This window comes from Perca fluviatilis, chromosome 24 (assembly GCF_010015445.1).
Source record: "Perca fluviatilis chromosome 24, GENO_Pfluv_1.0, whole genome shotgun sequence".
Classification (NCBI taxonomy): domain Eukaryota; kingdom Metazoa; phylum Chordata; class Actinopteri; order Perciformes; family Percidae; genus Perca; species Perca fluviatilis.
Window position 1 is genome coordinate 17,385,348 of NC_053135.1, and position 53,355 is coordinate 17,438,702.

General features: G+C 41.7%; 1 protein-coding gene across 2 annotated transcripts; it reads right to left on the reverse strand.

Moving 5' to 3' along the window:
- Positions 1 to 5,289: 5,289 nt before the first annotated feature.
- LOC120554214 (glutaminase kidney isoform, mitochondrial-like) lies at positions 5,290 to 46,907 on the reverse strand. Of its 2 annotated transcripts, none has more exons than XM_039792958.1 (18): positions 46,489 to 46,907; positions 29,665 to 29,761; positions 27,107 to 27,225; positions 22,017 to 22,146; positions 21,604 to 21,683; positions 21,106 to 21,269; positions 18,842 to 18,900; positions 17,125 to 17,157; positions 16,780 to 16,838; positions 16,065 to 16,131; positions 14,425 to 14,475; positions 13,976 to 14,152; positions 13,733 to 13,864; positions 12,029 to 12,121; positions 10,798 to 10,859; positions 7,989 to 8,065; positions 7,276 to 7,339; positions 5,290 to 5,898 (listed from the first exon to the last, which is right to left on the reverse strand). In XM_039792958.1, the coding sequence occupies exons 1-18, from the start codon at positions 46,740 to 46,742 to the stop codon at positions 5,748 to 5,750; spliced, it is 1,869 nt and encodes a 622-aa protein (XP_039648892.1). In that variant the 5' UTR covers positions 46,743 to 46,907; the 3' UTR covers positions 5,290 to 5,747. The 2 variants fall into 2 exon arrangements, with proteins under 2 accessions (XP_039648892.1, XP_039648893.1); XM_039792959.1 differs by having other exon boundaries at positions 5,291 to 5,898; positions 29,665 to 29,755.
- Between the last annotated feature and the right edge of the window lie 6,448 nt (positions 46,908 to 53,355).

The window sequence follows — 53,355 nt, forward strand, 5'->3', positions numbered from 1 at the left end:
TCAAAAAAAGTCAAACAAGATAAAAGATAAACCTCAGTATACTCAGTTCATCAATGGTAGGCTATAGAATAGTCCAGGAAATTCCCCTCCAACTCACGAGATGATGAGTATAGTATAGTATATGCCCCCTTCTTCTACATGTATGCTCTGCAGAAATGGAAAGAAAATCTGGCAGGGGCCTCAGGTTACGTGTACAGATTTGAAGTGGACCAGGGCTCGGCAAATGCGGGGGTCACAGCAGTGCATTTCTTCACTCGTCGCTGCCAGATGTTCTTTCTGCAGAGCATACATGTTGAGTGTTGTGCATTTTCCACAGCTCCCTCATCATGCTGACCTCCCTCTGCATCCTGTCCCTCGTCGTCTTGACCGTCTAGCATCCTGACTGTCTGCGTCTCCTTCATCATCCTCGTCTCTCCTACGTCTCTACTGTTCTCTGGCAGCCACTCGTCATCACTGTCGTCGCTGTACTCATCATCTATAGTCTTCCCCATTCTTTGCTGCACTTGTGGTCTAAAAATATGACAAAAATGATAATTTTCACTAACAGAAAATACAACTAATCTGCACAAAAATGTATCATTTTTTTTTTAAACTAACAACAGAAAGCATTCTTACGGCTGATAGGCAATTTCCACCATAGAAACTATTGCATTTTGGAGAAAATTACTTTTAAACCGCTGTCCACTGCAGTAACCTTCAACTGAGAGTTAACACCATAAAATACCGTACCTTTTTTTTTTTTTTTTTAATCGCTACATTTTCCAACCTATTTTTTATTCATAACAAACCGGTTTTATTTACTTTATTTTAGGATTTTTTTTGTTGGGGATATTTGATAGTAGTTTTGAATTTTAAACCTTTAAAATGTTTGGGTTTTTTTGGAGTTTCAATTAGGATTTTTTACTTTAGATTTGACTTTTGAATTTTAAACCTTTAAAAATGTTTAAACCTTTAAAAAAATTTAAAACGGGTTTTTGAAACTTTTAGATTTAAAAAAAAAAAAAAAAAATCTTCAGGGCGGGATTTAATATTTAAATTGATTTTCGTATAGGTTTTTGGAGTTTCAATTAGTTTTTATTTTACTTAAGATTTGACTTTTTAATTTTCAGAGTTTGCTATCTATTTTTGACTAAACCAACCGTAATCTTGACAGTTAAATTCTATCAATATCCACTTTTCAGATCATTAAAAAAACACAATGATGTATTATGGATTAAAACACCCAGCTGTTAATCATATGAATACATCTTTAAACAGATTAATCTCTTTTCGTGAGTAGGAATGGCATATTCAGCGCAAGTGCCCATATTATGAAAACAAAACAAAACACTGAGCTGTTCAAAATCTGCACGGCTTTCTACGTCGGTAGCCGAGACCGCCGAGACGAGGGGGCTAAACCATGCTAGCGCTAGCATGCTAACGGTTAGCCCCCTCGTTTTCAATGGCAAAACACTGCTACAACACACACTAGTTCACCATAATCGACAAAAACAAATACTTACATGTCCCTGTTCTGCAGGTATTCCACGTAAAGTTGGAAGTGGGCTCCTCGTTTAGAAGAAGTCTCCCAGCTAATCCTGCCTTGTACTGGCTAAAGGGCTGAAGTTAGAAAAACAGCTAGCTAGCAACTGTGAGCCTTACCTAGCTACTGCGCACGCGCGCCTCCCAACAAAGATGGTAGAGAAGTTGAGAGGTCTCACTCTGTAGCTTAAACAGAAGACCTGACACAGGGTGAGAAGAGGAGCTGCAGCAATGTGCAGCATAACAAAAATATGTTATGTGTTATTATAGCCATATTATGCTCATTTTCAGGTTCATAATTGTCATAATTTAATGCTAACGCTTCAGTTTAGTCCAAAATGGCGGCGACTGCACGCAGATGTTGTATGGGCGACCCAATGAAGTGTAGCCTCTTATTATTATAACCTCTTTGGTCTAGCCCTCCTATTTACCTCGGGGCCCTAGAGCAGTGGGGCGCCATGCGATTGGCCAAATATCTTGACATGCGTGCAGCACAGTGATTGCATGGCACATGTAGCCTTAACATCGTGATGAAGGTACATTTCGATATATTGTGCAGCCCTAATTTTTTTTTATAATTAAGTAAAATAATGACTTCTTCACTTTTAGATGTCAGACCTTAAAACTCCCTGCCGGCAAAATTGACTTGGGTCAAATAGCTTACGATGTACTCGCACTTCTGTAGGCTCAGCCCACAAGCCGATTTTTCAAATGAGTAGAAGCGCTACGGTCAACGGTTTAAAACACAGACACCAATCTGAAGGTTAACTTTTATTAAATGTTTTTATCTGTGAATAAATACTTGAACCGCCTGTGACACTTGGCAGCACAAATGTACATAAAGAAGGAATCCGAAGAACACCAAACACGTTACATTCAGACATGTCACATCTACGACAGCCGAGTGGAGCTGCAGGTCGGGACCAGCCAATATTGCTCATTTGACCGTACAATCATTACATTTGTATTGCTAATTGTTCCTTGACATTTTTTGCAATGTTTGTGCTTCTTTTTAATCCGCTTTTGAATAACAAATGCAATCAAACTGAATGAACTGATCCCCAACCTGAGGGATAAAATTACACCGAATGTGAACGGAATTTGGACTGTAGATTGTTAATATCGCAGACATGTTGATTGCCGGGTTCACTTCGTCTGTACAGGGGACAACATACAAAACGGCCAACACGCCACACACACACACACACACACACATACAAAAAAACCTCTGGAAAAACTAAACCTCTGCGCAACCTTTCAAGTATGACAGATTATCCTGCACATTACAGATACAAACACAATCCATGTGCATTATAAAAGGTCCTTTCAGTTTGTGGAAACCGACTGGCCCGTCCTGAGTCCTCCGCAGGAACACGTGTTTGCATACAAACCATCATCATTCATGTGATACATTACAGAGTCAACACATTTTCTGCACTAAAAGCTTTCATGTGACAAACATATTCAGATTGATAGCAGTACAAATAAATGTAAACACCACTGGGTCACAACTGGAGTGTTAAAGCATGAAATGAAGAAAAAAAAAAACATGCACTCAAACAATTACAAAAGATCAGACATTTTCTGGGAAAATCTCGAAAGAAAAAACAGAAATAAATCAAACTAGCGGTGCGCAACTGGACCCCTAATTAGGAGACAACTACAACTCCCAGAGAACATTGCTGTAAGAAACAATTAGAGGCTGAGCTTTGTGGAGCTAGCTGTTTACCTGTTAATCAGGAGTTCATTTATTTTTTCATCTTTTTTTTTTTATGGCTGCGTTATTCAATCAAACTCTACAAAAGGGTTAGGGTTAGTTTTGCACATACATTAAAACACATTTCAAAATACTTTGTGATCTCCAGTTGAATTTCTAAAATAAAGTTCTGTGGGTTGAACAATGTTTAGGATGTAAGTATAAAACTTCTATCGTTGGATGTTTACAGTAATACAAGCTGCTGTCAGCGCTGGCAGTGCCATGTATGATACTTTGGCTGATAAAATAAAAATGCAATAATACAGTGTAACAGTGAAAAAGTATATAGCCATTAGATGGCAAAATAAAAAAGCTATTTAAAGCTAACTTTGTTTTTGTTTTTTCAACCTTCCTATGTTTTTGTGTGCAAGTATCTAATGGAAACAACAATCTCGGAAATGAGTCCAGTATTGAGCAAGAACGCTGTGACCAACAGCTGCAAACCGGGCTGCCATGTAATCCTATAGGGCAAATACGCATCGTCAATTTCCATCCACTAAAAGTGCAGTTTTTGCCACTGACAGGCTCAGATTATTATTCTGTCTGACTACATTAGGGAAAGGATCCATACAGAGATAGACCTTTTTGTTAAAGAGTAAAATCCTCTTTGTTTAACTAGAAACTGCTCTGAAATCACCATTGCTTAACCCACCAGAAAACAATACTTTTAGCGTGTATAGAGCCAACATATTTTTTGTGTTTATTTCAACCAAAACCTAGAGTTTGTTTGATTTTTGGAAAAGTGGAAAAACTAACCAAATCAGCTTTTAAGTTTTATTTTGTGTAGCGAACGTAATTTTGCAGATGTTTTTATGTTTAAAAAAAGGATCTTACGCATTAACAGAGAGGTCAACCTCCTTAGAAATCCTTTCCATAATGTTGTCAGACACTTTTATACTATTAATCAGAGTCTGTCAGCGGCAAAACATTTTTTATGGACGTAAATTAAAGCTGCACAATTGCCCAATAACTTACATTGTAGCTTGATACGCTGACTGCCGACTGCTACTGGACAATGTCGTAGATTGTTGTCCCCATCAGTCCCTTAGACTCAAAGATATGGGAAAATAGGTTGAAAAAAAACAAACAAAGTCACCCTTTAAAGGCTGAATATTTAGCAGTTTTAATTTAAATATCAATCTTAAAGCCATATTTGAAAATTGAAATACTGACCTTTTCCTGTTTTTAGTGAAATCTACCTCACGCACCCCGTGATCAAAGCTGTTCGACTACAGAACCACAACTACACACCCGTACGTATTTACACTCATTTATCCTCGTCTCAGGAATATACACACCCACTACATGAATGTACACGCTATCTTAAATAAATACATATCACACCAACACACCAAAAGTGTTTGGAGGAAGATACATTCCAGCACGTTGGGATGATGAAGTGAGGAAGGTTTTGGAACCAGGGTACGAAACCTCCACATTACATCCGCTACTTCCCGAATTCAGCTTTTCAGAATAATAAAAGGACCATTGAAAAGTAAATAACAGACTTGGACGACTTATTTCCTATAAAGCTGATGAAAAAAAATACAGAAGGAGAAATTAAATAACATTTTCCCCACTTTAAGTGCATACATTAATATTTTACAAAAACAACATCAAATAGCATGATAAGGAGCTTTTACACCGAAGGGATGGTGGTTGTTCTGGGTCTAAAGGGACTGTTGAGGGATTATTTTCCCCCCCATACTGTACAGTTTATTGTTTGGGTTGTTAGATGTTCCTAACTGTTTTCTACGTTTGGGTTGTTAAATACAATTTCCATTTAAGACATTTTCCTGTACCACACAGCATAGCGTCTGTATGGAAGGCACCTGGCGTTCCATACAGATGGCGTAGTATTAAGAGAGACAATGGTAGAGAGTAGTATGAAAGACTCAAAATCTGCATAAGGAGGATGGTTGGCAACACAGGACTTTCACCCAGAGCGTCAAAAAGTGACGCCAAAGGTCCCGACCCAGAGCGTCAAATAGTGACGCCAAAGGTCCCGACCCAGAGCGTCAAATAGTGACGCCAAAGGTCCCGACCCAGAGCGTCAAAAATGTGACCCAAAGGTCCCAACCCAGAGCGTCAAAAAGTGACGCCAAAGGTCCCGACCAAGAGCGTCAAATAGTGACGCCAAAGGTCCCGACCCAGAGCGTCAAATAGTGACGCCAAAGGTCCCGACCCAGAGCGTAAAAAATGTGACGCCAAAGGTCCCGACCCAGAGCGTCAAATAGCGACGCCAAAGGTCCCGACACAGAGCGTCAAAAAGTGACGCCAAAGGTCCAGACCATGAGCGTCAAAAAGTGAAGCCAAAGGTCCCGACCCAGAGCATCAAAAAGTGACGCCAAAGGAGACTTTTTAAGTAAGCAACTCACGCCAAAAGGCACCTGACCAGGCGTTGCTTTTTGACGCTATGGGAGTGAGAACGTGTTGACCAATCCAGCTTCTTTTCTCAGGGCGTTTTCCATCAGAGCATCCCGTCCAGGTTCTTCTCTGCGTTGGTCTTGTCGTCGCCGCTGCTTTCCTGAGGGCTGTACTGGGTGTGGTAATCGCGGAGGATGGTCACCACATCGTGGTGGCCAAAGTGGACTGCCTCATCCATCGGTGTGTTCCCCCACCTGAAGCGAACAAAACAAAGAGGCGGACGAGAGCCACGTTGGTCTGCTGCAACATTCATATGGACAATTAATGCGACTGGAATTCACTGGGTTCAACTAAAAAGAACATATAAATCAGAAACATCCCCATGATTCTGAAACTAGAGTGTATTTTTTATCAATACACCCATTTGTTAAGTAGCTAGTAGTTTTTGATTCTTTAAATTAGACATTTTAGTCTATAAAATGTCAGGAAAATAAAGCAGTTTAAAGGTCAAAATGTAATAAAAGCCAAGGCAGCTTTATTTGCAACAAGACAATTCAAAGTGATTTACATACAACGTTAAAGAGCAGTTAAAACACGGTAAACAATATAATCACAGCTCAAACAGAGTAAGACAGACGTTACTAACGTCACAATGGCAACGGGCTACACGCTGCCTCCGGTTTACTCCGGCCCGCGCATGCCCAGTATACGAGAATCTTCATGAGACACGCGGTTTGGCCGCAGAGATTAGTTCTTCTACTGGAGCTCGGACTACACTACTGGGTGCACGGAGATCGCTTTTGGTTCAAAACTCCACTTAAAAAACCAAAACGTAGCGATGTAAATGTAGCCTTAGTGAGTACTCAGCAGTGTTCTGATTCAGCTGCATCGTTAATTTTTTGGGGAGACCTGTAAAGACACTGTCAGTAGTCGAGTCTACTGAATATAATCCTGCTGAGACATAAATCCTTCAAACTAGTCCTTGTCAACTATTAAATTAAATCGGCAACAGAAATTATAGAGCCTTTGAAAATATGACTGCCAGATTGAATAATACCCAAGCCAAAACTTCCAAAATGTCTGGTCTACATTAAAGTTGCTGTGCCTTAGAGAGTGCATATGGACATGCTATACTACAGTATGTATGAGTAATTCTGCATAGGTATTTTCACAGTAACTGAAATGGGGAGGGGGGTGGAGGGAGAGCGGCTGCCATTTTCTTTTCTGTATGTGCGTTTTATTATGTGTGCTTTATGTTTGTGTAAAATAGTTATGTTAAAAACAAATAAAAAACGTAAATGACAAAAAAATAAATAGGGGACTACTATTTTTACTATTGATGATTTGGTTCGAGTCACTTTTATGAAAAAGAAAAAAGTAAAAATTCTCTGATTACAGCTTGTTAAATGTGAACATTTTATAGTTTTCTTCTCTCCTCTGAAAGTAAACTGAATATCTTTGAGTTATGGACAAAAGGAGACATTTGAGGACGTCATCTTGGACTTTGGGAAACACTGATCAACATTTTACCCCATTTTTCTGACATTTATTAGACCAAACAACTAATCCATTAATCAACGATGAAAACAATCACTGGTTGCAGCCATAAAAAAAGTTTTTTTTTGAATTACCTGTCTTTGGGAACTGGGTTGACTTTACAGGCCTCCAGCAGGAAGCGAACTACCTCAGCATGTCCTGAAAAACACACACACACACACACACACACACACACACACACACACACACACACACACACACACACACACACACACACACACACACACACACACACACACACACACACACACACACACACACACACACACACACACACACACACACACACCAGAAAATATTGAAAAGAGCGGCAAATGTCAAAGAAAATGTAAAATTCTGCCGGAATTCACTCTTTTCGGCCGGATGTCCGTCCCCTTCCTCTTTCTTTGTGTTGGCGTTCTAACCTCTGGTGGATTTGTGAGGACTATGGTTAACTGCTCCTCAGATCTCTGCAGGGTAAATCCAGACAGCTAGCTAGACTATCTGTCCAATCGGAGTTTTCTGTCGCACGACTAAAACGACTTTTGAACGTACACATGTTCCACCAAAACAAGTTCCTTCCCAAGGCTATTTTGCAGAGGCACCGTGGTTCCGACCGGCGCTTAGCTCCGCCCCGAGACGATTGTGATTGGTTTAAAGAAACGCCAACAAACCAGAGCACGTTTTTCTCCCATCCCGGAATGCTGTGTGGACTAGCCAGACCTTCCTCCTCCGCAGCACTGTGGAGGAAGGTCTGGCCAAGCGAGCCTACATTAACGTTGACAACAATCTCCTCCAGTGTTTTTACCTTCAGCAGCTGCCACGTGCAGGGCCGTCCTGGAGTCGTAGTCCCTCTGCTCCATGTCCATGGAGGATAACGCAAACCTGGACGAAAGGAACCGACAAACGTCAAAACACAGACTACAAAAACTTTACACTGATTGGAGCAAAGCAAGCATTGAGAAAACGGTTGTTTTGTAGCTCAGCAGATGCACGGTGTCACCAGAGGCGGACTTTAACATTAGGCAAAGGTCAGCAAATCGCCTTGCGCTCTGACCTACCAGGGGGCCCCATTAACACCAATGGACTATTCATGATGAAACTGACTGCAAAAATGAAGAAACGTGGGAGGAAAGTGCCAAACGTACCAATCTTTGTCACAGTGCCGAAAGCTACTGAAGATAATGTTGAAGAGCAACCAAAAGCTGCCGCTTGCGCTAGTAGACTAGTGTTAGCATAAAGCAGTACTACTAGCGAAGTAGCATGCCTGGGTTTGCCTTGGGGCCCCCAAATTGCTAAATCTGCCACTGGGTGTCACAAAGGACGCACAAAGTGGGAGTATTTGCCCAATGTATAAAAGGAACAAATGCTGAAGAGGGACCCTAGTTATTCATATATTATAGGAGGGGAGAGGGCGGGGTTTTATTTTGTGTGGTGTGTGCAATATTTTAAATAAATAACAAAAAGTTCCAAGTAAATAAGATGAATAAGTTATTTTTGCAACTGCAATCCATTTTTATGTTATTACAGAGGGAAAGAACCGGAAAAAAAGGTACCGTTTTTCCAGGTACCAGTACCCAGTGTTTCCCACAGAATTAGATTATATTTGCGGTAGGAGCTGACCCAGGGGTGGGGGGGGGGGGAAATCACACGTGGAAAGAGGTGAAGAGTTCTTACATTAAAAGGTCCCCTGACATGGTGCTCTTTGGATGCTTTTACATAGACCTTAGTGGTCCCCTAATACTGTATCTGAAGTCTCTTTTATATAGGCATTAGTGGTCCCCTAATACTGTATCTGAAGTCTCTTTTATATAGGCCTTAGTGGTCCCCTAATACTGTATTTGAAGTCTCTTTTATATAGACCTTAGTGGTCCCCTAATACTGTATCTGAAGTCTCTTTTATATAGGCCTTAGTGGTCCCCTAATACTGTATCTGAAGTCTTTTTCCCGAAATTCAGCCTTGGTGCAGAATTACAGACACTAGAGCCAGTCCCATAATGAGCTTTCCTTAGGATGTGCCATTTCTGTGTCTGTAGCTATTGAGAAGGAGAGATGGGGGGGGCAAGGTGGAGGGTGGGGGTGTGGCCTTGACCAACTGCCACTTTGCTCGTTTGAAAGCCATGATGTCTCTCTTTGTCATGGGCGGTACAAATTCTCTGGGCGGGCAAAGCAGAGAAAGGGGAGGTAACCTTGCTCCTTATGACCTCATAAGGAGAAGATTCCAGATCGGCCCATCTGAGCTTTCATTTTCTCAGGGCTCGGTTTACACCTATCGCCATTTCAAGCCACTGGGGGACCATAGGCAGGCTGGGGGAACGTATATTAATGTTAAAAAACCTCAAAGTGACATTTTTATGCCATGGGACCTTTAATTGTACTGCAAATACTTTTGGCAACTTTGTATTACAGCTTAAATAGACAATCTGCCCACAGTCTCATCCTCAAGGCTATAAGGGTGCAGGGGCAGTTATAGCACACAATGTAATGTAACCAAAGAACTCATCATAAACTACAGGAGAAAGAAAACAGAAATCCCATCATTAATCATCAACGGAGACTGTGGATGATTAGGAGTCCACATCGAGGAGAACCTATCCTGGAGCGTGAACGCCTCTGAGCTGCTGAAAAAGGCCCAGCAGAGTTTGTACTTCCTGAGAATACTCAGGAGGAACAACAGCACACACAGACTGCTGGTGTCCTTTTACCGTGCCTCCATTGAGAGCATACTAACATACTGCTGCATGTGCGTATGGTACACCAGCTGCACAGCATCACAGAGGAAAGCGCTCCAGAGGGTCATCAACACCGCCCAAAAGATCGTCGGCTGCTCTCTTCCCACACTGGAAGATCTACACAGTGCCCGTTGTCTCAAAAAAGCCTGGAACATCATACAGGACACACACCATCCGGGTCACTCCCTGTTTGAACTGTTGCCTTCAGGCAGACGGTACAGATCAACTAACGCAAGGACAAATAGACTTAAACATAGTTTTTATCCTACTGCAATAACCACCCTTAATGCTGCAAAAAATGTGCAATATGGAAGCTGATGTGGAATAGATCATGTCTGTAGATGTATGTAACAGTATGTTCATACTGTTTTTATGCTGTGAAGGTCTGTTAATACCTTTTTTTCGTGCAATGACTGGGTGTGTATGACCATGTGTGTTTATGTACACTGCTAATGCTGCTACATGTACTCCGCGAGTCAACTTTGGAGAGCAGACATCCGGGCACACTGTCAGCAGACTGTTTTTAATAGGGAATGAATTGAACCACTCCGCTCTGCTGTTGTTGAAGCTGCCTGTGAACACCCAGCTCCAAGCACAGTGAGACAAAATCTATGTTGTTGTTGTTGATGATGCACGAGGTGGGAGTCCACTCTCCCACTGTATAAAAAGGAACGAATGCTGAAGAGGGTCCCCAGTTATTTTCTGCAGAAAATACCTCAGATCTTTTGTTTGAATAAAGATCTTAGTGCACCACACGGCCTCCCTGAAAATTCCTTGACTCGTTAAAAAAACGGTGCCCAGGAAATCCACGACACAGACTAACGCGAGATGTCAAGGGTGCAGCTGGTCCGAACGTTTAGCACGCAGAGTCAAGAGTCGCCTCACCTCCTCAGGGCGGAGACGTCTCCGGTGTAGGCAGCAAACAGCAGATTGATCACAGACTTCACCTGAAACCCAACAAGAAGCACATTACAGAGTGTAGCAGGGTTTACATTACTGCGATTGATATCAACGGGCCGATTTGGAGACGTGCCCGAGGGGAGTGGCCGAGCACAGCGCGATCTACAAATATTGGGTGTTAACGTCGGTGTATCCATTGAACGAACGTATGTGTATGAACACGTTTATGGAAACGTTAATAACGAGAGCTGCATGTGGGTTGTACTTTTGAAGTGCTGAAAATCAGCGATGTAACCATACGCTCAACTCACAATTCGATTTTAAGTTCACGATACGAAGGTATTCCTTTATTTACAGTATATAAACTGTGCAAAACAGCACGTGTGTCCTCTTATCAAAAGTGCAACTGAAACTGTATTTTATCAAGAGCAATAAATTCAACGATTTTGTCGCTGAGCTCTTTCACCTTCGGGTGGTCGCTGCTGTATTTTCTAGCTTGGTCAAAGGACTGACGTAGAGGCTGCTGATGGGCTTTTGCCGGCGTTTTCTTTTTTTGGGCTCTTAAGATGCGTAATCATATTTGTAGCGTTGAACGAGCGTTGTGTTACGCCTCCTCGCATCACTTGTGCTTTACAAGTACCGCAAATACCAAGTTGGTCATCTGTTCTACAGATCTCGAAATACCTCCACACAGCAGACATGTTGGAAGTTTAAAAAGGAACACGCCGACTTATTGGGACTTTGTCTTATTCGCCGTATCCCCCCCAGAGTTAGATAAGTCCACACGGACCCTTCTCATCTCCGTGCGTGTCGTAACTCTGTCTGACGCCCCCACCGCTAGCCTAGCTTAGCATAGATCCTGGAGGTAACCGGCTCCATCTAGCCTACTGCTCCCAATAAGTGACAAAATAACACCAACATTTTCCTATTTACTTGTTGTGATTTGTATAGTCACAGCGTGTACAAATAACAAGGTCACATGACACACAGCTATCTTATTTTCGCATACGTACTGGGAACTATATTCTCAGAAAGGCGAAGCACTGCTACTTCGGCGGAGGGATTTGCTCGCAGCACCTGAGAAGGCCCGTGGTGAGGAGCAGCCTGGAGTTTGCACAGAGTTTGAGTAATATCAATTTTTAAGAGGAGGAGGAGGAGGAGGAGGAGGAGGAGGAGGAGAGAAGCTGAAAAAAGGGAGCATGTTGCTGGGACTCACCCTCTGGTCTCCCCCCTCCCTGCGAGGATCCAGTTTCTTAGCAAAGTGTCTCAGGTTATCGTAGTTGTGGAAGTTACAGAGGGAAACCAGGTCCTGAAAGAAGACGTGCATTTGATTGGATTTTTCGATTTAATTTTTTTTTTTAGCTCATATGACGATTGAAGTAAAAAAAAAAAAAAAAAAAAATTCAACGAAAGGTGGCATATAGAAGAAGAAAAAAAAAAAATACAGTCTATGAAAAAGGGACAGAAGAAAGGAACACTGAAATGAGGGGAAAAAATAAAGAACGAAGAAAGAGAGCAAAGGAAAAAGTAATAAAAAAACAAAACAAGGGACACATTAGGCTACTGATACAATAAAATATTTTTCACAGATTAGTTAGGGTTACCCTCTTTTGTTTGATTTTATGTCTTTTTTTTATTGCTTTGTGTGATATATTACTAACTTTGAAAATAATGTCTTAATATTTAGGTTTTTAACATTTTTATAGCATGCATTCTTCAGCACCTTATTCATACAGAGAGATGTATATTTCATTCCTTTTATTCCTTTGTCTTAAGTCCCATTTTATTATGTTTTTTCGAATAAACATTCTAGAAATGCCTTGTTTGTCTACACAATTTTTTATTCTGACTTATTTTCAATCACTTTTATTGTAAGTCTTGTTTTTTGTATTATCATCATCATCATCATCATCATCATCATCATCATCACTACATATTGAATTGCTTGCCTCGACACTTTAAAATGATAATACACATACAATCGCTTTCATGCATGACTAGCAGTTTACTCCATGATGGGTTTTAAATTGTTTATCGGTTGTGAATTTTATATATTGTTATTTATTAACCTTTAAATGGTATGTGTACTTTTTAGGCACAATGGCAAGTAGTATTTTTTTTTTTTTTAAATGGGTCAATGTTTTTTTTGAAATGTTAAATAAAAATGTATTTAAACGTTGGAATAGATTTTTTGGCTTGTGACACCGGGGCATTTATTTATTTCTTTCCGCGAGAGGGGCCAGGGCAACCGTCCCGTCCAGTGGTTCTTATAACCTGCTTTTAATATCTGGGTCCCTTTTTATATGGCTTTTTAGATAACCAAACCTGGCTTTTTAGATAGATAGAGATAGATAGATACTTTACTCATCCCCAAGGGGAAATTCAAGGTCCCAGTAGCTTACAGACGTCACACACAACGTACACATACATCATAAATGGGATGGTAGAATAACAAAATCCACATGAATAATATGGACAATAAAAGAAAAGATACTAAATAAAAAATCCCCATGAACGTACTAAGGGATGTATAAGCATGAGACGCTTGCAGTGACGGGGCAGGGACTGACCCTGTGATTCAGTCAGCATGGTGAGGTGCTCCATGAGAGGGGGTGTCATGGTGGTAGTGCAAATAAGTCCAATAGTGCAAGGATAAAGTCTAGAGACCCGCATTAAATATGGGCAATAAAAGAATAATGTAGACATAGTATTATAAAAACTATATAGCAGTGTAAGGATAAAGTTTAAAAAAAGACAGCCTTAAATATGGGTATTATAAGGGAATAAAGTAGACAGTAGGATAGACACAAATCAACAGTCATTATCATAGGTTTGAAGGAACAGGGTTTTAAGGAGTTTTTATCGGGTGCTCCCACATCAGTGGTCCCCTTGTGGCCTTTAAGCCCAGCCTAACCCTTACCGTGCAGAACTGGATGCCTCGGACGCTGTTGCCCAGCTTGTCGAGCGGTGGAGACCAACACATGATGCCCATCACGTTTGGAACAACCAGCAGAATGCCACCGGCGACGCCGGATTTAGCCGGCAGACCGACCTGAAACAGAAGGAGGGAGGGGAGGAGGACGATGTGTTGAAACGCTTTTTTTTTTTCCCCCCCAAAAAAAAGGAGCTGGGTGGGGAAAGGTTTGACGAACGAGATACTGACGTGGAAAGCGAACTGCCCGGAGAAGTCGTACATGCCGCAGGAATGCATCAGACTCAGAGTGTCTCGCACCGACTCGGGGCTCAGCACACGCTCTCCTGTGATTGGACAGAAGCCGCCGTTGGCCAGGGTCGCCGCCATGACGCTGGCGCTCTCGCAGGTCACCTCGATGGAACACAACTGACAGGGGGAGATCATAAGGTACACAAACGAAAATTAATGAATGAATGATCAACAAGTTTTTGGTTGTTTTTTTTTTAAATCATACAAAACATACAATTTGCAACATGAACATATCCAGAGTTGACTTGAAACAGGTTGCACGGCGAAATGTTGCCGTTTCGCTTACGATCGTCAAATTAAATGACATTTTAAATATCCAAGAAGATGACACGAACGGGCTTTCTGCAGTTTTAGCTTCTTGTAAATTTTTTTCTATAAGCTCTGTTTACCTGGAAGTAGAAGTCCAGGATGGACGTCATGTCTGTCCCCTCTGGAAAACACTGAAAGAACAACAACAACAACATTCAGTAGGTTGACATGCACACAATATTCCACTATTATTCAGAACATGACATTATTCCGAATTAGAGTCAGGTCATATTAACAGCATATTGTGTTTGGATATTCCGAATAAGGCCTTTTTCCAAAAATATAGCATTTTCCGATTAACCCTTGTGTTGTTGATCATGAGTCGTCCTCCTGGCTCAAAACTGAAAACCTCTTTTTCGACACTTTTGTCAATGTTTTTGGCATTTTATTTTTCATATGTTTTTTTGCGTTGAATGCTTCTTTCCACTACCATGTATAAACACCACTAACACCAATTTACTACCACTACTTTTACAATTATTTTTGGTTATTTTTATTCATGGTCAATAACAATGACGTTTTTTTCTCCTATCCAGTCTCCTGTTGCCAGACCTTCCTCCACTGGCAATGCGAGACTACCCTACATGCACATGCACGAAGTGAATCATACGCAAATGCACATTACATGAACGCCCGGGCTTTTGGGCTGTCCAGCACGTTGCTTTGTTGCCATAGGTTGCGCACATTTCTCTGGTCGTTCATCCCCAGGCCCCATCGCCCCCATCGCCCTAGATGTGTGACGGCTAGACGGAAAAAAGGGGACACGCCGAATCTCTAGATGAGCCGCAGCCGAGCCCGATTTAACCGCGCTTATAGTGCGATAAAGTTGTGGGGGGGGGGGGAAATGACTGGGAACCAAGCAATCAGCCTGCACTAGTCACTTTAAAGGGCAAAATGAATGATGCAGACATTATGGAGTATCTTACAGCTACAAGTTAAGGAGAACATCACATGTAAAATAGAGTTCATGAAAACATATTTACTTTGCAAAAACAACAACAAAAATGTTAAGTGTATGACAACAACAAAAGCGTCACTCAGCATGTTCAGATCAGTTTATACGGGTACAGTGGACCAAAAATAAGTCATAAATGCAGGGCCGGTCCGTGGCATAGGCAATGTAGGCAAAAGCTAGTAGTCCAACTGAGTAAAGAAAAGTTAAAAGGTAATAAGATGGAAAGGTAGGTAAAAACAGCAATGTTGTAAAGCGTCAAAAAAGTAACAAAAACACCCCAAAAAGTGACACATGTTGAAAAAAGCATTGAAAAACGGCAAAAGTGTCAACCTTAGAAAAAAGTGCAAATTAAAAAACGATGAAAAAAACGTGTCAAGAACGTCGAAAAAGTGACCAAAAGAACATTAAAATAAAGCAAATTATTTTCTGCAAGGGTCATAAACGTAGAGAAAAGCAATACAAAAGTGTCTAAAACACTGAAAAAAGCACCAAAAAAAAAGATGGAAAAAAAATATCAAGAAAAGTGACAGAAATCATGCAAAAAGTCAAAGAAAACAAGAAAAACTTTGAGAAAAAAGGGGGAAAAAAAACGTAAAAAAAAAAAAAAGAGACAAAAACAGCTGACATCTTGTCTAGGACACCAAATTGTTTAAGACCGGCTCTGAATAAATGTGAGTGTGACTTATGTTGAGCGAGAATACAAAAATACAACAGTCTGGCTGCGAAGTGAGGAGGTTTCTCGCTTGCAGCTCTACACGACCTTACCTTCTTCTCCTTCAGGTAGTAGCCGATGGCAAAGTTTCTGTCTCCAGACTCTCGCTCCGACTGGAAACTGGGACACACAGACAGGGAAACAGCATGACTCAGCGCTTGACAGAGCAGTTTCCTTCTTTATTCGGTTTAGGGTTCAGCATTAAAGGTGCACTATGAGTTCCTGCATGGTTTCAGCGCAATTTCATTGTTGTCTCAAATGGTAGGCGTCTCTCCTTGATCCGCTAGCTGCCTGCCCCCTGAACACACCGTGAAAAACCCCGGTCTCGGGAGACAACACGGGGGTCGTAAAGGACAAACAAACACTAGGGGCACAGGCTGTGCACCAAAACACAACAAACCACGTTCCAGCCAATCACCGACAAGATGGCTGGGGGAGGGGGTGGGGGTTAGTGAGAGTTAGTCAGTTAGTCATGACAGTTTCGGAAAAATGGGGGGGGAGCTTGCTCAGTTTTGTTTGGAATTTACTTGGAATGTCAACAGAAGTGACCATGCAGGAAGTATGTCAAGAAGTACTTTTTCAATTTTCAAATTTTCAAGAAAAAAGGTTGAAAAATGCATCGAAAATGTGTTAGAAAAAAAAGAAGCTAAGCATCAAAAAACACGTCAAAAGTTTGTTGCAGTTTGTTTGCAACAGTCATATACAATATATGATAAATCAATAAAAACTGTTCAGTATATGTCTGTAGCGATGTGCTGTTGTACTCACGTGGCGTTGCTGAAGCCCACGTACTCGTTTCCTGCCAGTTTGTTCATGAAGTTCATGACCTGCAGAGCAGAGCGGCAGATACGCGGCGAATGCTTAGGTAACGTTACCGCTTGACGGTCACCTTGGTCAACAGACCATTAATCGACAACTTCTTTAAATAATCAATTCATGGCTTAGGTCACGTTTTTTTTAAATTAGAATTAATTTAGAAAATGAATCCATAATGAAAAGAACCGTCCATTTGGACTTTAAAAGGAACAGTTTTGCACTTCAGTTTCAGTTCCAAAACGCGTTTCACCACAACATTAAGAAAGACACTCACAACAACAGCACAGTGATACTCACATAGTCAAATTTCTCAGCGTTGCTTGCCCCTTGCTGGAACACAAACAGAATCACAGTATTAAAAACAGCAATTCATGCATCATTCGTTCCATTCGTTTTTCTAAATAAAGATCACTACTGGGTTCCGGCAATTGGCGTTCATTGAAAATATCAAAATAGGATGAAACGCTCGTTATCCGTTTTTTTTCCATTTTTTTCCCCAATTGAGCACAAAATCGGAAAAACACGGGTCGTTATCCGTTTTTTTTTTCCTTTCATTTTGGTGGAAACAAGTATTGAGAAGACAAGTCTTTTTTTGCGTTTTTTTGGTTTTATTTTGAAAGGAAAGATACACGGACTAGGGACGCATGCACAGAACCTGGTTTTAGCATTCGGATCAATGGATATGATCAACCAGCGGCTACGGGAATCTCAACAGTGATTAATTGCAAAATCAAAGAAGAATCAGTCTGCCGTACTTTCTTGGGTCACACTTTATTTTACGGTACATTCAAGAGACGTATTAAGTCGTACTTTTGTATCATATTAGACCAATCTAGAAATAATGTGGTGTTTAGTAGGAGGTAAACCAACAGTTATAACCTCCTTAGACACATCTACCTACATTACGCTGTAACTAGTACAGCTCTGTTATAATTTGTCACAAATAAGCAGTCCTTCTTGTCGAATTAGACCGAAACTAGAAATGAAGTCTTTATTACGCAGTAAACGATCACGGTTATATCATTTTATTTTGAAATTGTGGGACTACCTTCGCACTCCGTTGCAATGTGTCCCAATTTACATTACACAGCATGACATGTACTCTTGTGTGTCTAACAGAGAGGTGTGTCTGAGGGTCAGAGGAGGTTATAACAGGCAGAAGAGCAGTTTCTCTGATTAAAGCTGCCCTCCATCTCCAACCACTCTGTAAACTGTGTGTGTGTGTGTGTGTGTGTATGCTTAATATTATAAAGACCTGCTGAATGCCAATAGCCCATGATTTTGTATATGTTTTTAACTGCATCTATACTATTTATGTCCCTGTAAATGATTCCCTTCAAGTGGACAGAAAAAAAATTGTGCGTGCGTGCGTGCGTAAGCGCGCTTTCAACCAAATGCCTTTTCCCCGTGATTATCTTTAACCTTAATCTCCCCCGTATATGGTAATCCGGCGGAAACGGGACGATTATAATTCCATTTGACACGACTTGTCTTTGGATGTGACTTTGTAGCTGCAGTTAGAAATTCAGAAAATCCTGACATGACCTGATAAAAACCGCTCACAATCTGCAATCTACATTTAAAAAGGTGCAGTAGGTAAGCCTTATAAAACTAACTTTCTGTCATATTTGCTAAAACTGACCCTATGTTCCAGTAGAACTACATGAAATGAAGATCCGGCTCGTCTGGCACCACCTACAGCTCCCTGTTCAGATGCACCAATCAGGGCCAGGAGGTGTCTAACGTGTCAATCACTGGATATCACTGGCCGCGCCATCATTCTCCCTTGTGGGGGGAGGGGCTTAGGAGACCGCTTTGGGCTTTAGCAGAATTTTTTTTTTAATTTTATTTAATTTTATTTTTTTTAAAAAGGACACATTTCAGGATTCAAACTATTAAATCACCCACAGCATCCTCACCAAAAACGAAAAGAAAACTGGTGTATTTGAGCGGGTCATTTTCCATAGTAAACATACTTTATCATATAATCATTCATGGTGTAAATGCAGCTTACCTTGATGAGGGAGGTACAGACAATAGCGCCGGCATTAACCATGGGGTTGTGTGGTTTATCTGACAGAGAGAAACAGGAAGACACAAGTCTGAACATCAATGTTAAAAGATGGGGTTTGCCTTGTAATTATATGCGAAAGTGGCAAACTTGGAATACAAATTAACTTGGAAAATAACACATTTATATAAAAAAAAGAAAAAAAGAAAGGACATTCAGGAACATTTTATGCCGCAGGTCAAAACACAGCAGAATGATCCTCTCACTGAACATCAACATAACGAGGTCCACAATATTATTTATTCTACTTCGTTTAACAATGCTTGATTCTGATTGGCTGGGAGGAGGGCATTAACCCGGCAGGTTGCCCGCTGGTGAGCACAGCGTCATCAAATCGTAGATCAATACGCCGCTTGGATTTTTTTTTCTATCACAACAATTTCAAACACGAGGTCCATTGTAAAAATAAACCTTGTTTAAAAAAAAGTTTCTAAAATGTGTCGGAAATCTACCAGAGGGTCATTAGTCGATACATAGTTTCGCAAACGTTAGTACGGTAATCTGATGCAGCCTTGTGTGGTTGCTATAGAAACTAATTAGCTACAGCTGAGCTTACGTTATTCGCCGTCCCCGTTTCCGAGATCTGACAGATGAGGAGCTGCGTACAATTGAAGACGGGGCCCTTGAATCAAACACGAAAAAGGCCTTTGCTATCAAGGTTTTCACCGAGTGGAAGAGCCCCCAGAAGGATAGACTGACCCGGACACCTGCAGCGCCGAAGAACTCAACCACTTGTTAAGACATTTTTATGCTACAGTTCAACTACTTTAAACTAGTGTTCAGATGTAGCCTTGTGTGGTTGCTATAGAAACTAATTAGCTACAGCTGAGCTAACGTTATTCACCGTAGTTCTAAAGAGGACTACTTATACATTTAATAAGCATGCAATACGAATAAGAAAAAGCATAATTATTTAAGTATTTGAATTGTTTTATTATGTTGGCAAGCAAGAAGTAGAATAAACGGGACAATCACTTCAAGGCAGGGCAATAAACAGTTTGATATGCCCGGCTTGTGGACGGCTTACCGCCCGAGACGAAGTAGTGTGCAGTAGGGCTGCAAAATATATCTTTTTTTTTTTTTTTAAATCCTCATCGCAATATTATCTGGCCAAGTAGATTTATATAAATATCAGTAGAAAACTGCTCTGAGCAATGCCACGTGTTTTTTAGGCCACATTTTTTGTCACATACAGCAAACATCTCCTAACTATCCGCTAGCTGCCTGTCCCCTGAACACACTGTAAAAAAGCGCGGTCTCTGTAGACAGCCCAGGCTCCACAAACAGCCCTAGTAGTTTACCCTTTTGAAGTGCTCATTTTCAGGTTCATAATTGTATTGAGAGGTTGTACCAGAATAGGTTTATGGGTTTTAATTTTCAGAAAACACCATATTTTTGTTGTACTGCACATTGCAGCAGCTCCTCTTTTCACCCTGTGTGTTGAGCTCTCCGTTTTAGCTACAGAGTCCGTTGCAGAGTATGAGGGCGTGTCACGCTAGCAGCTAGGCGAGCATTATAACGTGTGTTCCAAAGTGACCCTCGTTTGTCTCTGAAGTAAAGGCTGGACTACAATAGAGCTGTTTGGAGCAGTTTGTGAACAGTGGTTTCTGTTGGAGATGGTAAGTCCCTTTGGGCTTTTTCACTTTGTAAACCTATAACATGCACAAAAAAAAGATATAAAACACAACAAAGGAAAGGGAAAAAGCCCAAAAGCACAATATGAGCACTTTAATTTCTCTTAAGATGAGTTAGAACTTTATTTATCCCGAGGGAAAATGTTGTGCATATATATATATATATATATATATATATATATATATATATATATATATATATATATATATATATATATATATATATATATATATATATATATATATATACAGTAAAACTGTACATTTTAGAGTGGCCTTTTATTGTGGCCAGCCTAAGGTACACCTGTGTAATAATCATGCTGTCTAATCAGCATCTTGACCTGTGAGGTGGATGAATTGCTCACTAACACAAATTCAGACAGATTTGTGAACAATATTTGAGAGAAATAAGTCTTTTGCGTACACAGAAAAAGTGTTGGATCGTTGAATTCAGCTCATGAAAAATGGGCGCAAAAACAAGAGTGTTGCGTTTATAATTTTGTTCAGTGTACATAATTAAGTGTGCGTGTGTTTCTATGTGAGATGGGGTATATGGAGTGCTTGCTTCCTCACCTTCCTCGTTCAGGAAGAGCTTGTTGAAGCGCAGGCCGCTGGGCTCTTTGCCGATGAAGCGGTGCACGTACTCCGTGCCGTGGTCGTGCACGGCGATGGCGTATTTCAGCGGCTTCACACAAGACTGCAGACAGAAAGGAACCTTGGTGTCGCCGACAGTGTGCCTGAAAAAGAGACACGGCACAGCTTATTTCTAGCTGCATTTATTGAAAGCACAAGAAAAAATAAGATACAATAACGTGCAAAATAGTCATTTTTTCTCGATTGCTTTGTTTTTGGGAGCCAAAATCGTGATCCCGATTAAAATTTCGATAGCCCTAGGCTGAAATACCCCGACACATTATCTGCCAATGTGCTTATTTTTTTTTTTTCACTCAGTTATTAAAATTCAGACACCATCATTTAGTTTTGATAATATACATTACAGCTCAGACAGCCATTGTACATTACATAAAAGGTGAAAAATAACAGCACGAATAGTAAGCACTTCAATATTACCTCTGTCCGTCGACGGTGCACAGAGCGACGGCCCACAGGTCTGGGCTGAAGCGGGCCAGCTGGGGAATGTAGTCGGCCACCTACAGCGTGACATCACACAGCTTTTACATTCAGGTTTCATGGCTGGTTTACACGGCACACAATAGTTCCAAATATTGGCAGTAGCTACTGTATGTTTCCATCCACTTGTCAATCGAATTATCTGAAGTTTCGCTAAAAACATTCATGCGAGTTAAAGCCGGTGAAAGTGCGCTTCCATCCAACGGCTTAAAAGCGAATACAAACCTGTGCTTCGCAAGACCATCCATGCGCTAAGCTCCGCACGGAGCTGCTTAATTTGCATAAAAACGTGTGGATGGAAACATGTGTAGTGATGCACTAGATTGTAAACTTTGTCTGCAGCCCTCACTCACCTGCCCTCCGGACAGGTTTTTGGCTTTGACATAGAGCTCGTCCATGTGGGCGCAGAAGGACTGGAAGTCTGGGATGACAAACTTCTTCCTGAAGGCCTGGGTGAGCAGAACAATGTTGCTCTGGACACACCTGAGAGAGGAGACAAGACGACCCAGTCAGCCCAGAACCAGTAGTGGACCAATCTGTCGGTGATTTGATTTCGCAGGCTGGAAACCTGTCCATTTATCTATCCCGCTTCAGTTACAAATCTGCGGGGACCAATCACAAACTGGCTTATCCACCTGGCGCGCTGTTGGCGGGTTTAACACGATGACGATAGAGAAGCGACCAAGCAGCTTTTTGTTTACATTCAACATGGCGGCCACCGAAGCGCAGCAACCCGTTGATGCCGCTGCTACGTCACCCGGATCGTACGGTCTGATTGGTTGAAGGACTATCCAATTGCGTACAGAGTCATTTGAACTATGCCCGTTGTGCAGTAGAAAATCCAGAGCAGACTTCCCCAGACTAATGTTCAATCTTAAAAGATTGAGCTTGGTCTGGTGATAGCCAGACAAGGATCGGCACACAAAAGGGGGGAATTTAAAGGATTTATTTAAAAATGTATCAACTATCCAAATTTACTATTGTCAAATTTTGGCGTGCTACTTTCAATAAAAGTGTGATAATTTTATTGGTTTGTAGTTTGTCAATTTAGATTCATTAAATTCATGAAATCACTTAAAAATTATATTAATACAAATATACCAAAAAAAAAAAACTACAATGACTTACAACAATAATACATTTTTCCACCAGTAAATTGCTGTTAAACTACAAAAACAGGATGAGAAATGGGTATTTTACAATATTTTATTTGCATAATTTATTTACATTTTCTTTTTGCCAACGTTAGATATTTACACAGCTAAAAGCCATATCTAGCATTTGCGAAAATTATTTTTGTTCCGGTTCTGGTAAACGTTAGTCGACGTAACCTCATCTGTGTTGCCAGATCTCGCGAGAGTTGGTTCCTGAGAAACAGGGCTCGAACACAGTTAACCTTCTCCTGTCCGTCTGAAAATTGCCATTTTAGTGTCAGAACGTTCTGGGAGATATGTGGCTTGTGAAGAACGGGTCCAATATTAAATAAAAAATTTATTAAAATAAAAAATCGCTCATAATCTGTGTTCACTTTTCCCGCTGGAATGGTTACACCCAGGACCTGCCGCTAGTGAGGCGTGGCAGTGGCTAAACCCACGGGACACAGAGACAGGAAGTAACTCTGAAGTTGGGGCGTCTCGGTTCTAAAACCGATCTGATAAAAACTAATCATCACACTGGCGTCAGACTCTTCTGTGTCATAAATCTTAGGAAGCTCAACTGGTCCAGCTCTTCACACACACCAGCTGCCACTGTGAGACATCTGCTACTGGATTAAACTATCATTTAACTAGCAGTGCTGTCTTTTGGGAACCGGTTTGCTTGTCTGGATCAGTGCTAGGGCTGCACAATGTATAGTTTTAACATATCGCGACTGACCCACGTTTTCGTGTTAGTTGAAGGAAAAAATCTGTTGAAAACTGCACGTTAAAATGCAACGGCTATTCCTTTTTTCAGCGGTGCCTTTTACGTTCAATGTTCAATTTGTTCAGTGAAAGAATGTCAGTCGACTGGGTTGATCTTTCACTGCAGCGACATTTTTTCCTGGTTCCCCAAAGGCGTGGGGGTTAGAATAAACAGCTGAAAATAATAACACATTGGAACCATTTGTACAGTGCAGGTCCTCACTCCACCACTCCTTCTCCCAAATGTTTGTCAGGGCTTTCTAGATTTTGTCCACAAATCACACAACTCCACCTAATAAAAAGGCGGTGCGGCAGAAGCTGTGCCTCGGAGAGATTTGTGTCTCAGCTATCTCTCTGCATCAAGCCGTGTGCCGTCTAATCCCTGTAGCATGGGATCCCTGCAGAGGAAACACACGCTGCACTCCGCCCGCTCACATGCTTGCCTCGGTGACGCCGAGCTCTATAAATAAGCCCGGGGAGGAGCGGATGTGATGGATTCAAGCCACAAATGGGGAGGCGGCGCCGGGGTCTGGATTCAGCTCCCTGGTCAGCTCTCATATGTCCCAACTCTCACCCCAGCTGTGACCCTGTTCCGTCTCAGCCTGTAATACCAGGGCAGGGGTGTTAATGTTATTATATTCTACGCCCATCCTTGTTTTGTTTCCAGTTCAGCAGCTTGCGGGGCAACTAGGGATGTAACGATGCATCGCGAATCGGTTAAAAGTAATTGATTAAAATGTGCAGGGTTCAACGCTAATGTTTGTTTCTTTTTCACTTGTCCTGTCGGGCAAGTAAAATAACAGTCTACTTGCCCTAAATCAATTTTTACTGGCCTCTAACGATAAAAAAAAAAATCCCCCCCCCAAAGGAAAAACGTTCCCAAAGAGTTTGAAAATAAGGGGGGAAAAACCTGTAAAAAAAAAAGTCAAACACTGAAAGCATCAAAAGTGTAAAAAAAATGTCGGAAAAAAACTCAAACGCATCAAGCACCAACTAGAGGGAAATCACGGAAATCAATTGTCGCTCACATCCCATCCCCCCAAAAATACTCTTGTCATATCCCGATCACGTGACTGGGCCCCCCCCCAAAAAAAAATCCTGTCCTGCAAAATCCCGAGAGAAAGACTCCCGAATCCCTTCATTTCTTCAGTGTTGTCCCATTAAAAGATATAATTAAATACTTACTAAAATGCGAGGGGTGTACTCACTTTTGTGAGCTACTGTATGTGATGATGACAGGATGTAGTTTTGTCACGGTTCTTTAGTGCGCTTGCATAACTGCAGTGTGAAACCAAAACTTACCGGAGCAAATGTCTACAATGAAACAAAAACATGAACCTTAGTTTCGGACTTTCAGGTGTGAAAGCGCCCTTAAACGCTCATCAGATCCCTGAACAAATGAACACAGTTTCTGCCAACGTTGAACGTCACGTCACCAAAACTCGTAGACATTTTCTGTTTCTGACGCACGCCCCAAACTGTGCATTTGGTGTCATGCTCTGAAGATGGCGGTGTTAAGGTGTCATATTTGAATGCTTTATGGAGTTTTATTAAACCAAAACTTATAACAGTAAATAATATATATTAAGTGTCCTTGTCCTCCCCCCCGTCCTCCCCCCCCAGAGGTCCTGCTCTTGAATCCAGCTGGGTGTAAAACCTCGACAAGATGCCGATGACGTGCAAACTGAGGGTGATGAATAATTTAATGAAATGCGGTGACCCATTTCTGCTGCGGGGGAGGGCACAGGACTCTGACCAGCATGAACAACTCTCATGATAAGACTGCGACGAGTGATTGTTGCTGATAAAAAAAAGAAGAAGAAAAAAGAAAAGGTGGAACAGCAAGCAGGATATCACTTTAAGTTAAAGTTTTAATGCTAATTAATTAATTAATTAATTAATGTATTAATATCGAATGAAAAAATGCCTTATGGAAATAGTAAAACTCGATTGAATTTCATGAATATCGACACAAAGTTTGTATGTTAGGACTTTCTCTTAATCGACGAACGGCTTATGCGACGGACGTGTTTTCAAAGACGGATACAAGTGGACGAACAAGGACACAAGAGGCTTTTTAAATTCAATTTACGAGCGAAATATAAACGGCTATTTTAGATAGCAAAAATCTAAGAAATGCCATTATTTATCAAGAACTCACATCTGCGTCATCATAGTGAGGATTTGATAGTGTCGCTGTTGTCTTATTAAAAAAGGGGTTAAAGAACACAACAGGACGTCACACAAATGGGCCGTTTCAGTGACTAATACTAATACTGTATCTGAAGTCTCTTTTATATAGACCTTAGTGGTCCCCTAATACTGTATCTGAAGTCTCTTTTATATAGGCCTTAGTGGTCCCCTAATACTGTATCTGAAGTCTCTTTTATATAGACCTTAGTGGTCCCCTAATACTGTATCTGAAGTCTCTTTTATATAGACCTTAGTGGTCCCCTAATACTGTATCTGAAGTCTCTTTTATATAGACCTTAGTGGTCCCCTAATACTGTATCTGAAGTCTCTTTTATATAGACCTTAGTGGTCCCCTAATACTGTATCTGAAGTCTCTTTTATATAGACCTTAGTGGTCCCCTAATACTGTATCTGAAGTCTCTTTTATATAGGCCTTAGTGGTCCCCTAATACTGTATCTGAAGTCTCTTTTATATAGACCTTAGTGGTCCCCTAATACTGTATCTGAAGTCTCTTTTATATAGACCTTAGTGGTCCCCTAATACTGTATCTGAAGTCTCTTTTATATAGACCTTAGTGGTCCCCTAATACTGTATCTGAAGTCTCTTTTATATAGGCCTTAGTGGTCCCCTAATACTGTATCTGAAGTCTCTTTTATATAGGCATTAGTGGTCCCCTAATACTGTATCTGAAGTCTCTTTTATATAGACCTTAGTGATCCTCTAATACTGTATTTGAAGTCTCTTTCCCGAAATTCAGCCTTGGTGCAGAATTACAGCCACTTCCACCTTTCCTTAGGATGTGCCATTTCTGTGTCTGTAGCTATTGAGGAGGAGGGGGGGGGGGTGGCCTTGACCAACTGCCACTTTGCTTGTTTGAAACCCATGATGTCTCTTTCTCATGGGTGGGCCAAATTCTCTGGGCGGGCAAAGCAGAGAAAGGGGAGGTAACCTTGCTCCTTATGACCTCATAAGGAGAAGATTCCAGATCGGCCCATCTGAGCTTTCATTTTCGCAAAGGCAGAGCAGGATACCCAGGGCTTGATTTTTACCTATCGCCATTTCTAGCCACTGGGGGACCATAGGCAGGCTGGGGGGAACTCATAGTAATGTTAAAAAACCTCATAAAGATACATTTTCATGCCATGGGACCTGTAAAATCTATCTAACATAGAAAACCATGACAGCTAAGAGTGTTCTTTTCCTTCATGCAGCAGAAAGCTGAAGCGTCTGTCTTTCGCACCGTCACGTTGTTGTTTTTTTAACTGTGCTGCAGTTTCCAAGGCAATAGTGCAAAAGAAATATATAGAATAAGGGGGTGAAAAAATAAAAAGAAAAAAAATAAACCTACTTTTTGAAGAGGTGTCGGTCCAGTGCCCCATCAGACGTCGTCTTCACCGTAACCTTCAGCATCTCCATGCATTCTTTCAGCCGAGGGTCTCCCGTACGAAGCCCCGTGGCTTTGAGAGCCTGCACCGAGAGGGGTGGGGAGACATCAGGATTAAGACAGTCTGGCAGCAAATCAATAAATCTATGAGCCGTGAGCGGGAGGCTCCTGTAGGGCCTAACAAGAGGAGTTATCCTGCTCATAATTCAACCAGATCGACAAGGATTCCCTGCCCCTATTATGCTTTTGGGGATTTTCCCTTATTTATTCAGTATGTTATATGGTTGCTTGTGTGTGTAATAGATGTAGAAAGAATAACCAAAAAAAAAAAAAACACATTTCACTCCAGATGGAGCTTTCTCTCCCACAGACAGCACCTTGCCTGAAAACGGCTCACCCACATTCCTGTATGAAATTCCTCAATAAGTAAAATAAATAGCATTTTGCTATTTAAAGGTCCCATGACATGGTGCTCTTTGGATGCTTTTATATAGACCTTAGTGGTCCCCTAATACTGTATCTGAAGACTCTTTTATCTATATAAAAAGAGACTTCAGATCTCTTTCTATACCTTAGTATACCTTAGGTCTATACCTTAGTGGTCTCCTAATACTGTATCTGAAGTCTCTTTTATATAGACCTTAGGGGTCCCCTAATACTGTATCTGAAGTCTCTTTTATATAGACCTTAGTGGTCCCCTAATACTGTATCTGAAGTCTCTTTTATCTATATAAAAAGAGACTTCAGATCTCTTTCTATACCTTAGTATACCTTAGGTCTATACCTTAGTGGTCTCCTAATACTGTATCTGAAGTCTCTTTCCCAAAATTCAGCCTTGGTGCAGAATTACAGCCACTAGAGCCAGTCCCACAATGAGGACTTTCTTTTCCTTAGGATATGCCATTTCTGTGTTTGTAGCTTGAAATGCTATTGAGGAGGAGAGAGGGGGGGCAAGGTGGAGGGTAGGGGTGTGGCCTTGACCAACTGCCACCATGATGTCTCTCGTCACATGGGTGGGCCAAATTCTCTGGGCGGGCAAAGCAGAGAAAGGGGAGGTAACCTTTCCCCTTACGACCTCATAACGAGAAGATTCCAGATCGGCCCATCTGAGCTTTCATTTTCTCAAAGGCAGAGCAGGATACTGTTAGAATATATTTGTGAGAGTAAGCTAACAGGATTGTAGAGTTCATGATTTTGACCTTGTTGTCTCGTTTCCCTGGGTTTTGAGAGGCCATCTAGTTCTACAGTGACTTGACATTACAAAAGTAGGGTGAGATAATGCCTGAAATGAAAAAGTCTTCTCTGATCAAGGGGGGAACAGGCAACAAGGTCAGTGTTTTGTAAGCGCGTGATATGTGACACAAAGTATAGTGGAATGACCTGACTCTTGGAGAACTCCGTAAGTTTGAAGGAGATTAAAAAAACACAAAGGTTCAAATTTAACAATAGCAGTCTGTCTTTATGAGCTGGGAATGAGAAGTCAAGGTCATTCGTTTATACAATGTGATACATATCGTTAGACGGATGAAGCAGAGAAAGGGAATAAAAAGTAAAGGTTCTGGGTTAGCCGGCATCAGATGCTGGGGGAAACTCTGTTTTGCTAGGTTTTAGCGATAGGCTGTTTTATCTTGAGGTAATCTGATCCTTGTGCACAAGTATATTGTATTTTGCAAATATCATTCACTAAAGCTTGTTATTAACTTTAACTGGACGAATCCTGAGTCTTATTTTGAATCCTGAGTCTTTTCCCCTGATCTACCAGTAAACGAACACTCTTCAGTGACCATAGAATTGGAGTCAGATTAAGTCTGGCCTTTTTAGGGCCAGACCGGTCATCGGTCACATTTTAGATTAAATTCTTACAATACCCAGGGCTCGGTTTACACCTATCACCATTTCTAGCCACTGGGGGACCATAGGCAGGCTGGGGGAACGCATATTAATGTTAAAAAACCTCACAGTGAAATGTTCATGCCATGGGACCTTTAAACAACGCGGGCGCTGGACAGGAAATTGACAACTGCGTCGGTCTTAAACTAGAAAAGACACTTCTTTCAGAGTGGGGGTTTGCGCTGCGTTGTGCTGGGTGCAAGATAGGGCCCAATGTGTTATCAGGGCTGCACCATATGAGGAAAACATGCGATAATGTTGCTGAATATGGCAGTAACGATATTACTCGCGACAGATAGACAGATATTGAAGGGTTTCCGTATTCTGCTAAAATACAAACCGCTTGTTGAAATTAAAACTAACGAAAGGAAATCATTTTCAACAAACTGAACATTGAATTGAAATATAAAAAGGCAGCACGAAAGAAGAAAGAGTGACAGTTCCATTTTCAAAGTGCAGTTTTCTGCTGATATTTTCTTTCAACTAACACCAGGAATCTCAGAGTGTCTTTCGCAATGTGTCGCAGCCGCCCGCGATGTGTTCACTGCGCCGATTGACAAAAAACGATACATTGTGCAGCAAGTACGCCCTAACGTAAATCCTCGGTGATCCGTTGGCTCCCGAGGACTCACCGTTGTGAATTTGTGCGCTGGGATTTTTTCCTGGCCCTCTGCGATGGTGTAGAAGAGCAGGTCCTCCAGGCTGGGCAGGATGCCTGCCTTCCTTCTCCTGCAGGAAATTAGAAATAAATAAAAAAACACACACACAAGACAGAAAGGTGAGACACGCAACTCGACAGTGAGGCCCTGCCGTGGTGGGAACATGAAGCAGTGGGAGGAGGAGGGGGGGAAAAAAGAAGCTTTTTGACTGTAAGGAGAAGCAGTGAGTAATAACTGACCTTAGTTCAGTATTCTAACCTGTGGGGAAGACTTGTGACATGTACTTTACCATTTAGGGCTGGGTATCGTTCCGGAAGTAAAAAATCCAAGGCCAATCACATCGTGTATAGAGTCGGTGGGCGGGCCTAACATAATGACGGCAGAGATGCGACGGTTCCGCGTGAACTCCCCGCTACTTGAAGACAAAGAAGATGGCTGCTGCTGCTGGCGAACAGCGGCCATTGGAATTAAAAAAAGGAAGATGTGTTCGGAGTTTTGCCGACCGGATACGGCAATAAGTTTAAATCTATCAACTAGCGTTGCTCTGCCTGGTTGTAGCGCTATCCTATTGCGTGCAGATGGGAATTTGAAAGACAACCGTTTATCCCGCCCCTCGGATTGAGCCCTGCCAATGGCGAGTTCCCAGACCTAACATCTTGATGTGGGTCTGGCTCGTCAGACTCTTTATAGAAGCAATTTTTGAAACGTCCATGGAACAAATGAATGGGGAAAAACACTTAACAGTGGGCGGTCACGGTTAATCTCGATACCGTGACTTCGACACCGAAAAATCCATTTTAACAAATAGAAATTACGTTATTAATCCTATTTATTTTCCAGCTCCTACTAAGTGAGCCCCGTCTCTGTGTAACGTAGAGATTTTTCCTTCCATTATTAGATCTTGGTAGAAGCATGCTGCGTGCCGATTGGCTCACTGACGCTGATGAGATTTTCTCCCCTTTAGAAATTCAATTTTGGTACAGAATGACGAGGCATTTTTGGATTACTCGATACTAAGGAGGCAATTCGGCCGGTGCCTAAAACGTATTGAATTCGGTACCCAGCCCTATTTTCCATAGGTTAATATTCTGCCATGAAGCCACTACAATGTCGACTGTTAAATGTGTATTTTTGCTAGAATACCAGCCAGGCAAATGTGTTTAAACCACGTAAACTACTTAAACTCCCTGCATCGTGTTTACAAGAGGAATTTAATGCCAAACACTTTGACCCCAGAATGAAACTCCTTAAAAAGGAACACGGCGACTTATTGGGACTTTGTCTTATTCCCTTCCCTTTGCCTTCTGAGAATATAGTCCCCAGTATGTATACAGTTAGAAGATGTCTGTGTGTCATGTGACCTTGTTATTAGTACACGCTGTGACTGTACAAATCACAACACGGAAAAAGGAAAATGTTGGCGTTATTTTGTCACTTATTGGGAGCAGTTGGCTAGATGGAGCCGGTTACCTCCAGGATCTGTGCTAAGCTAGGCTAGCGGTGGGGGCATCAGACAGAGTTACGACACGCACGGAGATGAGAAGGGTATGTATGGACTCATCTAACTCTGGGGGATACGGGGAATAAGACAAAGTCCCAATAAGTCGCCGTGTTCCTTTAAGACACATCAGGGTTTCTGCAGGTTTTACCAAGTCAAATTTAAGACTTTTTAAAAAGACTTTTTTTTAAGACCTTTATGAATGAAATGTAAGACCTACTGTATATCACAACATCAAAAAAATAATACATTGCAAAGTAAATTAGCTGGAACGGCCTGATACTTGGCAGAACTGGCTGTCGTTTGCCCCAGGACGTTCACAGTTTAATTGCTTTCTTGCATAAGAAGCAGTAGGCTTCAAATACGTTGTTAGCAACTGGCTTTAACCAAGCCCTAAAACTCCAGCCATATACTAAGTTGCATGTTGGTCACATTTGTAGTCGTAATACAGCGAATGATATTTGGACTAGCGAAAGAAAGAACCTTCCCAACATGCAACATGGGCCCTTTTGCGTTTCCTTTGCGCGGCCGTAATCCGCTAATTTGCAGCTGCAATAACTTTTGTTCCCCCGCTGACAGCATAGACCTTTTTTCATGGCAGACATGTTGACATGTCATAGTAGGAAAAGCACATTACTGATGGCTGCGTTCCACTTAGGAGAGACCCTGGTATTGTGCATGCTGACTCACTGAAATATCTTACTGGGACACTTGATGGAACTGAGCCATCGTTAAGGTTATCAATTTCAGCTGTGCTGTTCCTACTATGACAAGTCAAAATGTCTGCTGTGAAAAAGGTGCATTGCATTAAATAAAACTTGACAGCGTCTGGTGATTTGCATCATCTAGTAGTATTGCGGCCGGGCTGGTATTCTGAGCAGCGCTTCCACATTGAGTCATCTCTGGGAGGAAGGTTAGTAGCGTGTCAGGAGGCAGACTGGGGGGGGGGGCACCAGCTCACAGCAGGCTCTCTGCTACGATTCATATCGACACCAAAATTGGATTTGGGACACACTGGTGCTGGGAGAGGATGTCTAAAGACAAAAAGGGGAAAGCTTTAGTTGGCAGGTGTCTCCTCGCAGCTGCCAACCAGAGATATTAAGCTTTTAAAAGAGTTTGGACCCCCCCTTATTTGAGACGTGAGAGCAGAAATCTAGCAGTTTGTACTTTCAGACTCAGCGTTGAAACAGGGTTCCCATTGGATTTATTGAGCAGCAGCGAGCGATCAGGAAATAACCATAACCCCTGCCGGGGAAAATGGACAATTAATAAAACTGCAACGAAAGCTGTGAAAGCGGCAACTTTGCCATTTGACAAATCAAATCGATACTGTGGCTTCCATGGAAATTGTCAAATGAGGGACTTTAATCCAATCTCAAGCCATTTCTCTGCACATGAACTTGTTCATGTCCTACTAAAATTGAGATATGGAAACATCCTAGACTTTTCCGATTCCACCGTGATCAACCGACACAATAGACACGTCGCAAAAAGCTGCGACATATCGGGAAACTCAGACTTCCTGTGTCGCTCGGAAGAAAATATCAGCAGAAAACTGCACTTTTTTTTTTTTGTTCTGCCTTTTATATTCAATTCAGTGTTCAAACTTGTTCAATAAAAGAAAGTTGGAAATTATTTCCTTTCATTTGTTTTAAATTCAAGGAGCAGTTTGATGTATTTTAGCAGAACACTGAAAGCAGCAGAACTGAGAACACTGATATCTGTATCATTTCTTCTAATATTGTTATCACGATAAACATTATCGCATATTTTTCCCATATCGTGGGGAGCCTGCCTGTGTTCCCACAGCCCTATGTTCCCACATTTCTAAGAATTTTTTTTTCACTGAAAATGAGGCCCTATGTTCCCACATTTCTAAGTTTTTTTTTTCAAAATTAGGCCCGATGTTCCCACAGCCCTATGTTCCCACATTTCTAAGATTTTTTCAAAATTAGGCCCGATGTTCCCACAGCCCTATGTTCCCACTGTTCCTTTTTCATAAATTTGTATCTGATTTTATCACCCTTTCTCCCAATTTGGTAGCCAATTACACCCAACCTGTTATCCAGTAGCAATAGACTACAGATGGAATGTAAGCCTAACCCTAACATAGGCCCTAATTTTAAGAAAACTCTTAGAAATATGGGAACATAGGGCTGACCCCATATCGTGCAGACCCCATGAACACATCAGAGCCAACAATGTCTTGACTACTCACACAAAACATGTTAGCAGGATTAGTTCATCGTTGGTTTTTGTCTTCTTTTTTCTTTAATAGGATTCATTTACAACAAGAAATATCGCCAGCTTCATCCTTTTTTTTTAGAGAATGTCACAATGAATGGGTTTTAAACCCACCGAATTGTACTACTACTACTTTTTTTTATTCCTTCCAGATCACGCTGCTGCAGAATAACGCAGGAGGAAACACTGGGACTGAGTGGCTGACCTGTCATTTAGACGTCATGATCACCACTGACGGTTCCACTCAAGAGTCAGAAGGTCCGAAAATTTGAATCACAGCTGAGCTGCGTTCCAATTTTTCTAGCCATGAATCAAATATATAGAGAACTCCTACCGCCTTACTAATAATGGATGTTCTGGTGCCATCGAATGCTAAAAATGACGCTACGTCCCTTAAATTCTGACTTTAATGACTTGAGACGAGCTTCTTCCATGCAGGAAATCTAAATTCCCGACCTTCCAACTCGTGCGTGGAACGCAGCACTGTTATTAAAAAGTTAAAAAGGGTTAAAAAGATTATTCTCATGCACTCCGGATAAGCGGGTTGCTGCGTCCTTAAAGAGCCTGCAACGCTTTCATTGCTTGTTGCCGTGGTCTGCTGGCGAGGAAGGAATACACATCAGAGTGTGTGTGTGTGTGTGTGTGTGTGTGTGTGTGTGTGTGTGTGTGTGTCAGAGGGAGAAAGGGATGGAGGAGGTGAGGTAGAGGGGATTCAAGCGCAGCCGCTGGGAGGAAGAGATGTCATTTCAAGATAAAAAGGGTGGGGGGGGTCGTCGGCTTTCCGCAGAAAACCTTCTACTTCTACTGGAAAACTGATTAACAGAAAAGCACTAAAACTTAAATAAAAAAAAAAAAATTGAAACATACTTACAAATGCAAAGCAAGCAGATCAACAAGAGGGAGAGAGTGTGCAGAGGGAATAACAGTGAATTAGTAACAGTGAAAATGGCATTTACAGTACAGACGTGTAAAAACAAAATGTGCACAAATAATCGCATTATGCACTGAAATTACACACAAGTATGAAAACGGGCATCAACCGTGGCTGCTGTCAGGGCGACAAACTAACAAGACAAAGAGACATTAATGAACGCAAAGCTGGGATTATGTCAGGAAGAAAAAGAAAATAAAAAAAATAAAAATCACATTATTAGATGAATCAATGAAATCTAATGTGCACGTTTCACACTGTATCAGCAGTAATGGAGGATTACAACAAACAACAAACCGTGGCCTGTATTTAAAAAAAATTTAAATAAACCTATGTTACAGTTTACTCAAGTACTTGTACTTGAGTCCAAATGTTGAGGTACTTGTACTTTAGAGTCTTTTCTTTTCATGCCACTTTCTACTTCGCTACATTTCAGAGAGAAATATTCTACTTTTTACTCCACTACATTCATCTGTTACAGCTTTAGTTACTAGTTACTTTAGTTACTCCACTACATTCATCTGTTACAGCTTTAGTTACTAGTTACTTTAGTTACTCCACTACATTCATCTGTTACAGCTTTAGTTACTAGTTACTTTAGTTACTCCACTACATTCATCTGTTACAGCTTTAGTTACTAGTTACTTTACACGTTAAGATTCCTGCACACAAAACACATGTAGTTTATAAAATCTGATGTTTGATTCTAAAGTAAACTAGCCGACAATATAACGGACTACAAGTCCAGCTGAGATGATTAGACCATTAAACACACACCTGGTTGGATCCTTTACACTATCTACAATGGGAGGAGAGTTCTTTACTTTTAACTACAAATTCCTGATGATACTTGCATACTTTTACTGAAGTAACATTTTCAATGCAGGACTTTTACTTGTAACAGGGTATTTTTACAATGTGGCGTTAGTACTAGGGCTGGGCGACATGGAGAAAATCCAATATCAGATTATTTTTGACCAAATACCTCGATATCGATGCCGCAACGATATTGTAGTGTTGACTATTGCTGCTTTCACAAAATATTTACACAGTGAGATTTTTGATAAATAATCATCAGTAATGTTGATATAATGACTAAGTGGGTAAAGGCAAATAATAGAACAGTTACAACAGTCTGGAAAGTTCAGAAAATGACATCACTTTACTGTAACGCAACCTTTAAAACCAGGAAAAAGACAACACTTATGTCATATCACGATATTACAATATCCAAAATCTAAGACGATATCTTGTCTCATATCACGATATCGATATAATATCGATATATTGCCCAGCTCTAGTTAGTACTTTTACTTAGGTAAAGTAAAGGATCTGAATACTTCTTCCACTGCTGGTGGTGTCCAAACAGGAAAGATGAATAATTTCTCGACTAAAGAAATTCTAAGTCGACCAATCGATTAGTTGATTTATTCGACACGCGTTTAAAAAAATAAAAAATAAAATAAAGTTTCTCCGCAAACAATCATGCAAAAGCACCACTTTGAATCTTGTTCACCAGTTGTGTTGATTCGATTCTTCTGTAGAAGTCATTCAGCGTGAAAAAGCTTTTGACTAACTGACTACATAAATCTTAAATCGACTAAGACCAAAACGACCGATTAGTCAACTAATCGACTCAGGCTATGTTCACACTCGGCGTCTTTTTTGAAGCCGCTGGCGTCTGTTTTACATTATAATCCTGTGGAGTCAACTGCGTTAAAAAAAAAAAAGTCCTCAGCGCTTTTTGAAACGCCAGTGCCGAGGTAAATGTGGTTCCTGAATTACATAAACATAAAAAAGTTTTTTACTTTATCTCTGTAAATCAGACCAATCTCATGAAGTGGCGTATGTAAGACACGTCAATTCGTATGCCATTTTTGGCGCATTATCGAGACACATACTCCAGTGTTTCCTCTATGTTGATTGGCAAGTGGCGGTCTGCCACGGTTAGATTTCTCCCGCCACGGTATCAGAAATATATATACAAAAAGCCGTCTATCAGCAGTGATTGGAAAGAGCACGTCGACGGAGAATAGCGCAGACACGCGCTTCACAACGCGAGGAGAAAAGGGAGAAAGAAAAAAGAGACAGGCTGTCCGGAGGACCCGGTTGAGATGTATGCATTCTTGAGAACTGTAAGTCGTATAACTTATATTGTCAGTTAATTTAAGCCTGTATCAGTCTATAGTTCTTGCACATTTTAGTTTCACCTTCACCTGCTAGCTAAATTGCACGTGGCTGTTGATTCAATACAACGCCCTTGATATCATATCATGGCATAGTAGGCTAAACCGGGATTATTTCATACATTCATGAAACATATTGGGGGAAATTCATTCAACATAATTCACAGCCAAATAACAATTAAAAGTATTTAGTTATTTGAACATTTATAACCTAACCTAACCCGGCAGGCACTGCCTCTGATTTGGTGTCTGCCGCGGTGCACAGCGCTGTTCGGACCGTGCGCCGCGTCCCTTTTTTTCCTCCATAAACTCCGCTCTCAGCTCCTCTGCCAGTCGCTGCATGAACTTCCTCCGGGACATTTTACAGCTGGTGCACTCCTTGGAGAGGATGTGTGTAATGATTCCAGCCAGTTGTAGCATGTATAAAGTTATATGAACACGTAGACAGCTACCGGCCATCTACGGCGTGTACCGCGCCTTCCACAGAGCGAGCGCCCGGAGCTTTTCTTCTAATTCAGAACCGAGTCCATCCACGCCGTAGCCTACGTTACCGACTCTGGCTTTGCCTTCGGCCCATCGGGGATGCATTGCCCACACTTGTTACTCGAGACCGCTAGTTACATTTCTCTGACAGAGACTATGATTATTACTAAACAACCAAGATGCATCTTCAACCACGCAAAAGATTAAAAACAAAACCGCGAAAATCCGAGCAGTCAATATGACAGTGTATGGCCAAAATAGGTAAAAGTGATTGTATTTTCTATGCCTTTTGTGTAATGTACAGTATATAAAAACTATTTTAAATGAAAATACAGACTCTTTTAGGAAAAGTCTGGTACCAGCAGGATTTATTTTTTTTATTTAGCAAAGTTATTACACATTAGGGCTGCACGATTATGGCCAAAATGATAATCACGATTATTTTGATCAATATTGAGATCACGATTAATTATCACGATTATTTGTTGATTTTAGCCAAAACAAAATTTTATTGTCACATAATTATATAATTATAACTGCTTTTACATTCATATTGTGCTACATTCCTACTAATACATCCATATTGTGCTACATTCCTCCTTTATTGAAGGATACTGTGAAGGAGTATGCCATTTCAGCTGTTGTGCGACCGCTTTCCACACATGCATGTTTGCCGTGAAGATACAGGCAACGCACGAATTTCTGTTCACGTTAACGGGCGCGTGGTGCCTGGTATCTACCAGACGAAATAGCTACACGGATTTCTGTGGCTCATTACACTGCCACTTACATGACTGCGTTGCGCTCTGATGCTCCGAAACCCACGTTAGAGGCAACATAAACATCGCTGAATGTCACGCTAGTAAACACTAGTAACACGTTACACTGCAGGTAACGTTAGCCCACCGTTAGCCACAGTAAACATTAATAACACGTTACACAGCAGCTAACGTTAGCCTACCGTTAGCCACAGTAAACATTAATAACACGTTACACAGCAGGTAACGTTAGCCTACCGTTAGCTACAGTAGTAACTGGATTAAACACGGCTAAAATGCTGACTGCTAAACAGTGTAGCGTATCTGTATTTCACTGTAGGTTTCCAACAGCGGGACGTCCAACAGTCTGCTGCTAAAGCTATGAGCTAAAAGACACAAACTAGCACTGGTCACTGCAAAAACAACACAGACGGGACAAAAAACGTTGCGTTTACTGGTAAACTGGTAAACGCGATCGCGCGTACTGATGACCGACTGCTACCTGTTGTGGAATATTCCTCACGTTACTCTGTCCTCTGTGACTGTCTACATCTAGAAACTAAGCTGCGCGGTGCAGGCAGGGAACAGCTCTGATTGGCTCATGGAGACATGTGATCAAACAGTGGTTTATGGAGCGCTAGATTCGTTTTGGAAAAACTGTTCTATGAACGGAATGACGCATTTTAAATATCGCTCGATCACGCAAATTTGATCGTGGGAAGCCAAAATCGTGATCGTGATTAAAATTCGATTAATTGTGCAGCCCTATTACACATATAAATATCAAAAACGGTTCTAGTGGCCGTTCTAGTGTAACCGAGCCTTGGAGTTATTTTTCCAAAAGCCAAGAAAAATCAAATGCACACTGCAAGGCTGCCAACTTTGCCACTGAAGCAAATATGCAATTAGTTTCATTATGACTGGTTTCATACTATAGCCTACTTTGGGTTTTGGTTTCCCTATGAAGAATTTCTTGTAGAATTCATTTTGTAGACGTACAGTTCCTCAAAAATACAGTTCAATGAAAATGAAATGAAAATATGCCTCATTGTGTGTGAATAGAGGTGAATAAATATATTTGTTTGTGTTGCAGCGAAGTGTCAGTTCTGTTTAATACGTAAAACATTTGGCGAGGCCGGACGGAGCGGTGTCCGACAGATGTACTCGCTTTTTTACCTCCATTGACTTTTGCTACTGTTTGCTATTGTTATTTGCTACAGAATGCTTAGCCTATATGGCAAGATCAAAGTTGGCCTATATAGTAACTCCAAAAATACAGTTCTGAAAATATGCCTCATTGTGTGTGTGAATAGAGGTGAATAAATATATTTGTTTGTGTTGCAGCAAAGTGTCAGTTCCATTTCATGGGGGACCTGCCCCCACTGCTAAAAAAAACTAATCCTAAAGGAAACACTGTGACATTACATATTACGGTCACAGTAATATTTGAAGTGATGGGCCTGTGGTGTGCTCAAATGGCTCTGGGTGTGCTGTCATGCTGATATCAGCACGTTCTAAAGGTCTAGATGTCCACATTGAACACATCAATAGTTTTGACTTTATATCACAGAATTGCCAAATAATCTCATTCGGCTTTCAGCTTCTCCGGTGGGGATTATTTGCAGCATTTGTCTTTTTTTTTTTTTAAGTCATTGTAAATTCATAATCTTCGAGTTTTGGACTGTGGGTCGGACAAAAGACGACATTTGGGGAAGTTGTTACGGGCATCTTTTTCCTATATTTTCTCACATGAAAAAAAGAAGATTCGTAGGAGAAAATAATTGGCACATTTGCATCCCTAGATTTACTGCTACAAATTAAAGTTTTCAAACCAGAGAATGCAATTTCTGAGGAAACTGCGCGTGAATGCTGTATGTTGTAAGGCTGACGCCACACCGGATTGTAGGCTTGAATGGTGTAAGAAGAAGGTCAAGTGGTGAGAATAGCTGAAGAACTGGGAATGGGTTTAATTGCAGTAGTATGCATGTCATTGAAAAGTTGAATTAACAAAGTTGTGGACTATTTCAACTGTTTTCAGAAAAAGGCTGACGCCACACTGGAGGAACTGCCGATCCAATGAAGTCAAATCAGCGGCGTCGGGAAGCTACCGTGTTAATAATGCCGATGAAGAGGTTTGAGGACGTTCCCCTCCGCTAACGGACGCACTTAAGACACACTCACTCGTGTCGGCTGTGTTTATTTCACCCGATCGATGTTGCTGGTTTCACTGCCTCGCAGATGTCATGACAAATTGGCTCGGAGGGTGGAGGCAGATGTTAAAGCGGTAAGCGTTGAGAGAGAGAGAGAGAGAGAGAGAGAGAGACTGCACAAATCCATCTGTGCGACTGACTCATCTGCTCCTGGAGGCCCTGACAACTGCCGGGCAGCACGCCAGCATCCAGGCTTTGGTGCAAAAAACGTGGAAAAATGATGTAGGCGGGATAAGCTTCTCCCCGCATAACAAACGTTTTTAACCCCTTATTAGCCAGAGCACAGCCTCAGGACGCTCACAACCAGACGGGAGTCGAGGCTGAGTGCCGTCTGAGGCCCCCCCTGGGACTTCAATTCAAAGGATTTATTCATGTCATGTTGACCCAAATTTATTGACTTTTAACCCAGGTTATCCTTTATGTGTGGCACCACCATGGACTGTTGGGCGAATATGAACCATGTCCACGTCATTTAGTAGTTAAGTCTATAAAATGTCACAATGTAATGAAAAATGCCCACAAAAAAAATGAAATCTTTGTGCTGAATTTCTTTTCTTTTTCGAAGACTTCGTCTCAGTTTTGTAACTTTAGGTTGTTGTTTTTTTGAAGTCTTTTAATCTTTTATTTCAATTGGTATTTGATTTCTTTTTTGCTTGCTCATTTTATGTTTGGGTCTTACTGTATTTTAACAATTTGTATCATGTGAAGCACTTTGTGACTTTGTCTGTAAAAAGGTGCTGTGTGAAATAAACGTATTTTTATTATAACTTATTTCCCCCGTTGTGCACGCAACAGTCCAAAAACCCAAATTTATTCAATTTACTATGACAGGAAACAAAACCATAGCACATCCTCACATGATTTAAGAATCCAAATCAGAGAATATTTGGCATGTGTGCTTGATAAATGACTTAACGGAATAATCAATTATAAAGCTTCGGTTTCATTTTAAGTTGGTCAACTAATCGATAAAGTGTTTCAGCAGAGTCAACCGTAAAAACACCTAAAACTGTGAAAAACACTTTTCCAAATTTGAACTTTTGTTTTTCATTCAGAACCCAAGATAGTTTACTTGCAAAACCTAAATGTCCAAAATAACAGTTTTTCCTTGACTATTTGGTCTTTGTGATCATTAGGAGTCCATCCCTGTCCATCCCTGCTATCAGAGAACTTTGAAATTGCCTTGATAATGAACAGCCAAAGCATTCCTCTGCCAAAGCGCTCTTCCGCTTACTCACCAAATCTAAAAGCCGCCTGTTCATGATTCCTCAAACACTAATCTGCAACGCAGATGTGTGACAGAACGAGCCGAGGCTTCACCGAAACTGAAATCAGCCTCCAGGGGAAAACGAGACGTTGCTGACAACCCAGGCAGAGTGACTGCCTAAAGATGGCCGACAGCTTAAGCAAATTGTCCGTGAATAGAAACAAATGGGGACAGCGTCGGCCTGCGAGGGCAATGAGGCTTTTTATTTCCATAAAACTCTCGGAGGCTGGTGTTGCGGCTGGTATCGCAGCTGCTCGGAACGCTGATAGCAAGAAAAAAAGAAAAACAAACAGCCTTCATTTTAAGTGTAACATGGGGCAAAAGTGATGAATCTGAGACACAAACATCTCATTAACACTGGCTCGACTCCGTTACAGCAGAGTGAAGACGGTTCAGCTTGTCAGAATGAATAACCGTCTGCCAACCAGGGTTTTCTTACACCGATCCTCTGTGCTTTAAGAGCTAACATACCAGAAATTGGTTTAAAAACTCAATTTCATTCTGTAAATATTGAGATTCTTGCAACTAAACGTTGACTAGTTGGGAGTAGAATTTTAAAAAGGTCCCATTGCATGAAAATTTCACTTTATGGAGGTTTTTTTAACATTAATATGAGTCCCCCAGCCTGCCTATGGTCCCCCAGTGGCTAGAAATGGTGATAGGTGTAAACCGAGCCCTGGGTATCCTGCTCTGCCTTTGAGAAAATGAAAGCTCAGATGGGCCGATCTGGAATCTTCTCCTTATGAGGTCATAAGGAGCAAGGTTACCTCCCCTTTCTCTGCTTTGCCCGCCCAGAGAATTTGGCCCCCCCATGAGAGAGAGACATCATGGCTTTCAAACGAGCAAAGTGGCAGTTGGTCAAGGCCACACCCCAACCCTCCACCTTGCCCCCCCTCTCTCCTCCTCAGACACAGAAATGGCACATCCTAAGGAAAGCTCATTGTGGGACTGGCTCTAGTGGCTGTAATTCTGCACCAAGGCTGAATTTCGGGAAACAGACTTCAGATACAGTATTAGGGGACCACTAAGGTCTATATAAAAGAGACTTCAGATCCAGTATTAGGGGACCACTAAGGCCTATATAAAAGAGACTTCAGATACAGTATTAGGGGACCACTAAGGTCTATATAAAAGACTTCAGATACAGTATTAGGGGACCACTAAGGCCTATATAAAAGAGACTTCAGATACAGTATTAGGGCACCACTAAGGTCTATATAAAAGAGACTTCAGATACAGTATTAGGGCACCACTAAGGTCTATATAAAAGAGACTTCAGATACAGTATTAGGGGACCACAAACTGTACGTACACACCGCCGCCGACTTGAGCTTCTAAAGATACCGGAAGTCATTAATTTTTAATGGAAGCTGGCTTCTCTCAGCTGCAAGGAGCGTCAAATCTGTCGGCGTCGCGTTTTGGGCGTTTTGAGCGTCCATCAGAAAGTTGAACTTTGGTCAACTTTATGGTAATGAGCTATGACGCGGTTCAGTGGCAAGCAGCGGCAAACGGCAGCAACCAATCGGAATATAGACGTCCTTCGCGCTGGCTGATCCCAGAGAAACATACGATGTAAACTTGTGTTCCTACCAAGACATTAGTTCCATGAAAATGAAGGAAAATCTCATAATCGCCGTTGCTGGGTTCCCCTATCATTTATGATATTACGTTGTTTGCGTATAGGGACCAGTTAACGTTACCTGCCGGTCACATGGTCTCTAAACAGTCCGCTCACAGTGAAGTCCTGCACGGATCAACAGCTGGCAGCTGCTCGCTCTGCCTGCATTCTGCTGTGGGTCAGCGGCTAACGAGCGAGCTAACTGCTAACAGACACCGCCGCGACCAACAAACAATACAAATTCTGTCATTATATATGTAATTCATAAAAGGTTTCTAGTGTCAGTGTGTTGGCCGTGCAGTGGCTGCTGGTGCTTTTTCTTCAATCGTGTGTTGAACATGATCGAAGAATGCTGCTACGTCAGAGCGGTCAAAGCGTCAATAAGCTTCCCCGTACTTTTGGACAAGCGTCCTCGACAGGGCGGCCAGAGCTTCTTTTGCTGCTCAAGTCGGCGGCTGTGTGTACGTACACTAAGGTCTATATAAAAGAGACTTCAGATACAGTATTAGGGGACCACTAAGGCCTATATAAAAGAGACTTCAGATACAGTATTAGGGGACCACTAAGGTCTATATAAAAGAGACTTCAGATACAGTATTAGGGGACCACTAAGGCCTATATAAAAGAGACTTCAGATACAGTATTAGGGGACCACTGAGGTCTATATAAAAGAGACTTCAGATACAGTATTAGGGGACCACTAAGGCCTTATATAAAGAGACTTCAGATACAGTATTAGGGGACCACTAAGGTCTATATAAAAGAGACTTCAGATACAGTATTAGGGGACCACTAAGGTCTATATAAAAGAGACTTCAGATACAGTATTAGGGGACCACTAAGGTCTATATAAAAGAGACTTCAGATACAGTATTAGGGGACCACTAAGGCCTATATAAAAGAGACTTCAGATACAGTATTAGGGGACCACTAAGGCCTATGTAAAAGAGACTTCAGATACAGTATTAGGGGACCACTAAGGTCTATATAAAAGAGACTTCAGATACAGTATTAGGGGACCACTGAGGTCTATATAAAAGAGACTTCAGATACAGTATTAGGGGACCACTGAGGTCTATATAAAAGAGACTTCAGATACAGTATTAGGGGACCACTAAGGTCTATATAAAAGAGACTTCAGATACAGTATTAGGGGACCACTGAGGTCTATATAAAAGAGACTTCAGATACAGTATTAGGGGACCACTAAGGCCTATATAAAAGAGACTTCAGATACAGTATTAGGGGACCACTGAGGTCTATATAAAAGAGACTTCAGATACAGTATTAGGGGACCACTGAGGTCTATATAAAAGAGACTTCAGATACAGTATTAGGGGACCACTGAGGTCTATATAAAAGAGACTTCAAATACAGTATTAGGGGACCACTAAGGCCTATATAAAAGAGACTTCAGATACAGTATTAGGGGACCACTAAGGTCTATATAAAAGAGACTTCAGATACAGTATTAGGGGACCACTAAGGTCTATATAAAAGAGACTTCAGATACAGTATTAGGGGACCACTAAGGTCTATATAAAAGCATCCAAAGAGCACCATGTCATGGGACCTTTAAGTACGTGAATGGCCAGTAGATGATAGAAGCAGTGCCGAAATGATTAGTCAATCAACAAGATATTAATTGGCCACTATTTTGATCATGGATTAATCATTGAAATAATTTTTCCAGGGGGATTTTATTTTTTTTTTTTCTATTTTTTTTTTTTTTTATTATTTTTAGTAGTGTTATGAACTATTTTTGGTCATACGATGAGCAAACTGAATGCCATCTTTCTTAAAGAAGAGGCCATCCACCTTCAACTTGCCCTGCCATGTATCATCTAAACTCCACTCTCAAAGTCTTAGTGTTTGAAACTGTTGTATCAATCGTTGTAGGATGGATGTATCGATATTATATCGATATATGAGGCTAGATATTGTCTTAAATTTTGGATATCGTAATATCCTGATAAGACATAAGTGTTGTCTTTTCCTGGTTTTAAAGGCTGCATTTCTGTAAAGTGATGTCCTTTTCTGAACACACCAGACTGTTCTAGATGTTCTATTATTCGCCTTTACCCACATAGTTATTATGTCCACATTACTGATGATTATTTGTCAAAAATCTCACTGTGTAAATATTTTGTGAAAGCACTAATTGTCAACCTTACAATATCGCCACAATATCGACATTGATGTATTTGGTCAAAAATATCAGGATATTTGATTTTCTCCATAACGCCCAGCTCTAACACTGACGGGTTTTTCCGACATTTTCCTAAATATCAATAAAGGTCTGTCTGTTGGCAGAATATTAGACGATTGAATATTTAATACTTGTTTTTTAAGCCTAGGACCCCCTAACTGAAAGAGAGACGGAGCAGGGACCCCCTACTTCATATGTTGTAAACTGGGCCTACAATTACGTGTATGGTGGCCCAAAGCCTTTATACATGGCCTTCTTGCTTGAAATACTAAGCTATTAAATTAGCCTAATAATTGTTGGCATGATTTTATAAATCATGTTTTAATGTTTTAATGTTAAAACCTACACAGTGGATTCAGTTAAAAAAACTTTCAAAAATTAACAATATTTTGGAGGACCCCCTAGGGGTCCCGGACCCCCTGTGGAAGACCCCGAAACTAAATAATTTAATATATGAAAATACCAACAACAAAAATGCAGAGTTGCTTTCTTCTTTGTTACCGTGAATGTAGGTTTTTGGGGGACTGTTGATGACACTTCAATAAAAACATGTCAGGTGTCATATTATTAGCTTAATAACTAATGATCAATACATTGCATCCATGATTAAAAAAAATAAAATTAAAAGAAATTATATAGATGCCTTCCTGGGGTTCAATGATGATTGACCTTCAATAGACATTTAGATGAGGCTTAGTCCGTCTGCATGGTGCATTAGGTTAAACAGACACATTGTGTTTGTTGTGGTTATATTTACATTTTCAAAAGGCAAGAGAAGCTGGTGGCAGGTTTATTCATCAGTGATGTAACTGTAGATGAAAGCTGCAGCTTCTGGTCACGACATCTAGCTGGCTGCACACCACCTGCTTCCATTTGACCTTTTTTCCAGCACAAACCTTTGATCACGTGCCCTTCTCTTACAGGCAATCAATAGCGTCGAAACGTGGTTTTGAATAATATTGGAAATTAGTCAATCTCGCCGGCAAACCCCACACTGTAGCCTTAGCTACAAATATAGCTTTAGCTGTCTGGCTAGGTTGTCATTCAAACGGCACCAGAGCTAGCCCCTGCGTGATGCACTTGCCGAACAACAATGTAAATATCTACTACTTAAAATAGGTGTGTGAATGCAGGATGTAACGTTACAACTTAAAGTAAAACAGGTTATTTATAAGGTAATTTTAGAAGCCATTCTTTAATTCGGCATCTATTGTGTATGTAAATATAGACGTATTTCAATGAAAAATAAACCTAAGGAATGGTTCCCGGGTTTCATCACAGGCTTCCGCCAACGATTAACGCGGCAGTAAATTGGCAGTTTTTCTTATTTAGTTTGGCGTACCGTGGAGCTAGCGGCTAACATCTGCCCACAGACCGGGTTAACGCTACTCACTTCTCTGTCGAGTCCTTGGCGGCTTCATTGTGGCTGTCACTCTTGGAGCAAAAGCCTCTAACGCCGTGTCTTGTGGTGAAGTGCTGCGGGGGAAATGCACTCCGTCTGCCCGGCGACCTCCCATCCAAACTACGGGTGCTGAAGCAGGCGGCGGTCGCAGGTGTCGCTTTAACACCAACTCTACCTGTCAATGGACGCTTCAGCTGCGTTTGAAATAACTCCTTGAGCGCTACCGTTGACCGAAAATGTAACATTTCAATCCCGTTGAGAAGAATATCTGGATGATGTAACGAACGTAAGGCCGAGCGAAGAAATCTGGAGGAGTAGAGGCGCAGCTTCTAACAAGGGAGTCGGCTTTTCTCAGCCGAGTAACGGTCGCGGTTCTCTCCCGGTGACTCAACAACAGAACGAGCCACTCAGCGGAGTACAACCTACCTTTCACGCAACAGGGGTTTTGATTGGAGCATGACAACGCATAGCTGCACCTGATTGGCCAAGAGGGCTGTCAATCATTAGAACTCTAGCTTACTGTTGTGATTGTTTTTGATCAATTATCTCTATCAGTTTCCACATTTTATAGCGATTATGAATATATACATACCTTTTATAATGTTTTTTTTAAGTACAGTCTCCCTCTTTATAATAGTTGTTAATGCACAAAACAAGAACCAAAGCAAACTTTTAGAGAGGAAACATCATAGCAAAGTATGTGACAGATCCAATTAAGTACCAAAATATTATTATAGTGGATGGAAAATGCAGAAAAGTACAATGATTAACGGAAATACACTATTTTTAGGGGTTATTATAAGGTAAGCCCCCTGTAAAAAATAAATAAAATAAACTAAAATGTGATGTAATCACAGACATATTGTGAAGGATAGAAGTGCCTTTTTGTTGAGTTTCCTCTTAGTAAAAAAAATGCTCTGAGTGAATTTAAGCTTGGCTTTTATTGTGAAGAGTCAGCTTATGGCAGCGCCTTTTTTTCTCAAAACTTTTTTCCTCAACCTTTATTGTTCGGTCATTTAGTTTAATTAACAGTTGTGTCTGTTCTAATCTTTTCACCCTACACTCTGTTGCTTTTTGCTTTGTTGTTTATCTTTCTGCTTGGGTGATATATTTTGTGCTACATTTTGTTTTACTTGTGTTTTCCTTTTTGTTTCTTTGTATTTTAAAGGTGCCCTGCCACACGTATTTCATGACTTTGTGGTAACGTCTGAAGTTCTCCTTGAACTGAAAAAATGCCTTGGTTACCTTGTTTCAAGCCATTCTAGCGTGGTATAGAAAGCCTGCAGGAAGACTCGGCTCGATTTGTGCCAGTTCTCATTAATATTCAACGAGCTAAGCTGCTTGACTCGGATTGGCTAACAGCTAGCCAATGAACGCCTGGCTGTCAGAATCCTTTACCCAGCCCAACTGGGCGAGCTAATGAATAGTAATGAGCTCAGGCAACATGATGTCAGACTGACCAGCTTTTGTGATTGGTCTGATTTCTCCGCTTATTACTTTCCAGTGTCTAGAGCTGGCAGAGGAGATAGCAGTTCATTTTCACATTCACGACATAACACAAACACATATGGACCTAACATATTTCAAAAAAAATGCAAAAATAGCCTTTTTGGCTAATACTGGCATTTTTAACCCATGTAAAAATAATTTTGCGTTTTTGCTGTCACATGATAAACACACAGCTGCTGCTAATGCTGCTAATGGGTATCGTAGCTTCCCGGCCCGGCAAGTTTGAAGAAGGAAAACATGGAGGACTACACGTATTCATAATCCAAATTTCAGGAACAGGAATCTTCTTCTTCTTCTTCGCCCAGAAAAAGAAAAAAGGATATTGAAAGGAGCCAAGAGACCGGCTTTTTGAAGCGCGAAGGCTACCGTAGCCGTAATACGTATACGTTGAACTGCGCGGCGCGAGAGAGTTGATTGTGATATATGATCTCAACGCTAGATGGGAGAAATTACCACACGTTGGACCTTTAAAGTCAGTATAAAGCCCCACTGAGCAGCTTCAGACGCCAAATGCATAGGAGAGAACATCACCAAAGGACCCCCACACATCCTGCACACACTCTCTTTAACCTCCCCCCCCCCGACCCTCCACCCTCTGGCAGGCGCTACAGATCCCCGCGCACAAACGCAACCAGACATGAGAACAGCTTCTTTCCCCACTTTGGCCACTCACCCACTTCTCTACACATTACATACTTAATCATTCCAATATGCATCTTGCACACTACTTTGCACTATGACTTTTTGCACTTTACATCCCACTCCATGTGTACTTGTGTTGAGATTATGTCTTATCTATATTTTTGTATATTATGTTGGATATGTGCCTATATGTATATTGTTGTCTCTACTGTACAGTGTGTGTCTATATTACTATTTGTCTGCTGAATGTTTTCTACTACATGTCTATTTCTTGAATGTATAGAGAGTTAACACCTACCGAAGTCAAATTCCCTGTGTATGTAAGTATACTCGGCCAATAAATCAGATTCAGATTCTGATTCTGAGCGTCTTGTCTTGGGCTGACACCGTGTGAGTTACTTTGGTACTGCACATATCTCAGACTGGAGTTTCCTCAGCAGATGTCTCTCTGTCCTCTCTCTGTCCTTCATGAAATAAAACAGCTACAGCACCATCTCCTGGATGGAAATGATTTCAAATGAGTCCACAACATGCAGGCAACAGGAATAAGACTGACGGGCTAATAACAGGTTACCAAAAAAATAACCTCAGCCCCAAAAATAACCGGCAGCTGTCCGTTGTAACTTTCTTCTATTTGTTTTATTACGTGCACGCAGCTTTGTTTTTCTCTCTGGATATCTTTCTGGGAACCACTGTGCAGGACATTATTATTATTATGATATGTATCCATCCATCCATCTTCATCCGCTTATCCGATTATCCGGGGACCGGGAGTCAGGCAGGGGGGACCCCCAAACTTCCCTATCCCCCCAGAGCCACATTAACCAGCTCCGATTGGGGGATCCCGAGGCGTTCCCAGGACAGGGGGGAGATATAATCCCTCCACCTAGTCCTGGGTCTTATGGGAGCGTGCCTATGTTCCCACATTTCTAGGAATTTTTTATACAAAATTAGGCCCTATGTTCCCACATTTCCTTTTTCATAAATCATATTTTAACCCCCTAACCCCTAACCCTAAAAAATGTTGTGTAGGGCTTAAATTGAAGGGAAATGTAGGAACACAAGACCTAATTTTGAAAATGTCCTAGAAATTTGGGAACATAGGGTTGTGGGAACATAAGGCTGTGGGAACATAGGGCCTAATTTTAAGAAAAATCTTAGAAATGTGGGAACATAGGGCTGTGGGACCATTGGGCTGTGGGAACATTGGGCTGTGGGAACATAGGGCTGTGGGACCATTGGGCTGTGGGACCATAGGGCTGTGGGAACATAGAGCTGTGGGACCACTGGGCTGTGAGAACATAGGGCTGTGGGAACATAGTGCTGTGGGACCATAGGGCTGTGGGACCACTGGGCTGTGGGACCATTGGGCTGTGAGAACATAGGGCTGTGGGAACATAGTGCTGTGGGACCATAGGGCTGTGGGACCATAGGGCTGTGGGACCACTGGGCTGTGAGAACATAGGGCTGTGGGAACATAGTGCTGTGGGACCATAGGGCTGTGGGACCATAGGGCTGTGGGACCACTGGGCTGTGAGAACATAGGGCTGTGGGACCATAGGGCTGTGGGAACATAGTGCTGTGGGACCATAGGGCTGTGGGACCACTGGGCTGTGGGACCATTGGGCTGTGGGAACATAGGGCTGTGGGACCACTGGGCTGTGAGAACATAGGGCTGTGGGACCATAGGGCTGTGGGACCATAGGGCTGTGGGACCATAGGGCTGTGGGAACATAGGGCTGTGGGACCACTGGGCTGTGAGAACATAGGGCTGTGGGAACATAGGGCTGTGGGACCATAGGGCTGTGGGACCATAGGGCTGTGGGAACATAGGGCTGTGGGACCATAGGGCTGTGGGACCATAGGGCTGTGGGAACATAGGGCTGTGAGAACATAGGGCTGTGGGAACATAGAGCTGTGGGACCATAGGGCTGTGGGACCATAGGGCTGTGGGAACATAGGGCTGTGGGACCATAGGGCTGTGGGACCATAGGGCTGTGGGAACATAGGGCTGTGGGACCATAGGGCTGTGGGACCATAGGGCTGTGGGACCATAGGGCTGACCCCGGTCTTATGATATGTATGCTCCTTTTAAATTGATCTACCCTTTTATAAATTGTCAGGTCAAATTCCTTTTGTGTGGCCCAATAATAAATAAAAAAAAAAAGATAAAAGCTTGAACAGGCCTATGTAGTCCTTCAGCATAAGGCCTGGGGCAGACAGCATTTTAATGTTCATTTTCTTTACCTCTTTCGCAGCCTTTTTCGTGGGTGGAGTTTGACACCCCGTTCAAAATAATGACCTACATTGGATATTACTCACTGGAAAGTATTTTGCAAGTTGCTTCAGTTTGCTTTTCCGTGTCTCCCAACTTTTTTATCTGACTTTATCTGAATCTCGGTAAGCCAAGAAGGATAAAAGCAAACAAAGCCACGCTGACTAATAATGCCTTCATTGGAACATCAAACATTCATGAGTTTGGACTAAATGCGCAAGAAGCAACAACAAAACTCTGAAATTTCCATGTAATCAGGTCAAGAATTAAAGGGGGATTCCAACAACATTTCCACGTAAGTTACTTTACAGGAACCCACATTTTCATTTAAAAAAAGAAGAAAAAAAAAATCAATTTTTTTCTGCAGTTGCTGAATGAGCTGCAAACACAGATTACCAGCCTGGTTTTTGCTATACCCTATACGGACAAGTATGTGGACGGACTGATGTATTATTTGTATAATACCTAACAATAGCTAAATCCCTCATACAGTGACATACATTTAGAGGCACAGTTTCATGTTCATAACATGTTATGCATGCTTTGTTATCACATTTCGATACCGAAACCAGGATCCGAGCATCCTCCGATACGGCCTAAAATGCAGGTGTCGGTATCGGAAAGTACTGGAGTTTATGCACCGATCCCATATCACGTAAATCTACTTTAAAGTACTTTCTTTTATGTTCTTTTTCCATTATGACTCAAAAACTGGATAATGAACGAAAGTTCTGTTGGCGTTCATTGTTTGTGTGTTTGTTCATGTTTCACAGAAGACTTTAACCCGAGCCAGACCGAACAACAAAGATAGAAATCATACCACATCCATACAGGGGTAGTAGTGTACAGCTGTTAAAACATAAGCCTCGTACAGGACCGTAGTTCTAGGACCAGTCCACTTCTAAACAGTTCTACTAACTACTCTCCCCCCAAAACTGTTTTTTGCCATTTGCATTCACACTGGCCAAGTGGCCACAGGAAGTGGCCTTTTGTTATTATAATCACAGCCATCTAACCACCACTATGCGGAAAGGGGAAAAGGTAAAAGAACCTGCCCTGTAGCAGGAGCCGAAAGAGTTACAGGAACTGCGGCCAGAGGAACTTAATGATCCCCAAATTGGACCAGTCGGAACACGAGAAAACAAAGGGTTCTAGGAACGTTATGTTCTAGGAACTGCAAAAATCCCTTCTGGTCGGAAAGCGGCTATAGTAAAATATATGACTGGTTGGCTTGTATCGGACGGCAAGTTCAGTTATCGGCAAGCAAAGAATGGTATCGGCCCATCTCTATTCATGACCGCATCAAATCGCACCAAATTCTATTTTGAATATGTCAATCAGTCAACGCGGTAGGGTGTAATGTACAGTAATAGGAATTGCTTGGCCCCCCCGGTGGCCTGTACATTTCAGTCTCCAAAGAGACACGGCTGCATGGATAGTTCTCTCCATATCCAGCTTAAGTGTAATGGCCTTTTGTGTTCCGATATTTTGTCCCTGTAGTTTGCCTTTCTGTTTCTCAAAGAGTCCTGTCTTAAGACAGCTTTGGTTTCATAAAAAAAAAAAAAAAAGGTGTGAAAACTGCCACTTTCCCCCCCCCCCCCAAAATTAACAGCAGCTCTCAAAGTTTCATTTTGTTCCAGGAAATAAGATTTTTCACTGCATGCAGCAGTAAGCCGGGAAAACAAAAGGGAAGGGAGGAAGGGAGGGAAGGGAGACAAACAAGGCGATCCCTAACAAAAGCTGCAGGGAGGAGAGGCGATAATTCACCAACGCCCACACCTTCTCAAAAAGCAGTTTCAGCTTCCTGCCCCCCCCCCTTTTTTCAAAACGAGGGTGATGGGTGCGCTCGGCAGATCCCTCCCACGCTGCTTAGCGGCTGGCTTCCGCCCACCGCCCGTGGAGCCGCCCACCTCCAGCCGTTGCCACGGCAACACATCGCCCTCATCATCATCAGTGACTTGCACTGGAGGAGGACAGGGAAGGGGAGGGGTGGCCAGTTTTTTCACAGCGCAAAGCAGGGCTGCCACTGTGAGCAGCAACCAGAAAATCTGTCTCTATGTATGTGTGTGTGTGTGTGTGTGTGTGTGCGTGTGAGAAGGAAGGGGGAGAGAGGGATGGAGGGAGTGGAGAGAGAGAGGGAGAGGATGATGATGGGAAGTATGTGAAAAGGACCTGCGTCAGAGTGAGTCATCATCCAGTTTCACAATGTGTTGATGTGACGCCGATGCAAATGGGCCTGCGCAAGGATTCATCTCAGTACGAAAAGAAAAAACGAAGACAGAAAAGCTCCTTCAAAAGGAAGCTGAACTGTCACCAATTACATACATCCCACAGCGGGCTCTCTTTTGGATGACCATGCACTTTTTGCACTTTTCCAGCTCCACCCTGCTTTGCATTGCATTGCATTGCCAGACCTATCTCCACAGCGCTGC

Excerpts from the sequence above, each read along its gene's own strand:
- LOC120554214 (XM_039792958.1), bottom strand. The coding sequence starts at position 46,742 with ATGTTACATTTTCGGTCAACGGTAGCGCTCAAGGAGTTATTTCAAACG. Across the intron at positions 14,153-14,424 it reads TCCTGGACTTCTACTTCCAG|TTGTGTTCCATCGAGGTGAC; the intron begins GTAAACAGAGCT and ends TCCCCCTGTCAG. Across the intron at positions 13,865-13,975 it reads CCGGGCAGTTCGCTTTCCAC|GTCGGTCTGCCGGCTAAATC; the intron begins GTCAGTATCTCG and ends CTTCTGTTTCAG.